This window comes from Balaenoptera borealis (genome assembly GCF_965194805.1).
Source record: "Balaenoptera borealis genome assembly, chromosome: 3".
Lineage (NCBI taxonomy): Eukaryota > Metazoa > Chordata > Mammalia > Artiodactyla > Balaenopteridae > Balaenoptera > Balaenoptera borealis.
The window spans coordinates 129,647,536-129,717,852 of NC_138866.1; positions in this window are offsets into that span (position 1 = coordinate 129,647,536).

Consider the following 70,317-nt stretch of genomic DNA (forward strand, 5'->3'; position numbering starts at 1 on the left):
TGTTCAGTCCAGGAGTTCCTCTGGTGCGTTTTGTCACCGGTCCCTACAAGCTGCTTTTGTTGGAGGTCGTCCCATTTGGCCAAGGGCCGTTCCCTTGTGGAAGATCTCAGGGACCACATTTCCCCTTGCGGGTGAATCCATTGTGTGGAAGCGTATGCGCCAGGAGTGGTTTGGTTCCCCAGAGGGCAGTGGCTTTTACGCTGAGTAATCCCAGTTCCCCTGAGGGTGTCTCAGCAGTTCAGGATGACATCCTTATGCTGTGTCGGCGGGGAGGTGGCTCAGGCAGGAAAGTTCAAGGCCCATACCGGGGCGTTGATGGACGGCCGTGCTCTTTGTGCTGATGCCCGTGCGCTCTGAAGGCATCTGTGCCACGATGCATTCACGTTTGGCTGTGGACACACAGACATGATGGACCGCAAATGAAATGTTGAGGGGAGATATAGCGCACATCGGTGGGCGGTATCACCCTTTGCCTCTGTGCGCCCGTTCACTTTTCTCAAACATCCCTGTGTTCTGTCACCCTGAGGCATGTGGTGGAGTGCCAGGGAACAAACACCTGCAGCAGCATTGGGCCCTCTGTATAGTCCATGATACCTGGCGAAGTGAGGAGAGTGCGGCAAGGTGAGGCAAGTCAAAGCAAAAGAGTCTCAGAGTGGTTTTGGCGTGAAGTCCTTGAGGCTCCTCGTAGGAACCTTGTGGTGGTGAGTGGAACTTCTTTGCAGAAACCTAGATGTTTGGCCACGGGGACTTGTGCACTGAGACTACACCCTCACCTTCTTGGCTCTTGCAGGGGAACCCCAGATCTGATGCCATGATCCTTAGCTCCATTTGCAGCCGCGTGGGTCGCCTCTGGCCACTCCTGACTGCTGACATGATTGAGATCGGTGGCTGCCCCGCGCTGGAGCCTGCGACTTTGAACGTGCAGCCTTTGAGCAGGTGGATTGATGATGACTCCCATAAATGCACTGCTTGGAACTCTGAACAAATGAATAGGTCTCAGGTTTCTCCGCGGTCATGTCACTGACGGGCCTGGGGGCGAAAATACAAGGCGCCAGGGCAAGTAACCCAGTTGCTGCAAGGGTTTGCCCTGCCAGTTTGGGCATTGGAATATCTCCAATGCCAATAGCTTTCTGTGTGATCCAAGGGCATCGCCTCTGGCTCGACAAGGTTCCTGGTAGAAACCTTGTGGGGGTAAACGGAACTTCTTTGAAGAAACCTAGAAGTTTGGCCACGGGGACTTGTGCCGCGAGACTACACCGTCACATTCTGGGCTCTTCCTGGGGCACCCGAGCTCCGATGCCCTGAGACGTGGGTGCACTTCCTGCCCCGTGGCTCGAGTCTGGCCGCTCCCTACTGCTGAGAGGATTGAGCTTGCTGACAGTCCGCGACTTTGCACGTCCAGCCTTTGAGCAGGAGCGTGGATCAGTGAGGACTCCCATAAATGCATTCCTTGGAAATCTAAACAGAATGAATGAGCAATACCTACCGTCTTCTCATCCTAACTGAGGTCCAGCACGTGGCTCCCAAAGGAAAATTAGGGAGAGGTCCATGTTGCATTTGCTACTGTGGGCGTGCGCAGCAACATTGTTCAAGTGGAGGGTGGCGGGCTTCTCGTGCAGAAAGAGCCATGTGGAAAGGAGCCTGGGATGTCCATCTACGTGGGAAGGCTAAGGACAACTTGACGTCTCTGGGCACCTGAGTCTAGCCAGAACTGCTATCCCCTGCCGCGGTCAGCGTGCGGGTGCGAAAGGAAGCGTGAGCCACTGGTACTCCTCTGGCTTGCCATTGAGATCTACAGGCCACCCTCAAGCTCAGGTCGTTGCCTTGTTCCCGCAAGGAAACAGAAGTCTCTGCACTCAGGGTCAGAGAAGGAGTCCTGGCCAGGCCAGGCGTCTATGTCATGTTCAGCTTGGGAGGTGGGATATAGTTTAGGTTTGCCCTGATGGTCGGGGGAAATCAAATGGGCCACTGTCCCCGGGATTTGGGCGACGCTGATGGCGCCTCCTTGGGTTGTGTCCTGCTTGTGTGTTGTGTGTGGAGAGTTTGGAAAGTGCCTTAGGCAAATCCAGGGGATATCAAGCTACTTAGGTGAGGGGTGGATTCGTTTGGATCCTGGTGGAGAGAGCAAGGCAAGGCGAGCGGGAAATACACGGGAGAGTGTTGGCTGAGCCCACAGGCTTACTGTTGGGTGGATAGATCGGTATGGGTGGAGATGTCGGTGGACATAGGGTTCCCGGAACTCTTTTGGGATATCTTCAGGAGCATTTGGAGCCCCGTGTAGGGAAGGAATACAGGTGCACATTCGTGGACCATCCCAACCTTTTCCTCTCCTTTCTCAATGTGCTTCACGGCGGGTCCTTGTTCCAGCGAATGGTGCCTTCACGGCACAGTATGGGGTCTTCTCACTGGGACCGATTTGGAGCCGTTGGGATGTTTTGTCCCTGTGTGGCCTCATTGCCCCTATGTTGAGGATGTTAAGGTGTTCCTTAGGACAGCCCAGCGTCATTGCTATACCAGGTCGGCATAGCATTCCCTGAGGTTTGGAGCTCTTCCCGGAGGTCTTTGGGCCCAACCATGCAGAAAGAAGGGAGTCGGCCGCCAAGGCAACGCTACAGGTTTAAGGGCTAGAGTGAATGTGTGCTGCAGGGGTCATTTTGTCCTGCCACCTTCTGGTGCTGCGAGCCTGTGATCTCCAGCATGCATGGCTTCAAGCCAGAGAAGCCATGCCGGTTCAAGGGTCCAGGATGTTGGGTGCGTTCTCTCATTGCACGGCTGTGGGTGACACGTTGGTTCTGGAGGACCTGGGTCTCATGGTTTCTCCAAGGTCTTGTCCTTGAAGGGAAGAATGCGAATGTGCAAGGTGCTACGATAAGTTACCCAGTTGCTGCAAGTGTTTGGCCCGCCATTTTGGGCATTGGAATGGCTCCCTTGCCATTAGCTTTGGTTGCGGTCCTAGGGAAGTTCCTCTGGCTTGGCAGGAGACCAGGAAGTATGCCTGCTGGTGAGTCTCCCTTGATCAGTCCAGGGGTTCTTCAGGTGCCCTTTGTCACGGGTCCCTACGAGCCGCTTTTGATGGAGGTCGTCTTATTCAGCCAAGGGCCCTTCCCTTATGGAAGATCTCTCCCCTTGAGGGCGTGTCCACTGTGTTTAATCATAAGGGCCAAACGCGTGTTTGTTCCCATAGAGGGCACTTGCTCTTAGGCTGAGGGGGCACAGTTGTCCTGAGGGTGTCTCAGGGGATCAGGAAGACATCCTTTTGCTGTGATGGAGGGCAGATTGCTCAGGAGAGGAATTTCAGGGCCCGAGACCAGGGGGTTGTTGGTCGGTGGCACTCTTTGTCCTGATGGCCGCACGCTCTGAAGGCGCCAGTGCCACGATGCTTTCACGTTTGCCTGCGGACACACAGGCAAGATGGACAGTAAATGAAATGTTGAGGAGAGATAGAACACACAATGCTGGGTGGTATCGCCCTTTCCCTCGGTGCGCCTGTGCACCCTCCTCAAGCATGCGTGTGTTCTCTCACCCCGAGCCAGGTGGAATGCCAGGGAAGGAATGCCAGCAGCAGCCTGGGGCCATCCGTATAATCCCTGATACCCGTTGAAGTGAGGACGGTGTGGCAAGGCGAGGCCAGCCGAAGGAGTCTCAGAGGGGTGTTGGCGTGCATTCCATGAGGATCCTGCTTTAACCCTTGTTGCGGTAAGCGACACTTCTTTGCTAAACCTAAAGGTTTGGCGATGGGAACGTGTGCACCGGGGCTACACCCTCACCTTCTGGTCTTTTCTCGGGGAACACGAGCTTTGATGCCCTGAGAACTGGCTGCATTTCCTGACCCGTGGCTCGGCTCTGCTGGCCACTTCCGTACGCTGATATGATTCAGCTCGCTGGCCGTCCCATGGTGGAATCTGCAACTTTGCATGTCCACCGTTTGAGCATGTGCTTGGATCGATGATGACTCCCACAAATGCATTCCTTGGAAATCTGAACAAAATGAGTGAGAAATCCCTACCGTCTCCTCGTTGGAACTGAGGTCCAGCACGTGGCTCCCCAAAGGAAAGTAGGGAGAGGTTCACGTTGCATTTGCGGCCGTGGGTGTCTACAGCCACGTTGTTCAAGTTGAGGGTTGTGGTCATCTCCTGGGGAGAAGAGCCATTGGGAAAGGAGCCTGGGATGCCAATCCAGGTGGGAAGGCTTGGGACAGCGTGCCGTCTCTGGGTTCCTTGGTCTAGCCAGGACTGCTGTCCCCTGCCACGGTTCAGCATGCAGGTAGGAGAGGAAGCGTGAGCCATTGCTCGTCCTGCCACCTGCACTTGAGTTCTACAGGCTGCCCCCACCTGCTGGTCATTGCCTTGTGGCCTCAAAGAAACAGAAGTCTGTAGGCTCAGGGTCAGAACAGGATTCCAGGCCTAGGGCAGGCTTCTTTGTCATGTTCTGCTTGGGAGACCAGATGCAGTTTAGGTTTCTCCTGCTGAGGGGAGAAATCAAATGGGCCACTGTTCCTGGGAGTTTGGCCAATCTGATGGCTCCTCCTCGGGTTGTGTCCTGCTTGTGTGTGCTGTGTGAAGGGGCTGGAAAATGCCTTAGTCAAACTTGGTCACGGCAAGCTTCTTTGGTGAGGGGTGGCTCTGGCATCTTGCCGTGACACGTTGGGATCCCGGTGGAGAGAGAGTAAGGCAAGGCGAGTGAAAGAGACACGTGAGATGGCTGGCTAAGCCCACAGGTTTACTGGTGGGTGGATAGATCGACGGTGGCCATGGGGTTCCCGGAACACATTTGGGATTCCCTCAGGAGCATCTGGAGGCACGTGTAGGGAGGGAATACGGGAGCACATTTGTGGACGGTCCCGCCTCTTTCCTCTCCTTGGTCGATTTGCTTCATGGCGGGTTCTTGTGCCAGCGAATGGTTGCCTTCATGGCACAGTATGGTGTCTCCTCATGGGGGCCGATTTGGAGGCCTTGGGGTGTTTTGTCCCTGTCTGACCACGTTCCCCCTGTGTTGAAGATGTGAAGGTGTTCCTGAGGACAGCCAGGCATCGTTTCTATACCCGGCCCACATAGCGTTCCCTGAGGATTGGAGCTCTACCCGGAGGTCATTGGGTGCAACCGTGCAGAAACAAGGGAGTTGGCTGCCAAGGAAAGGCTGCAGGTTTAAGGGCAGGAGAGGATGTGTGGTGTGGGTGTCATTTTTCCTGCCACCCGCTGGTGCGTCGAGACTGTGGTATCCGGTGAGCCTGGCCACAGGCTAGACAAGTCATACCGGTTCAAGTGTCTAGGCTGTTGTCTGGGTTCTGTCGTTGCATGGCTGTGGGTAACAAGTTGCTTGTAGAGGACCTGGGCCTCAGGGATTCCCCAATGTCACGTCACTGATGGGCCCAGAGGGTGAAAGTACCAGACACCACTGCAAGTTACACAATTGCTGCAAGGGTTTGCCCCGCCACGTTGGGTGTCGGAATGGTTCCGATGCCATTAGTTTTGTGTGTGGGCCAAGGGTAGGTTGCCAGTCTTGGCAGCAGGCCAGGAAGTCTGGCTGCAGGTGAATCTGCATTGTTCAGTCCAGGAGTTCCTCTGGTGCGTTTTGTCACCGGTCCCTACAAGCTGCTTTTGTTGGAGGTCGTCCCATTTGGCCAAGGGCCGTTCCCTTGTGGAAGATCTCAGGGACCACATTTCCCCTTGCGGGTGAATCCATTGTGTGGAAGCGTATGCGCCAGGAGTGGTTTGGTTCCCCAGAGGGCAGTGGCTTTTACGCTGAGTAATCCCAGTTCCCCTGAGGGTGTCTCAGCAGTTCAGGATGACATCCTTATGCTGTGTCGGCGGGGAGGTGGCTCAGGCAGGAAAGTTCAAGGCCCATACCGGGGCATTGATGGACGGCCGTGCTCTTTGTGCTGATGCCCGTGCGCTCTGAAGGCATCTGTGCCACGATGCATTCACGTTTGGCTGTGGACACACAGACATGATGGACCGCAAATGAAATGTTGAGGGGAGATATAGCGCACATCGGTGGGCGGTATCACCCTTTGCCTCTGTGCGCCCGTTCACTTTTCTCAAACATCCCTGTGTTCTGTCACCCTGAGGCATGTGGTGGAGTGCCAGGGAACAAACACCTGCAGCAGCATTGGGCCCTCTGTATAGTCCATGATACCTGGCGAAGTGAGGAGAGTGTGGCAAGGTGAGGCAAGTCAAAGCAAAAGAGTCTCAGAGTGGTTTGGGCGTGAAGTCCTTGAGGCTCCTCGTAGGAACCTTGTGGTGGTGAGTGGAACTTCTTTGCAGAAACCTAGATGTTTGGCCACGGGGACTTGTGCACTGAGACTACACCCTCACCTTCTTGGCTCTTGCAGGGGAACCCCAGATCTGATGCCATGATCCTTAGCTCCATTTGCAGCCCCGTGGGTTGCCTCTGGCCACTCCTGACTGCTGACATGATTGAGATCGGTGGCTGCCCCGCGCTGCAGCCTGCGACTTTGAACGTGCAGCCTTTGAGCAGGTGGATTGATGATGACTCCCATAAATGCACTGCTTGGAACTCTGAACAAATGAATGGGTCTCAGGTTTCTCCGCGGTCATGTCACTGACGGGCCTGGGGGCGAAAATACAAGGCGCCAGGGCAAGTAACCCAGTTGCTGCAAGGGTTTGCCCTGCCAGTTTGGGCATTGGAATATCTCCAATGCCAATAGCTTTCTGTGTGATCCAAGGGCATCGCCTCTGGCTCGACAAGGTTCCTGGTAGAAACCTTGTGGGGGTAAACGGAACTTCTTTGAAGAAACCTAGAAGTTTGGCCACGGGGACTTGTGCCGCGAGACTACACCGTCACATTCTGGGCTCTTCCTGGGGCACCCGAGCTCCGATGCCCTGAGACGTGGGTGCACTTCCTGCCCCGTGGCTCGAGTCTGGCCGCTCCCTACTGCTGAGAGGATTGAGCTTGCTGACAGTCCGCGACTTTGCACGTCCAGCCTTTGAGCAGGAGCGTGGATCAGTGAGGACTCCCATAAATGCATTCCTTGGAAATCTAAACAGAATGAATGAGCAATACCTACCGTCTTCTCATCCTAACTGAGGTCCAGCACGTGGCTCCCAAAGGAAAATTAGGGAGAGGTCCATGTTGCATTTGCTACTGTGGGCGTGCGCAGCAACATTGTTCAAGTGGAGGGTGGCGGGCTTCTCGTGCAGAAAGAGCCATGTGGAAAGGAGCCTGGGATGTCCATCTACGTGGGAAGGCTAAGGACAACTTGACGTCTCTGGGCACCTGAGTCTAGCCAGAACTGCTATCCCCTGCCGCGGTCAGCGTGCGGGTGCGAAAGGAAGCGTGAGCCACTGGTACTCCTCTGGCTTGCCATTGAGATCTACAGGCCACCCTCAAGCTCAGGTCGTTGCCTTGTTCCCGCAAGGAAACAGAAGTCTCTGCACTCAGGGTCAGAGAAGGAGTCCTGGCCAGGCCAGGCGTCTATGTCATGTTCAGCTTGGGAGGTGGGATATAGTTTAGGTTTGCCCTGATGGTCGGGGGAAATCAAATGGGCCACTGTCCCCGGGATTTGGGCGACGCTGATGGCGCCTCCTTGGGTTGTGTCCTGCTTGTGTGTTGTGTGTGGAGAGTTTGGAAAGTGCCTTAGGCAAATCCAGGGGATATCAAGCTACTTAGGTGAGGGGTGGATTCGTTTGGATCCTGGTGGAGAGAGCAAGGCAAGGCGAGCGGGAAATACACGGGAGAGTGTTGGCTGAGCCCACAGGCTTACTGTTGGGTGGATAGATCGGTATGGGTGGAGATGTCGGTGGACATAGGGTTCCCGGAACTCTTTTGGGATATCTTCAGGAGCATTTGGAGCCCCGTGTAGGGAAGGAATACAGGTGCACATTCGTGGACCATCCCAACCTTTTCCTCTCCTTTCTCAATGTGCTTCACGGCGGGTCCTTGTTCCAGCGAATGGTGCCTTCACGGCACAGTATGGGGTCTTCTCACTGGGACCGATTTGGAGCCGTTGGGATGTTTTGTCCCTGTGTGGCCTCATTGCCCCTATGTTGAGGATGTTAAGGTGTTCCTTAGGACAGCCCAGCGTCATTGCTATACCAGGTCGGCATAGCATTCCCTGAGGTTTGGAGCTCTTCCCGGAGGTCTTTGGGCCCAACCATGCAGAAAGAAGGGAGTCGGCCGCCAAGGCAACGCTACAGGTTTAAGGGCTAGAGTGAATGTGTGCTGCAGGGGTCATTTTGTCCTGCCACCTTCTGGTGCTGCGAGCCTGTGATCTCCAGCATGCATGGCTTCAAGCCAGAGAAGCCATGCCGGTTCAAGGGTCCAGGATGTTGGGTGCGTTCTCTCATTGCACGGCTGTGGGTGACACGTTGGTTCTGGAGGACCTGGGTCTCATGGTTTCTCCAAGGTCTTGTCCTTGAAGGGAAGAATGCGAATGTGCAAGGTGCTACGATAAGTTACCCAGTTGCTGCAAGTGTTTGGCCCGCCATTTGGGGCATTGGAATGGCTCCCTTGCCATTAGCTTTGGTTGCGGTCCTAGGGAAGTTCCTCTGGCTTGGCAGGAGACCAGGAAGTATGCCTGCTGGTGAGTCTCCCTTGATCAGTCCAGGGGTTCTTCAGGTGCCCTTTGTCACGGGTCCCTACGAGCCGCTTTTGATGGAGGTCGTCTTATTCAGCCAAGGGCCCTTCCCTTATGGAAGATCTCTCCCCTTGAGGGCGTGTCCACTGTGTTTAATCATAAGGGCCAAACGCGTGTTTGTTCCCATAGAGGGCACTTGCTCTTAGGCTGAGGGGGCACAGTTGTCCTGAGGGTGTCTCAGGGGATCAGGAAGACATCCTTTTGCTGTGATGGAGGGCAGATTGCTCAGGAGAGGAATTTCAGGGCCCGAGACCAGGGGGTTGTTGGTCGGTGGCACTCTTTGTCCTGATGGCCGCACGCTCTGAAGGCGCCAGTGCCACGATGCTTTCACGTTTGCCTGCGGACACACAGGCAAGATGGACAGTAAATGAAATGTTGAGGAGAGATAGAACACACAATGCTGGGTGGTATCGCCCTTTCCCTCGGTGCGCCTGTGCACCCTCCTCAAGCATGCGTGTGTTCTCTCACCCCGAGCCAGGTGGAATGCCAGGGAAGGAATGCCAGCAGCAGCCTGGGGCCATCCGTATAATCCCTGATACCCGTTGAAGTGAGGACGGTGTGGCAAGGCGAGGCCAGCCGAAGGAGTCTCAGAGGGGTGTTGGCGTGCATTCCATGAGGATCCTGCTTTAACCCTTGTTGCGGTAAGCGACACTTCTTTGCTAAACCTAAAGGTTTGGCGATGGGAACGTGTGCACCGGGGCTACACCCTCACCTTCTGGTCTTTTCTCGGGGAACACGAGCTTTGATGCCCTGAGAACTGGCTGCATTTCCTGACCCGTGGCTCGGCTCTGCTGGCCACTTCCGTACGCTGATATGATTCAGCTCGCTGGCCGTCCCATGGTGGAATCTGCAACTTTGCATGTCCACCGTTTGAGCATGTGCTTGGATCGATGATGACTCCCACAAATGCATTCCTTGGAAATCTGAACAAAATGAGTGAGAAATCCCTACCGTCTCCTCGTTGGAACTGAGGTCCAGCACGTGGCTCCCCAAAGGAAAGTAGGGAGAGGTTCACATTGCATTTGCGGCCGTGGGTGTCTACAGCCACGTTGTTCAAGTTGAGGGTTGTGGTCATCTCCTGGGGAGAAGAGCCATTGGGAAAGGAGCCTGGGATGCCAATCCAGGTGGGAAGGCTTGGGACAGCGTGCCGTCTCTGGGTTCCTTGGTCTAGCCAGGACTGCTGTCCCCTGCCACGGTTCAGCATGCAGGTAGGAGAGGAAGCGTGAGCCATTGCTCGTCCTGCCACCTGCACTTGAGTTCTACAGGCTGCCCCCACCTGCTGGTCATTGCCTTGTGGCCTCAAAGAAACAGAAGTCTGTAGGCTCAGGGTCAGAACAGGATTCCAGGCCTAGGGCAGGCTTCTTTGTCATGTTCTGCTTGGGAGACCAGATGCAGTTTAGGTTTCTCCTGCTGAGGGGAGAAATCAAATGGGCCACTGTTCCTGGGAGTTTGGCCAATCTGATGGCTCCTCCTCGGGTTGTGTCCTGCTTGTGTGTGCTGTGTGAAGGGGCTGGAAAATGCCTTAGTCAAACTTGGTCACGGCAAGCTTCTTTGGTGAGGGGTGGCTCTGGCATCTTGCCGTGACACGTTGGGATCCCGGTGGAGAGAGAGTAAGGCAAGGCGAGTGAAAGAGACACGTGAGATGGCTGGCTAAGCCCACAGGTTTACTGGTGGGTGGATAGATCGACGGTGGCCATGGGGTTCCCGGAACACATTTGGGATTCCCTCAGGAGCATCTGGAGGCACGTGTAGGGAGGGAATACGGGAGCACATTTGTGGACGGTCCCGCCTCTTTCCTCTCCTTGGTCGATTTGCTTCATGGCGGGTTCTTGTGCCAGCGAATGGTTGCCTTCATGGCACAGTATGGTGTCTCCTCATGGGGGCCGATTTGGAGGCCTTGGGGTGTTTTGTCCCTGTCTGACCACGTTCCCCCTGTGTTGAAGATGTGAAGGTGTTCCTGAGGACAGCCAGGCATCGTTTCTATACCCGGCCCACACAGCGTTCCCTGAGGATTGGAGCTCTACCCGGAGGTCATTGGGTGCAACCGTGCAGAAACAAGGGAGTTGGCTGCCAAGGAAAGGCTGCAGGTTTAAGGGCAGGAGAGGATGTGTGGTGTGGGTGTCATTTTTCCTGCCACCCGCTGGTGCGTCGAGACTGTGGTATCCGGTGAGCCTGGCCACAGGCTAGACAAGTCATACCGGTTCAAGTGTCTAGGCTGTTGTCTGGGTTCTGTCGTTGCATGGCTGTGGGTAACAAGTTGCTTGTAGAGGACCTGGGCCTCAGGGATTCCCCAATGTCACGTCACTGATGGGCCCAGAGGGTGAAAGTACCAGACACCACTGCAAGTTACACAATTGCTGCAAGGGTTTGCCCCGCCACGTTGGGTGTCGGAATGGTTCCGATGCCATTAGTTTTGTGTGTGGGCCAAGGGTAGGTTGCCAGTCTTGGCAGCAGGCCAGGAAGTCTGGCTGCAGGTGAATCTGCATTGTTCAGTCCAGGAGTTCCTCTGGTGCGTTTTGTCACCGGTCCCTACAAGCTGCTTTTGTTGGAGGTCGTCCCATTTGGCCAAGGGCCGTTCCCTTGTGGAAGATCTCAGGGACCACATTTCCCCTTGCGGGTGAATCCATTGTGTGGAAGCGTATGCGCCAGGAGTGGTTTGGTTCCCCAGAGGGCAGTGGCTTTTACGCTGAGTAATCCCAGTTCCCCTGAGGGTGTCTCAGCAGTTCAGGATGACATCCTTATGCTGTGTCGGCGGGGAGGTGGCTCAGGCAGGAAAGTTCAAGGCCCATACCGGGGCGTTGATGGACGGCCGTGCTCTTTGTGCTGATGCCCGTGCGCTCTGAAGGCATCTGTGCCACGATGCATTCACGTTTGGCTGTGGACACACAGACATGATGGACCGCAAATGAAATGTTGAGGGGAGATATAGCGCACATCGGTGGGCGGTATCACCCTTTGCCTCTGTGCGCCCGTTCACTTTTCTCAAACATCCCTGTGTTCTGTCACCCTGAGGCATGTGGTGGAGTGCCAGGGAACAAACACCTGCAGCAGCATTGGGCCCTCTGTATAGTCCATGATACCTGGCGAAGTGAGGAGAGTGTGGCAAGGTGAGGCAAGTCAAAGCAAAAGAGTCTCAGAGTGGTTTGGGCGTGAAGTCCTTGAGGCTCCTCGTAGGAACCTTGTGGTGGTGAGTGGAACTTCTTTGCAGAAACCTAGATGTTTGGCCACGGGGACTTGTGCACTGAGACTACACCCTCACCTTCTTGGCTCTTGCAGGGGAACCCCAGATCTGATGCCATGATCCTTAGCTCCATTTGCAGCCCCGTGGGTCGCCTCTGGCCACTCCTGACTGCTGACATGATTGAGATCGGTGGCTGCCCCGCAGTGGAGCCTGCGACTTTGAACGTGCAGCCTTTGAGCAGGTGGATTGATGATGACTCCCATAAATGCACTGCTTGGAACTCTGAACAAATGAATGGGTCTCAGGTTTCTCCGCGGTCATGTCACTGACGGGCCTGGGGGCGAAAATACAAGGCGCCAGGGCAAGTAACCCAGTTGCTGCAAGGGTTTGCCCTGCCAGTTTGGGCATTGGAATATCTCCAATGCCAATAGCTTTCTGTGTGATCCAAGGGCATCGCCTCTGGCTCGACAAGGTTCCTGGTAGAAACCTTGTGGGGGTAAACGGAACTTCTTTGAAGAAACCTAGAAGTTTGGCCACGGGGACTTGTGCCGCGAGACTACACCGTCACATTCTGGGCTCTTCCTGGGGCACCCGAGCTCCGATGCCCTGAGACGTGGGTGCACTTCCTGCCCCGTGGCTCGAGTCTGGCCGCTCCCTACTGCTGAGAGGATTGAGCTTGCTGACAGTCCGCGACTTTGCACGTCCAGCCTTTGAGCAGGAGCGTGGATCAGTGAGGACTCCCATAAATGCATTCCTTGGAAATCTAAACAGAATGAATGAGCAATACCTACCGTCTTCTCATCCTAACTGAGGTCCAGCACGTGGCTCCCAAAGGAAAATTAGGGAGAGGTCCATGTTGCATTTGCTACTGTGGGCGTGCGCAGCAACATTGTTCAAGTGGAGGGTGGCGGGCTTCTCGTGCAGAAAGAGCCATGTGGAAAGGAGCCTGGGATGTCCATCTACGTGGGAAGGCTAAGGACAACTTGACGTCTCTGGGCACCTGAGTCTAGCCAGAACTGCTATCCCCTGCCGCGGTCAGCGTGCGGGTGCGAAAGGAAGCGTGAGCCACTGGTACTCCTCTGGCTTGCCATTGAGATCTACAGGCCACCCTCAAGCTCAGGTCGTTGCCTTGTTCCCGCAAGGAAACAGAAGTCTCTGCACTCAGGGTCAGAGAAGGAGTCCTGGCCAGGCCAGGCGTCTATGTCATGTTCAGCTTGGGAGGTGGGATATAGTTTAGGTTTGCCCTGATGGTCGGGGGAAATCAAATGGGCCACTGTCCCCGGGATTTGGGCGACGCTGATGGCGCCTCCTTGGGTTGTGTCCTGCTTGTGTGTTGTGTGTGGAGAGTTTGGAAAGTGCCTTAGGCAAATCCAGGGGATATCAAGCTACTTAGGTGAGGGGTGGATTCGTTTGGATCCTGGTGGAGAGAGCAAGGCAAGGCGAGCGGGAAATACACGGGAGAGTGTTGGCTGAGCCCACAGGCTTACTGTTGGGTGGATAGATCGGTATGGGTGGAGATGTCGGTGGACATAGGGTTCCCGGAACTCTTTTGGGATATCTTCAGGAGCATTTGGAGCCCCGTGTAGGGAAGGAATACAGGTGCACATTCGTGGACCATCCCAACCTTTTCCTCTCCTTTCTCAATGTGCTTCACGGCGGGTCCTTGTTCCAGCGAATGGTGCCTTCACGGCACAGTATGGGGTCTTCTCACTGGGACCGATTTGGAGCCGTTGGGATGTTTTGTCCCTGTGTGGCCTCATTGCCCCTATGTTGAGGATGTTAAGGCGTTCCTTAGGACAGCCCAGCGTCATTGCTATACCAGGTCGGCATAGCATTCCCTGAGGTTTGGAGCTCTTCCCGGAGGTCTTTGGGCCCAACCATGCAGAAAGAAGGGAGTCGGCCGCCAAGGCAACGCTACAGGTTTAAGGGCTAGAGTGAATGTGTGCTGCAGGGGTCATTTTGTCCTGCCACCTTCTGGTGCTGCGAGCCTGTGATCTCCAGCATGCATGGCTTCAAGCCAGAGAAGCCATGCCGGTTCAAGGGTCCAGGATGTTGGGTGCGTTCTCTCATTGCACGGCTGTGGGTGACACGTTGGTTCTGGAGGACCTGGGTCTCATGGTTTCTCCAAGGTCTTGTCCTTGAAGGGAAGAATGCGAATGTGCAAGGTGCTACGATAAGTTACCCAGTTGCTGCAAGTGTTTGGCCCGCCATTTGGGGCATTGGAATGGCTCCCTTGCCATTAGCTTTGGTTGCGGTCCTAGGGAAGTTCCTCTGGCTTGGCAGGAGACCAGGAAGTATGCCTGCTGGTGAGTCTCCCTTGATCAGTCCAGGGGTTCTTCAGGTGCCCTTTGTCACGGGTCCCTACGAGCCGCTTTTGATGGAGGTCGTCTTATTCAGCCAAGGGCCCTTCCCTTATGGAAGATCTCTCCCCTTGAGGGCGTGTCCACTGTGTTTAATCATAAGGGCCAAACGCGTCTTTGTTCCCATAGAGGGCACTTGCTCTTAGGCTGAGGGGGCACAGTTGTCCTGAGGGTGTCTCAGGGGATCAGGAAGACATCCTTTTGCTGTGATGGAGGGCAGATTGCTCAGGAGAGGAATTTCAGGGCCCGAGACCAGGGGGTTGTTGGTCGGTGGCACTCTTTGTCCTGATGGCCGCACGCTCTGAAGGCGCCAGTGCCACGATGCTTTCACGTTTGCCTGCGGACACACAGGCAAGATGGACAGTAAATGAAATGTTGAGGAGAGATAGAACACACAATGCTGGGTGGTATCGCCCTTTCCCTCGGTGCGCCTGTGCACCCTCCTCAAGCATGCGTGTGTTCTCTCACCCCGAGCCAGGTGGAATGCCAGGGAAGGAATGCCAGCAGCAGCCTGGGGCCATCCGTATAATCCCTGATACCCGTTGAAGTGAGGACGGTGTGGCAAGGCGAGGCCAGCCGAAGGAGTCTCAGAGGGGTGTTGGCGTGCATTCCATGAGGATCCTGCTTTAACCCTTGTTGCGGTAAGCGACACTTCTTTGCTAAACCTAAAGGTTTGGCGATGGGAACGTGTGCACCGGGGCTACACCCTCACCTTCTGGTCTTTTCTCGGGGAACACGAGCTTTGATGCCCTGAGAACTGGCTGCATTTCCTGACCCGTGGCTCGGCTCTGCTGGCCACTTCCGTACGCTGATATGATTCAGCTCGCTGGCCGTCCCATGGTGGAATCTGCAACTTTGCATGTCCACCGTTTGAGCATGTGCTTGGATCGATGATGACTCCCACAAATGCATTCCTTGGAAATCTGAACAAAATGAGTGAGAAATCCCTACCGTCTCCTCGTTGGAACTGAGGTCCAGCACGTGGCTCCCCAAAGGAAAGTAGGGAGAGGTTCACGTTGCATTTGCGGCCGTGGGTGTCTACAGCCACGTTGTTCAAGTTGAGGGTTGTGGTCATCTCCTGGGGAGAAGAGCCATTGGGAAAGGAGCCTGGGATGCCAATCCAGGTGGGAAGGCTTGGGACAGCGTGCCGTCTCTGGGTTCCTTGGTCTAGCCAGGACTGCTGTCCCCTGCCACGGTTCAGCATGCAGGTAGGAGAGGAAGCGTGAGCCATTGCTCGTCCTGCCACCTGCACTTGAGTTCTACAGGCTGCCCCCACCTGCTGGTCATTGCCTTGTGGCCTCAAAGAAACAGAAGTCTGTAGGCTCAGGGTCAGAACAGGATTCCAGGCCTAGGGCAGGCTTCTTTGTCATGTTCTGCTTGGGAGACCAGATGCAGTTTAGGTTTCTCCTGCTGAGGGGAGAAATCAAATGGGCCACTGTTCCTGGGAGTTTGGCCAATCTGATGGCTCCTCCTCGGGTTGTGTCCTGCTTGTGTGTGCTGTGTGAAGGGGCTGGAAAATGCCTTAGTCAAACTTGGTCACGGCAAGCTTCTTTGGTGAGGGGTGGCTCTGGCATCTTGCCGTGACACGTTGGGATCCCGGTGGAGAGAGAGTAAGGCAAGGCGAGTGAAAGAGACACGTGAGATGGCTGGCTAAGCCCACAGGTTTACTGGTGGGTGGATAGATCGACGGTGGCCATGGGGTTCCCGGAACACATTTGGGATTCCCTCAGGAGCATCTGGAGGCACGTGTAGGGAGGGAATACGGGAGCACATTTGTGGACGGTCCCGCCTCTTTCCTCTCCTTGGTCGATTTGCTTCATGGCGGGTTCTTGTGCCAGCGAATGGTTGCCTTCATGGCACAGTATGGTGTCTCCTCATGGGGGCCGATTTGGAGGCCTTGGGGTGTTTTGTCCCTGTCTGACCACGTTCCCCCTGTGTTGAAGATGTGAAGGTGTTCCTGAGGACAGCCAGGCATCGTTTCTATACCCGGCCCACATAGCGTTCCCTGAGGATTGGAGCTCTACCCGGAGGTCATTGGGTGCAACCGTGCAGAAACAAGGGAGTTGGCTGCCAAGGAAAGGCTGCAGGTTTAAGGGCAGGAGAGGATGTGTGGTGTGGGTGTCATTTTTCCTGCCACCCGCTGGTGCGTCGAGACTGTGGTATCCGGTGAGCCTGGCCACAGGCTAGACAAGTCATACCGGTTCAAGTGTCTAGGCTGTTGTCTGGGTTCTGTCGTTGCATGGCTGTGGGTAACAAGTTGCTTGTAGAGGACCTGGGCCTCAGGGATTCCCCAATGTCACGTCACTGATGGGCCCAGAGGGTGAAAGTACCAGACACCACTGCAAGTTACACAATTGCTGCAAGGGTTTGCCCCGCCACGTTGGGTGTCGGAATGGTTCCGATGCCATTAGTTTTGTGTGTGGGCCAAGGGTAGGTTGCCAGTCTTGGCAGCAGGCCAGGAAGTCTGGCTGCAGGTGAATCTGCATTGTTCAGTCCAGGAGTTCCTCTGGTGCGTTTTGTCACCGGTCCCTACAAGCTGCTTTTGTTGGAGGTCGTCCCATTTGGCCAAGGGCCGTTCCCTTATGGAAGATCTCAGGGACCACATTTCCCCTTGCGGGTGAATCCATTGTGTGGAAGCGTATGCGCCAGGAGTGGTTTGGTTCCCCAGAGGGCAGTGGCTTTTACGCTGAGTAATCCCAGTTCCCCTGAGGGTGTCTCAGCAGTTCAGGATGACATCCTTATGCTGTGTCGGCGGGGAGGTGGCTCAGGCAGGAAAGTTCAAGGCCCATACCGGGGCATTGATGGACGGCCGTGCTCTTTGTGCTGATGCCCGTGCGCTCTGAAGGCATCTGTGCCACGATGCATTCACGTTTGGCTGTGGACACACAGACATGATGGACCGCAAATGAAATGTTGAGGGGAGATATAGCGCACATCGGTGGGCGGTATCACCCTTTGCCTCTGTGCGCCCGTTCACTTTTCTCAAACATCCCTGTGTTCTGTCACCCTGAGGCATGTGGTGGAGTGCCAGGGAACAAACACCTGCAGCAGCATTGGGCCCTCTGTATAGTCCATGATACCTGGCGAAGTGAGGAGAGTGTGGCAAGGTGAGGCAAGTCAAAGCAAAAGAGTCTCAGAGTGGTTTGGGCGTGAAGTCCTTGAGGCTCCTCGTAGGAACCTTGTGGTGGTGAGTGGAACTTCTTTGCAGAAACCTAGATGTTTGGCCACGGGGACTTGTGCACTGAGACTACACCCTCACCTTCTTGGCTCTTGCAGGGGAACCCCAGATCTGATGCCATGATCCTTAGCTCCATTTGCAGCCCCGTGGGTTGCCTCTGGCCACTCCTGACTGCTGACATGATTGAGATCGGTGGCTGCCCCGCGCTGCAGCCTGCGACTTTGAACGTGCAGCCTTTGAGCAGGTGGATTGATGATGACTCCCATAAATGCACTGCTTGGAACTCTGAACAAATGAATGGGTCTCAGGTTTCTCCGCGGTCATGTCACTGACGGGCCTGGGGGCGAAAATACAAGGCGCCAGGGCAAGTAACCCAGTTGCTGCAAGGGTTTGCCCTGCCAGTTTGGGCATTGGAATATCTCCAATGCCAATAGCTTTCTGTGTGATCCAAGGGCATCGCCTCTGGCTCGACAAGGTTCCTGGTAGAAACCTTGTGGGGGTAAACGGAACTTCTTTGAAGAAACCTAGAAGTTTGGCCACGGGGACTTGTGCCGCGAGACTACACCGTCACATTCTGGGCTCTTCCTGGGGCACCCGAGCTCCGATGCCCTGAGACGTGGGTGCACTTCCTGCCCCGTGGCTCGAGTCTGGCCGCTCCCTACTGCTGAGAGGATTGAGCTTGCTGACAGTCCGCGACTTTGCACGTCCAGCCTTTGAGCAGGAGCGTGGATCAGTGAGGACTCCCATAAATGCATTCCTTGGAAATCTAAACAGAATGAATGAGCAATACCTACCGTCTTCTCATCCTAACTGAGGTCCAGCACGTGGCTCCCAAAGGAAAATTAGGGAGAGGTCCATGTTGCATTTGCTACTGTGGGCGTGCGCAGCAACATTGTTCAAGTGGAGGGTGGCGGGCTTCTCGTGCAGAAAGAGCCATGTGGAAAGGAGCCTGGGATGTCCATCTACGTGGGAAGGCTAAGGACAACTTGACGTCTCTGGGCACCTGAGTCTAGCCAGAACTGCTATCCCCTGCCGCGGTCAGCGTGCGGGTGCGAAAGGAAGCGTGAGCCACTGGTACTCCTCTGGCTTGCCATTGAGATCTACAGGCCACCCTCAAGCTCAGGTCGTTGCCTTGTTCCCGCAAGGAAACAGAAGTCTCTGCACTCAGGGTCAGAGAAGGAGTCCTGGCCAGGCCAGGCGTCTATGTCATGTTCAGCTTGGGAGGTGGGATATAGTTTAGGTTTGCCCTGATGGTCGGGGGAAATCAAATGGGCCACTGTCCCCGGGATTTGGGCGACGCTGATGGCGCCTCCTTGGGTTGTGTCCTGCTTGTGTGTTGTGTGTGGAGAGTTTGGAAAGTGCCTTAGGCAAATCCAGGGGATATCAAGCTACTTAGGTGAGGGGTGGATTCGTTTGGATCCTGGTGGAGAGAGCAAGGCAAGGCGAGCGGGAAATACACGGGAGAGTGTTGGCTGAGCCCACAGGCTTACTGTTGGGTGGATAGATCGGTATGGGTGGAGATGTCGGTGGACATAGGGTTCCCGGAACTCTTTTGGGATATCTTCAGGAGCATTTGGAGCCCCGTGTAGGGAAGGAATACAGGTGCACATTCGTGGACCATCCCAACCTTTTCCTCTCCTTTCTCAATGTGCTTCACGGCGGGTCCTTGTTCCAGCGAATGGTGCCTTCACGGCACAGTATGGGGTCTTCTCACTGGGACCGATTTGGAGCCGTTGGGATGTTTTGTCCCTGTGTGGCCTCATTGCCCCTATGTTGAGGATGTTAAGGTGTTCCTTAGGACAGCCCAGCGTCATTGCTATACCAGGTCGGCATAGCATTCCCTGAGGTTTGGAGCTCTTCCCGGAGGTCTTTGGGCCCAACCATGCAGAAAGAAGGGAGTCGGCCGCCAAGGCAACGCTACAGGTTTAAGGGCTAGAGTGAATGTGTGCTGCAGGGGTCATTTTGTCCTGCCACCTTCTGGTGCTGCGAGCCTGTGATCTCCAGCATGCATGGCTTCAAGCCAGAGAAGCCATGCCGGTTCAAGGGTCCAGGATGTTGGGTGCGTTCTCTCATTGCACGGCTGTGGGTGACACGTTGGTTCTGGAGGACCTGGGTCTCATGGTTTCTCCAAGGTCTTGTCCTTGAAGGGAAGAATGCGAATGTGCAAGGTGCTACGATAAGTTACCCAGTTGCTGCAAGTGTTTGGCCCGCCATTTGGGGCATTGGAATGGCTCCCTTGCCATTAGCTTTGGTTGCGGTCCTAGGGAAGTTCCTCTGGCTTGGCAGGAGACCAGGAAGTATGCCTGCTGGTGAGTCTCCCTTGATCAGTCCAGGGGTTCTTCAGGTGCCCTTTGTCACGGGTCCCTACGAGCCGCTTTTGATGGAGGTCGTCTTATTCAGCCAAGGGCCCTTCCCTTATGGAAGATCTCTCCCCTTGAGGGCGTGTCCACTGTGTTTAATCATAAGGGCCAAACGCGTGTTTGTTCCCATAGAGGGCACTTGCTCTTAGGCTGAGGGGGCACAGTTGTCCTGAGGGTGTCTCAGGGGATCAGGAAGACATCCTTTTGCTGTGATGGAGGGCAGATTGCTCAGGAGAGGAATTTCAGGGCCCGAGACCAGGGGGTTGTTGGTCGGTGGCACTCTTTGTCCTGATGGCCGCACGCTCTGAAGGCGCCAGTGCCACGATGCTTTCACGTTTGCCTGCGGACACACAGGCAAGATGGACAGTAAATGAAATGTTGAGGAGAGATAGAACACACAATGCTGGGTGGTATCGCCCTTTCCCTCGGTGCGCCTGTGCACCCTCCTCAAGCATGCGTGTGTTCTCTCACCCCGAGCCAGGTGGAATGCCAGGGAAGGAATGCCAGCAGCAGCCTGGGGCCATCCGTATAATCCCTGATACCCGTTGAAGTGAGGACGGTGTGGCAAGGCGAGGCCAGCCGAAGGAGTCTCAGAGGGGTGTTGGCGTGCATTCCATGAGGATCCTGCTTTAACCCTTGTTGCGGTAAGCGACACTTCTTTGCTAAACCTAAAGGTTTGGCGATGGGAACGTGTGCACCGGGGCTACACCCTCACCTTCTGGTCTTTTCTCGGGGAACACGAGCTTTGATGCCCTGAGAACTGGCTGCATTTCCTGACCCGTGGCTCGGCTCTGCTGGCCACTTCCGTACGCTGATATGATTCAGCTCGCTGGCCGTCCCATGGTGGAATCTGCAACTTTGCATGTCCACCGTTTGAGCATGTGCTTGGATCGATGATGACTCCCACAAATGCATTCCTTGGAAATCTGAACAAAATGAGTGAGAAATCCCTACCGTCTCCTCGTTGGAACTGAGGTCCAGCACGTGGCTCCCCAAAGGAAAGTAGGGAGAGGTTCACATTGCATTTGCGGCCGTGGGTGTCTACAGCCACGTTGTTCAAGTTGAGGGTTGTGGTCATCTCCTGGGGAGAAGAGCCATTGGGAAAGGAGCCTGGGATGCCAATCCAGGTGGGAAGGCTTGGGACAGCGTGCCGTCTCTGGGTTCCTTGGTCTAGCCAGGACTGCTGTCCCCTGCCATGGTTCAGCATGCAGGTAGGAGAGGAAGCGTGAGCCATTGCTCGTCCTGCCACCTGCACTTGAGTTCTACAGGCTGCCCCCACCTGCTGGTCATTGCCTTGTGGCCTCAAAGAAACAGAAGTCTGTAGGCTCAGGGTCAGAACAGGATTCCAGGCCTAGGGCAGGCTTCTTTGTCATGTTCTGCTTGGGAGACCAGATGCAGTTTAGGTTTCTCCTGCTGAGGGGAGAAATCAAATGGGCCACTGTTCCTGGGAGTTTGGCCAATCTGATGGCTCCTCCTCGGGTTGTGTCCTGCTTGTGTGTGCTGTGTGAAGGGGCTGGAAAATGCCTTAGTCAAACTTGGTCACGGCAAGCTTCTTTGGTGAGGGGTGGCTCTGGCATCTTGCCGTGACACGTTGGGATCCCGGTGGAGAGAGAGTAAGGCAAGGCGAGTGAAAGAGACACGTGAGATGGCTGGCTAAGCCCACAGGTTTACTGGTGGGTGGATAGATCGACGGTGGCCATGGGGTTCCCGGAACACATTTGGGATTCCCTCAGGAGCATCTGGAGGCACGTGTAGGGAGGGAATACGGGAGCACATTTGTGGACGGTCCCGCCTCTTTCCTCTCCTTGGTCGATTTGCTTCATGGCGGGTTCTTGTGCCAGCGAATGGTTGCCTTCATGGCACAGTATGGTGTCTCCTCATGGGGGCCGATTTGGAGGCCTTGGGGTGTTTTGTCCCTGTCTGACCACGTTCCCCCTGTGTTGAAGATGTGAAGGTGTTCCTGAGGACAGCCAGGCATCGTTTCTATACCCGGCCCACACAGCGTTCCCTGAGGATTGGAGCTCTACCCGGAGGTCATTGGGTGCAACCGTGCAGAAACAAGGGAGTTGGCTGCCAAGGAAAGGCTGCAGGTTTAAGGGCAGGAGAGGATGTGTGGTGTGGGTGTCATTTTTCCTGCCACCCGCTGGTGCGTCGAGACTGTGGTATCCGGTGAGCCTGGCCACAGGCTAGACAAGTCATACCGGTTCAAGTGTCTAGGCTGTTGTCTGGGTTCTGTCGTTGCATGGCTGTGGGTAACAAGTTGCTTGTAGAGGACCTGGGCCTCAGGGATTCCCCAATGTCACGTCACTGATGGGCCCAGAGGGTGAAAGTACCAGACACCACTGCAAGTTACACAATTGCTGCAAGGGTTTGCCCCGCCACGTTGGGTGTCGGAATGGTTCCGATGCCATTAGTTTTGTGTGTGGGCCAAGGGTAGGTTGCCAGTCTTGGCAGCAGGCCAGGAAGTCTGGCTGCAGGTGAATCTGCATTGTTCAGTCCAGGAGTTCCTCTGGTGCGTTTTGTCACCGGTCCCTACAAGCTGCTTTTGTTGGAGGTCGTCCCATTTGGCCAAGGGCCGTTCCCTTGTGGAAGATCTCAGGGACCACATTTCCCCTTGCGGGTGAATCCATTGTGTGGAAGCGTATGCGCCAGGAGTGGTTTGGTTCCCCAGAGGGCAGTGGCTTTTACGCTGAGTAATCCCAGTTCCCCTGAGGGTGTCTCAGCAGTTCAGGATGACATCCTTATGCTGTGTCGGCGGGGAGGTGGCTCAGGCAGGAAAGTTCAAGGCCCATACCGGGGCGTTGATGGACGGCCGTGCTCTTTGTGCTGATGCCCGTGCGCTCTGAAGGCATCTGTGCCACGATGCATTCACGTTTGGCTGTGGACACACAGACATGATGGACCGCAAATGAAATGTTGAGGGGAGATATAGCGCACATCGGTGGGCGGTATCACCCTTTGCCTCTGTGCGCCCGTTCACTTTTCTCAAACATCCCTGTGTTCTGTCACCCTGAGGCATGTGGTGGAGTGCCAGGGAACAAACACCTGCAGCAGCATTGGGCCCTCTGTATAGTCCATGATACCTGGCGAAGTGAGGAGAGTGTGGCAAGGTGAGGCAAGTCAAAGCAAAAGAGTCTCAGAGTGGTTTGGGCGTGAAGTCCTTGAGGCTCCTCGTAGGAACCTTGTGGTGGTGAGTGGAACTTCTTTGCAGAAACCTAGATGTTTGGCCACGGGGACTTGTGCACTGAGACTACACCCTCACCTTCTTGGCTCTTGCAGGGGAACCCCAGATCTGATGCCATGATCCTTAGCTCCATTTGCAGCCCCGTGGGTCGCCTCTGGCCACTCCTGACTGCTGACATGATTGAGATCGGTGGCTGCCCCGCAGTGGAGCCTGCGACTTTGAACGTGCAGCCTTTGAGCAGGTGGATTGATGATGACTCCCATAAATGCACTGCTTGGAACTCTGAACAAATGAATGGGTCTCAGGTTTCTCCGCGGTCATGTCACTGACGGGCCTGGGGGCGAAAATACAAGGCGCCAGGGCAAGTAACCCAGTTGCTGCAAGGGTTTGCCCTGCCAGTTTGGGCATTGGAATATCTCCAATGCCAATAGCTTTCTGTGTGATCCAAGGGCATCGCCTCTGGCTCGACAAGGTTCCTGGTAGAAACCTTGTGGGGGTAAACGGAACTTCTTTGAAGAAACCTAGAAGTTTGGCCACGGGGACTTGTGCCGCGAGACTACACCGTCACATTCTGGGCTCTTCCTGGGGCACCCGAGCTCCGATGCCCTGAGACGTGGGTGCACTTCCTGCCCCGTGGCTCGAGTCTGGCCGCTCCCTACTGCTGAGAGGATTGAGCTTGCTGACAGTCCGCGACTTTGCACGTCCAGCCTTTGAGCAGGAGCGTGGATCAGTGAGGACTCCCATAAATGCATTCCTTGGAAATCTAAACAGAATGAATGAGCAATACCTACCGTCTTCTCATCCTAACTGAGGTCCAGCACGTGGCTCCCAAAGGAAAATTAGGGAGAGGTCCATGTTGCATTTGCTACTGTGGGCGTGCGCAGCAACATTGTTCAAGTGGAGGGTGGCGGGCTTCTCGTGCAGAAAGAGCCATGTGGAAAGGAGCCTGGGATGTCCATCTACGTGGGAAGGCTAAGGACAACTTGACGTCTCTGGGCACCTGAGTCTAGCCAGAACTGCTATCCCCTGCCGCGGTCAGCGTGCGGGTGCGAAAGGAAGCGTGAGCCACTGGTACTCCTCTGGCTTGCCATTGAGATCTACAGGCCACCCTCAAGCTCAGGTCGTTGCCTTGTTCCCGCAAGGAAACAGAAGTCTCTGCACTCAGGGTCAGAGAAGGAGTCCTGGCCAGGCCAGGCGTCTATGTCATGTTCAGCTTGGGAGGTGGGATATAGTTTAGGTTTGCCCTGATGGTCGGGGGAAATCAAATGGGCCACTGTCCCCGGGATTTGGGCGACGCTGATGGCGCCTCCTTGGGTTGTGTCCTGCTTGTGTGTTGTGTGTGGAGAGTTTGGAAAGTGCCTTAGGCAAATCCAGGGGATATCAAGCTACTTAGGTGAGGGGTGGATTCGTTTGGATCCTGGTGGAGAGAGCAAGGCAAGGCGAGCGGGAAATACACGGGAGAGTGTTGGCTGAGCCCACAGGCTTACTGTTGGGTGGATAGATCGGTATGGGTGGAGATGTCGGTGGACATAGGGTTCCCGGAACTCTTTTGGGATATCTTCAGGAGCATTTGGAGCCCCGTGTAGGGAAGGAATACAGGTGCACATTCGTGGACCATCCCAACCTTTTCCTCTCCTTTCTCAATGTGCTTCACGGCGGGTCCTTGTTCCAGCGAATGGTGCCTTCACGGCACAGTATGGGGTCTTCTCACTGGGACCGATTTGGAGCCGTTGGGATGTTTTGTCCCTGTGTGGCCTCATTGCCCCTATGTTGAGGATGTTAAGGCGTTCCTTAGGACAGCCCAGCGTCATTGCTATACCAGGTCGGCATAGCATTCCCTGAGGTTTGGAGCTCTTCCCGGAGGTCTTTGGGCCCAACCATGCAGAAAGAAGGGAGTCGGCCGCCAAGGCAACGCTACAGGTTTAAGGGCTAGAGTGAATGTGTGCTGCAGGGGTCATTTTGTCCTGCCACCTTCTGGTGCTGCGAGCCTGTGATCTCCAGCATGCATGGCTTCAAGCCAGAGAAGCCATGCCGGTTCAAGGGTCCAGGATGTTGGGTGCGTTCTCTCATTGCACGGCTGTGGGTGACACGTTGGTTCTGGAGGACCTGGGTCTCATGGTTTCTCCAAGGTCTTGTCCTTGAAGGGAAGAATGCGAATGTGCAAGGTGCTACGATAAGTTACCCAGTTGCTGCAAGTGTTTGGCCCGCCATTTGGGGCATTGGAATGGCTCCCTTGCCATTAGCTTTGGTTGCGGTCCTAGGGAAGTTCCTCTGGCTTGGCAGGAGACCAGGAAGTATGCCTGCTGGTGAGTCTCCCTTGATCAGTCCAGGGGTTCTTCAGGTGCCCTTTGTCACGGGTCCCTACGAGCCGCTTTTGATGGAGGTCGTCTTATTCAGCCAAGGGCCCTTCCCTTATGGAAGATCTCTCCCCTTGAGGGCGTGTCCACTGTGTTTAATCATAAGGGCCAAACGCGTGTTTGTTCCCATAGAGGGCACTTGCTCTTAGGCTGAGGGGGCACAGTTGTCCTGAGGGTGTCTCAGGGGATCAGGAAGACATCCTTTTGCTGTGATGGAGGGCAGATTGCTCAGGAGAGGAATTTCAGGGCCCGAGACCAGGGGGTTGTTGGTCGGTGGCACTCTTTGTCCTGATGGCCGCACGCTCTGAAGGCGCCAGTGCCACGATGCTTTCACGTTTGCCTGCGGACACACAGGCAAGATGGACAGTAAATGAAATGTTGCGGAGAGATAGAACACACAATGCTGGGTGGTATCGCCCTTTCCCTCGGTGCGCCTGTGCACCCTCCTCAAGCATGCGTGTGTTCTCTCACCCCGAGCCAGGTGGAATGCCAGGGAAGGAATGCCAGCAGCAGCCTGGGGCCATCCGTATAATCCCTGATACCCGTTGAAGTGAGGACGGTGTGGCAAGGCGAGGCCAGCCGAAGGAGTCTCAGAGGGGTGTTGGCGTGCATTCCATGAGGATCCTGCTTTAACCCTTGTTGCGGTAAGCGACACTTCTTTGCTAAACCTAAAGGTTTGGCGATGGGAACGTGTGCACCGGGGCTACACCCTCACCTTCTGGTCTTTTCTCGGGGAACACGAGCTTTGATGCCCTGAGAACTGGCTGCATTTCCTGACCCGTGGCTCGGCTCTGCTGGCCACTTCCGTACGCTGATATGATTCAGCTCGCTGGCCGTCCCATGGTGGAATCTGCAACTTTGCATGTCCACCGTTTGAGCATGTGCTTGGATCGATGATGACTCCCACAAATGCATTCCTTGGAAATCTGAACAAAATGAGTGAGAAATCCCTACCGTCTCCTCATTGGAACTGAGGTCCAGCACGTGGCTCCCCAAAGGAAAGTAGGGAGAGGTTCACGTTGCATTTGCGGCCGTGGGTGTCTACAGCCACGTTGTTCAAGTTGAGGGTTGTGGTCATCTCCTGGGGAGAAGAGCCATTGGGAAAGGAGCCTGGGATGCCAATCCAGGTGGGAAGGCTTGGGACAGCGTGCCGTCTCTGGGTTCCTTGGTCTAGCCAGGACTGCTGTCCCCTGCCACGGTTCAGCATGCAGGTAGGAGAGGAAGCGTGAGCCATTGCTCGTCCTGCCACCTGCACTTGAGTTCTACAGGCTGCCCCCACCTGCTGGTCATTGCCTTGTGGCCTCAAAGAAACAGAAGTCTGTAGGCTCAGGGTCAGAACAGGATTCCAGGCCTAGGGCAGGCTTCTTTGTCATGTTCTGCTTGGGAGACCAGATGCAGTTTAGGTTTCTCCTGCTGAGGGGAGAAATCAAATGGGCCACTGTTCCTGGGAGTTTGGCCAATCTGATGGCTCCTCCTCGGGTTGTGTCCTGCTTGTGTGTGCTGTGTGAAGGGGCTGGAAAATGCCTTAGTCAAACTTGGTCACGGCAAGCTTCTTTGGTGAGGGGTGGCTCTGGCATCTTGCCGTGACACGTTGGGATCCCGGTGGAGAGAGAGTAAGGCAAGGCGAGTGAAAGAGACACGTGAGATGGCTGGCTAAGCCCACAGGTTTACTGGTGGGTGGATAGATCGACGGTGGCCATGGGGTTCCCGGAACACATTTGGGATTCCCTCAGGAGCATCTGGAGGCACGTGTAGGGAGGGAATACGGGAGCACATTTGTGGACGGTCCCGCCTCTTTCCTCTCCTTGGTCGATTTGCTTCATGGCGGGTTCTTGTGCCAGCGAATGGTTGCCTTCATGGCACAGTATGGTGTCTCCTCATGGGGGCCGATTTGGAGGCCTTGGGGTGTTTTGTCCCTGTCTGACCACGTTCCCCCTGTGTTGAAGATGTGAAGGTGTTCCTGAGGACAGCCAGGCATCGTTTCTATACCCGGCCCACACAGCGTTCCCTGAGGATTGGAGCTCTACCCGGAGGTCATTGGGTGCAACCGTGCAGAAACAAGGGAGTTGGCTGCCAAGGAAAGGCTGCAGGTTTAAGGGCAGGAGAGGATGTGTGGTGTGGGTGTCATTTTTCCTGCCACCCGCTGGTGCATCGAGACTGTGGTATCCGGTGAGCCTGGCCACAGGCTAGACAAGTCATACCGGTTCAAGTGTCTAGGCTGTTGTCTGGGTTCTGTCGTTGCATGGCTGTGGGTAACAAGTTGCTTGTAGAGGACCTGGGCCTCAGGGATTCCCCAATGTCACGTCACTGATGGGCCCAGAGTGTGAAAGTACCAGACACCACTGCAAGTTACACAATTGCTGCAAGGGTTTGCCCCGCCACGTTGGGTGTCGGAATGGTTCCGATGCCATTAGCTTTGTGTGTGGGCCAAGGGTAGGTTGCCAGTCTTGGCAGCAGGCCAGGAAGTCTGGCTGCAGGTGAATCTCCATTGTTCAGTCCAGGAGTTCCTCTGGTGCGTTTTGTCACCGGTCCCTACAAGCTGCTTTTGTTGGAGGTCGTCCCATTTGGCCAAGGGCCGTTCCCTTGTGGAAGATCTCAGGGACCACATTTCCCCTTGCGGGTGAATCCATTGTGTGGAAGCGTATGCGCCAGGAGTGGTTTGGTTCCCCAGAGGGCAGTGGCTTTTACGCTGAGTAATCCCAGTTCCCCTGAGGGTGTCTCAGCAGTTCAGGATGACATCCTTATGCTGTGTCGGCGGGGAGGTGGCTCAGGCAGGAAAGTTCAAGGCCCATACCGGGGCGTTGATGGACGGCCGTGCTCTTTGTGCTGATGCCCGTGCGCTCTGAAGGCATCTGTGCCACGATGCATTCACGTTTGGCTGTGGACACACAGACATGATGGACCGCAAATGAAATGTTGAGGGGAGATATAGCGCACATCGGTGGGCGGTATCACCCTTTGCCTCTGTGCGCCCGTTCACTTTTCTCAAACATCCCTGTGTTCTGTCACCCTGAGGCATGTGGTGGAGTGCCAGGGAACAAACACCTGCAGCAGCATTGGGCCCTCTGTATAGTCCATGATACCTGGCGAAGTGAGGAGAGTGTGGCAAGGTGAGGCAAGTCAAAGCAAAAGAGTCTCAGAGTGGTTTGGGCGTGAAGTCCTTGAGGCTCCTCGTAGGAACCTTGTGGTGGTGAGTGGAACTTCTTTGCAGAAACCTAGATGTTTGGCCACGGGGACTTGTGCACTGAGACTACACCCTCACCTTCTTGGCTCTTGCAGGGGAACCCCAGATCTGATGCCATGATCCTTAGCTCCATTTGCAGCCCCGTGGGTTGCCTCTGGCCACTCCTGACTGCTGACATGATTGAGATCGGTGGCTGCCCCGCGCTGCAGCCTGCGACTTTGAACGTGCAGCCTTTGAGCAGGTGGATTGATGATGACTCCCATAAATGCACTGCTTGGAACTCTGAACAAATGAATGGGTCTCAGGTTTCTCCGCGGTCATGTCACTGACGGGCCTGGGGGCGAAAATACAAGGCGCCAGGGCAAGTAACCCAGTTGCTGCAAGGGTTTGCCCTGCCAGTTTGGGCATTGGAATATCTCCAATGCCAATAGCTTTCTGTGTGATCCAAGGGCATCGCCTCTGGCTCGACAAGGTTCCTGGTAGAAACCTTGTGGGGGTAAACGGAACTTCTTTGAAGAAACCTAGAAGTTTGGCCACGGGGACTTGTGCCACGAGACTACACCGTCACATTCTGGGCTCTTCCTGGGGCACCCGAGCTCCGATGCCCTGAGACGTGGGTGCACTTCCTGCCCCGTGGCTCGAGTCTGGCCGCTCCCTACTGCTGAGAGGATTGAGCTTGCTGACAGTCCGCGACTTTGCACGTCCAGCCTTTCAGCAGGAGCGTGGATCAGTGAGGACTCCCATAAGTGCATTCCTTGGAAATCTAAACAAAATGAATGAGCAATACCTACCGTCTTCTCATCCTAACTGAGGTCCAGCACGTGGCTCCCAAAGGAAAATTAGGGAGAGGTCCATGTTGCATTTGCTACTGTGGGCGTGCGCAGCAACATTGTTCAAGTGGAGGGTGGAGGGCTTCTCGTGCAGAAAGAACCATGTGGAAAGGAGCCTGGGATGTCCATCTACGTGGGAAGGCTAAGGACAACTTGACGTCTCTGGGCACCTGAGTCTAGCCAGAACTGCTATCCCCTGCCGCGGTCAGCGTGCGGGTGCGAAAGGAAGCGTGAGCCACTGGTACTCCTCTGGCTTGCCATTGAGATCTACAGGCCACCCTCAAGCTCAGGTCGTTGCCTTGTTCCCGCAAGGAAACAGAAGTCTCTGCACTCAGGGTCAGAGAAGGAGTCCTGGCCAGGCCAGGCGTCTATGTCATGTTCAGCTTGGGAGGTGGGATATAGTTTAGGTTTGCCCTGATGGTCGGGGGAAATCAAATGGGCCACTGTCCCCGGGATTTGGGCGACGCTGATGGCGCCTCCTTGGGTTGTGTCCTGCTTGTGTGTTGTGTGTGGAGAGTTTGGAAAGTGCCTTAGGCAAATCCAGGGGATATCAAGCTACTTAGGTGAGGGGTGGATTCGTTTGGATCCTGGTGGAGAGAGCAAGGCAAGGCGAGCGGGAAATACACGGGAGAGTGTTGGCTAAGCCCACAGGCTTACTGTTGGGTGGATAGATCGGTATGGGTGGAGATGTCGGTGGACATAGGGTTCCCGGAACTCTTTTGGGATATCTTCAGGGGCATTTGGAGCCCCGTGTAGGGAAGGAATACAGGTGCACATTCGTGGACCATCCCAACCTTTTCCTCTCCTTTCTCAATGTGCTTCACGGCGGGTCCTTGTTCCAGCGAATGGTGCCTTCACGGCACAGTATGGTGTCTTCTCACTGGGACCGATTTGGAGCCGTTGGGATGTTTTGTCCCTGTGTGGCCTCATTGCCCCTATGTTGAGGATGTTAAGGTGTTCCTTAGGACAGCCCAGCGTCATTGCTATACCAGGTCGGCATAGCATTCCCTGAGGTTTGGAGCTCTTCCCGGAGGTCTTTGGGCCCAACCATGCAGAAAGAAGGGAGTCGGCCGCCAAGGCAACGCTACAGGTTTAAGGGCTGGAGTGAATGTGTGCTGCAGGGGTCATTTTGTCCTGCCACCTTCTGGTGCTGCGAGCCTGTGATCTCCAGCATGCATGGCTTCAAGCCAGAGAAGCCATGCCGGTTCAAGGGTCCAGGATGTTGGGTGCGTTCTCTCATTGCACGGCTGTGGGTGACACGTTGGTTCTGGAGGACCTGGGTCTCATGGTTTCTCCAAGGTCTTGTCCTTGAAGGGAAGAATGCGAATGTGCAAGGTGCTACGATAAGTTACCCAGTTGCTGCAAGTGTTTGGCCCGCCATTTTGGGCATTGGAATGGCTCCCTTGCCATTAGCTTTGGTTGCGGTCCTAGGGAAGTTCCTCTGGCTTGGCAGGAGACCAGGAAGTATGCCTGCTGGTGAGTCTCCCTTGATCAGTCCAGGGGTTCTTCAGGTGCCCTTTGTCACGGGTCCCTACGAGCCGCTTTTGATGGAGGTCGTCTTATTCAGCCAAGGGCCCTTCCCTTATGGAAGATCTCTCCCCTTGAGGGCGTGTCCACTGTGTTTAATCATAAGGGCCAAACGCGTGTTTGTTCCCATAGAGGGCACTTGCTCTTAGGCTGAGGGGGCACAGTTGTCCTGAGGGTGTCTCAGGGGATCAGGAAGACATCCTTTTGCTGTGATGGAGGGCAGATTGCTCAGGAGAGGAATTTCAGGGCCCGAGACCAGGGGGTTGTTGGTCGGTGGCACTCTTTGTCCTGATGGCCGCACGCTCTGAAGGCGCCAGTGCCACGATGCTTTCACGTTTGCCTGCGGACACACAGGCAAGATGGACAGTAAATGAAATGTTGAGGAGAGATAGAACACACAATGCTGGGTGGTATCGCCCTTTCCCTCGGTGCGCCTGTGCACCCTCCTCAAGCATGCGTGTGTTCTCTCACCCCGAGCCAGGTGGAATGCCAGGGAAGGAATGCCAGCAGCAGCCTGGGGCCATCCGTATAATCCCTGATACCCGTTGAAGTGAGGACGGTGTGGCAAGGCGAGGCCAGCCGAAGGAGTCTCAGAGGGGTGTTGGCGTGCATTCCATGAGGATCCTGCTTTAACCCTTGTTGCGGTAAGCGACACTTCTTTGCTAAACCTAAAGGTTTGGTGATGGGAACGTGTGCACCGGGGCTACACCCTCACCTTCTGGTCTTTTCTCGGGGAACACGAGCTTTGATGCCCTGAGAACTGGCTGCATTTCCTGACCCGTGGCTTGGCTCTGCTGGCCACTTCCGTACGCTGATATGATTCAGCTCGCTGGCCGTCCCATGGTGGAATCTGCAACTTTGCATGTCCACCGTTTGAGCATGTGCTTGGATCGATGATGACTCCCACAAATGCATTCCTTGGAAATCTGAACAAAATGAGTGAGAAATCCCTACCGTCTCCTCGTTGGAACTGAGGTCCAGCACGTGGCTCCCCAAAGGAAAGTAGGGAGAGGTTCACGTTGCATTTGCGGCCGTGGGTGTCTACAGCCACGTTGTTCAAGTTGAGGGTTGTGGTCATCTCCTGGGGAGAAGAGCCATTGGGAAAGGAGCCTGGGATGCCAATCCAGGTGGGAAGGCTTGGGACAGCGTGCCGTCTCTGGGTTCCTTGGTCTAGCCAGGACTGCTGTCCCCTGCCACGGTTCAGCATGCAGGTAGGAGAGGAAGCGTGAGCCATTGCTCGTCCTGCCACCTGCACTTGAGTTCTACAGGCTGCCCCCACCTGCTGGTCATTGCCTTGTGGCCTCAAAGAAACAGAAGTCTGTAGGCTCAGGGTCAGAACAGGATTCCAGGCCTAGGGCAGGCTTCTTTGTCATGTTCTGCTTGGGAGACCAGATGCAGTTTAGGTTTCTCCTGCTGAGGGGAGAAATCAAATGGGCCACTGTTCCTGGGAGTTTGGCCAATCTGATGGCTCCTCCTCGGGTTGTGTCCTGCTTGTGTGTGCTGTGTGAAGGGGCTGGAAAATGCCTTAGTCAAACTTGGTCACGGCAAGCTTCTTTGGTGAGGGGTGGCTCTGGCATCTTGCCGTGACACGTTGGGATCCCGGTGGAGAGAGAGTAAGGCAAGGCGAGTGAAAGAGACACGTGAGATGGCTGGCTAAGCCCACAGGTTTACTGGTGGGTGGATAGATCGACGGTGGCCATGGGGTTCCCGGAACACATTTGGGATTCCCTCAGGAGCATCTGGAGGCACGTGTAGGGAGGGAATACGGGAGCACATTTGTGGACGGTCCCGCCTCTTTCCTCTCCTTGGTCGATTTGCTTCATGGCGGGTTCTTGTGCCAGCGAATGGTTGCCTTCATGGCACAGTATGGTGTCTCCTCATGGGGGCCGATTTGGAGGCCTTGGGGTGTTTTGTCCCTGTCTGACCACGTTCCCCCTGTGTTGAAGATGTGAAGGTGTTCCTGAGGACAGCCAGGCATCGTTTCTATACCCGGCCCACACAGCGTTCCCTGAGGATTGGAGCTCTACCCGGAGGTCATTGGGTGCAACCGTGCAGAAACAAGGGAGTTGGCTGCCAAGGAAAGGCTGCAGGTTTAAGGGCAGGAGAGGATGTGTGGTGTGGGTGTCATTTTTCCTGCCACCCGCTGGTGCGTCGAGACTGTGGTATCCGGCGAGCCTGGCCACAGGCTAGACAAGTCATACCGGTTCAAGTGTCTAGGCTGTTGTCTGGGTTCTGTCGTTGCATGGCTGTGGGTAACAAGTTGCTTGTAGAGGACCTGGGCCTCAGGGATTCCCCAATGTCACGTCACTGATGGGCCCAGAGGGTGAAAGTACCAGACACCACTGCAAGTTACACAATTGCTGCAAGGGTTTGCCCCGCCACGTTGGGTGTCGGAATGGTGCCGATGCCATTAGTTTTGTGTGTGGGCCAAGGGTAGGTTGCCAGTCTTGGCAGCAGGCCAGGAAGTCTGGCTGCAGGTGAATCTGCATTGTTCAGTCCAGGAGTTCCTCTGGTGCGTTTTGTCACCGGTCCCTACAAGCTGCTTTTGTTGGAGGTCGTCCCATTTGGCCAAGGGCCGTTCCCTTGTGGAAGATCTCAGGGACCACATTTCCCCTTGCGGGTGAATCCATTGTGTGGAAGCGTATGCGCCAGGAGTGGTTTGGTTCCCCAGAGGGCAGTGGCTTTTACGCTGAGTAATCCCAGTTCCCCTGAGGGTGTCTCAGCAGTTCAGGATGACATCCTTATGCTGTGTCGGCGGGGAGGTGGCTCAGGCAGGAAAGTTCAAGGCCCACACCGGGGCGTTGATGGACGGCCGTGCTCTTTGTGCTGATGCCCGTGCGCTCTGAAGGCATCTGTGCCACGATGCATTCACGTTTGGCTGTGGACACACAGACATGATGGACCGCAAATGAAATGTTGAGGGGAGATATAGCGCACATCGGTGGGCGGTATCACCCTTTGCCTCTGTGCGCCCGTTCACTTTTCTCAAACATCCCTGTGTTCTGTCACCCTGAGGCATGTGGTGGAGTGCCAGGGAACAAACACCTGCAGCAGCATTGGGCCCTCTGTATAGTCCATGATACCTGGCGAAGTGAGGAGAGTGCGGCAAGGTGAGGCAAGTCAAAGCAAAAGAGTCTCAGAGTGGTTTTGGCGTGAAGTCCTTGAGGCTCCTCGTAGGAACCTTGTGGTGGTGAGTGGAACTTCTTTGCAGAAACCTAGATGTTTGGCCACGGGGACTTGTGCACTGAGACTACACCCTCACCTTCTTGGCTCTTGCAGGGGAACCCCAGATCTGATGCCATGATCCTTAGCTCCATTTGCAGCCCCGTGGGTCGCCTCTGGCCACTCCTGACTGCTGACATGATTGAGATCAGTGGCTGCCCCGCGGTGGAGCCTGCGACTTTGAACGTGCAGCCTTTGAGCAGGTGGATTGATGATGACTCCCATAAATGCACTGCTTGGAACTCTGAACAAATGAATGGGTCTCAGGTTTCTCCGCGGTCATGTCACTGACGGGCCTGGGGGCGAAAATACAAGGCGCCAGGGCAAGTAACCCAGTTGCTGCAAGGGTTTGCCCTGCCAGTTTGGGCATTGGAATATCTCCAATGCCAATAGCTTTCTGTGTGATCCAAGGGCATCGCCTCTGGCTCGACAAGGTTCCTGGTAGAAACCTTGTGGGGGTAAACGGAACTTCTTTGAAGAAACCTAGAAGTTTGGCCACGGGGACTTGTGCCGCGAGACTACACCGTCACATTCTGGGCTCTTCCTGGGGCACCCGAGCTCCGATGCCCTGAGACGTGGGTGCACTTCCTGCCCCGTGGCTCGAGTCTGGCCGCTCCCTACTGCTGAGAGGATTGAGCTTGCTGACAGTCCGCGACTTTGCACGTCCAGCCTTTGAGCAGGAGCGTGGATCAGTGAGGACTCCCATAAATGCATTCCTTGGAAATCTAAACAGAATGAATGAGCAATACCTACCGTCTTCTCATCCTAACTGAGGTCCAGCACGTGGCTCCCAAAGGAAAATTAGGGAGAGGTCCATGTTGCATTTGCTACTGTGGGCGTGCGCAGCAACATTGTTCAAGTGGAGGGTGGCGGGCTTCTCGTGCAGAAAGAGCCATGTGGAAAGGAGCCTGGGATGTCCATCTACGTGGGAAGGCTAAGGACAACTTGACGTCTCTGGGCACCTGAGTCTAGCCAGAACTGCTATCCCCTGCCGCGGTCAGCGTGCGGGTGCGAAAGGAAGCGTGAGCCACTGGTACTCCTCTGGCTTGCCATTGAGATCTACAGGCCACCCTCAAGCTCAGGTCGTTGCCTTGTTCCCGCAAGGAAACAGAAGTCTCTGCACTCAGGGTCAGAGAAGGAGTCCTGGCCAGGCCAGGCGTCTATGTCATGTTCAGCTTGGGAGGTGGGATATAGTTTAGGTTTGCCCTGATGGTCGGGGGAAATCAAATGGGCCACTGTCCCCGGGATTTGGGCGACGCTGATGGCGCCTCCTTGGGTTGTGTCCTGCTTGTGTGTTGTGTGTGGAGAGTTTGGAAAGTGCCTTAGGCAAATCCAGGGGATATCAAGCTACTTAGGTGAGGGGTGGATTCGTTTGGATCCTGGTGGAGAGAGCAAGGCAAGGCGAGCGGGAAATACACGGGAGAGTGTTGGCTGAGCCCACAGGCTTACTGTTGGGTGGATAGATCGGTATGGGTGGAGATGTCGGTGGACATAGGGTTCCCGGAACTCTTTTGGGATATCTTCAGGAGCATTTGGAGCCCCGTGTAGGGAAGGAATACAGGTGCACATTCGTGGACCATCCCAACCTTTTCCTCTCCTTTCTCAATGTGCTTCACGGCGGGTCCTTGTTCCAGCGAATGGTGCCTTCACGGCACAGTATGGGGTCTTCTCACTGGGACCGATTTGGAGCCGTTGGGATGTTTTGTCCCTGTGTGGCCTCATTGCCCCTATGTTGAGGATGTTAAGGTGTTCCTTAGGACAGCCCAGCGTCATTGCTATACCAGGTCGGCATAGCATTCCCTGAGGTTTGGAGCTCTTCCCGGAGGTCTTTGGGCCCAACCATGCAGAAAGAAGGGAGTCGGCCGCCAAGGCAACGCTACAGGTTTAAGGGCTAGAGTGAATGTGTGCTGCAGGGGTCATTTTGTCCTGCCACCTTCTGGTGCTGCGAGCCTGTGATCTCCAGCATGCATGGCTTCAAGCCAGAGAAGCCATGCCGGTTCAAGGGTCCAGGATGTTGGGTGCGTTCTCTCATTGCACGGCTGTGGGTGACACGTTGGTTCTGGAGGACCTGGGTCTCATGGTTTCTCCAAGGTCTTGTCCTTGAAGGGAAGAATGCGAATGTGCAAGGTGCTACGATAAGTTACCCAGTTGCTGCAAGTGTTTGGCCCGCCATTTGGGGCATTGGAATGGCTCCCTTGCCATTAGCTTTGGTTGCGGTCCTAGGGAAGTTCCTCTGGCTTGGCAGGAGACCAGGAAGTATGCCTGCTGGTGAGTCTCCCTTGATCAGTCCAGGGGTTCTTCAGGTGCCCTTTGTCACGGGTCCCTACGAGCCGCTTTTGATGGAGGTCGTCTTATTCAGCCAAGGGCCCTTCCCTTATGGAAGATCTCTCCCCTTGAGGGCGTGTCCACTGTGTTTAATCATAAGGGCCAAACGCGTGTTTGTTCCCATAGAGGGCACTTGCTCTTAGGCTGAGGGGGCACAGTTGTCCTGAGGGTGTCTCAGGGGATCAGGAAGACATCCTTTTGCTGTGATGGAGGGCAGATTGCTCAGGAGAGGAATTTCAGGGCCCGAGACCAGGGGGTTGTTGGTCGGTGGCACTCTTTGTCCTGATGGCCGCACGCTCTGAAGGCGCCAGTGCCACGATGCTTTCACGTTTGCCTGCGGACACACAGGCAAGATGGACAGTAAATGAAATGTTGAGGAGAGATAGAACACACAATGCTGGGTGGTATCGCCCTTTCCCTCGGTGCGCCTGTGCACCCTCCTCAAGCATGCGTGTGTTCTCTCACCCCGAGCCAGGTGGAATGCCAGGGAAGGAATGCCAGCAGCAGCCTGGGGCCATCCGTATAATCCCTGATACCCGTTGAAGTGAGGACGGTGTGGCAAGGCGAGGCCAGCCGAAGGAGTCTCAGAGGGGTGTTGGCGTGCATTCCATGAGGATCCTGCTTTAACCCTTGTTGCGGTAAGCGACACTTCTTTGCTAAACCTAAAGGTTTGGCGATGGGAACGTGTGCACCGGGGCTACACCCTCACCTTCTGGTCTTTTCTCGGGGAACACGAGCTTTGATGCCCTGAGAACTGGCTGCATTTCCTGACCCGTGGCTCGGCTCTGCTGGCCACTTCCGTACGCTGATATGATTCAGCTCGCTGGCCGTCCCATGGTGGAATCTGCAACTTTGCATGTCCACCGTTTGAGCATGTGCTTGGATCGATGATGACTCCCACAAATGCATTCCTTGGAAATCTGAACAAAATGAGTGAGAAATCCCTACCGTCTCCTCGTTGGAACTGAGGTCCAGCACGTGGCTCCCCAAAGGAAAGTAGGGAGAGGTTCACATTGCATTTGCGGCCGTGGGTGTCTACAGCCACGTTGTTCAAGTTGAGGGTTGTGGTCATCTCCTGGGGAGAAGAGCCATTGGGAAAGGAGCCTGGGATGCCAATCCAGGTGGGAAGGCTTGGGACAGCGTGCCGTCTCTGGGTTCCTTGGTCTAGCCAGGACTGCTGTCCCCTGCCACGGTTCAGCATGCAGGTAGGAGAGGAAGCGTGAGCCATTGCTCGTCCTGCCACCTGCACTTGAGTTCTACAGGCTGCCCCCACCTGCTGGTCATTGCCTTGTGGCCTCAAAGAAACAGAAGTCTGTAGGCTCAGGGTCAGAACAGGATTCCAGGCCTAGGGCAGGCTTCTTTGTCATGTTCTGCTTGGGAGACCAGATGCAGTTTAGGTTTCTCCTGCTGAGGGGAGAAATCAAATGGGCCACTGTTCCTGGGAGTTTGGCCAATCTGATGGCTCCTCCTCGGGTTGTGTCCTGCTTGTGTGTGCTGTGTGAAGGGGCTGGAAAATGCCTTAGTCAAACTTGGTCACGGCAAGCTTCTTTGGTGAGGGGTGGCTCTGGCATCTTACCGTGACACGTTGGGATCCCGGTGGAGAGAGAGTAAGGCAAGGCGAGTGAAAGAGACACGTGAGATGGCTGGCTAAGCCCACAGGTTTACTGGTGGGTGGATAGATCGACGGTGGCCATGGGGTTCCCGGAACACATTTGGGATTCCCTCAGGAGCATCTGGAGGCACGTGTAGGGAGGGAATACGGGAGCACATTTGTGGACGGTCCCGCCTCTTTCCTCTCCTTGGTCGATTTGCTTCATGGCGGGTTCTTGTGCCAGCGAATGGTTGCCTTCATGGCACAGTATGGTGTCTCCTCATGGGGGCCGATTTGGAGGCCTTGGGGTGTTTTGTCCCTGTCTGACCACGTTCCCCCTGTGTTGAAGATGTGAAGGTGTTCCTGAGGACAGCCAGGCATCGTTTCTATACCCGGCCCACATAGCGTTCCCTGAGGATTGGAGCTCTACCCGGAGGTCATTGGGTGCAACCGTGCAGAAACAAGGGAGTTGGCTGCCAAGGAAAGGCTGCAGGTTTAAGGGCAGGAGAGGATGTGTGGTGTGGGTGTCATTTTTCCTGCCACCCGCTGGTGCGTCGAGACTGTGGTATCCGGCGAGCCTGGCCACAGGCTAGACAAGTCATACCGGTTCAAGTGTCTAGGCTGTTGTCTGGGTTCTGTCGTTGCATGGCTGTGGGTAACAAGTTGCTTGTAGAGGACCTGGGCCTCAGGGATTCCCCAATGTCACGTCACTGATGGGCCCAGAGGGTGAAAGTACCAGACACCACTGCAAGTTACACAATTGCTGCAAGGGTTTGCCCCGCCACGTTGGGTGTCGGAATGGTTCCGATGCCATTAGCTTTGTGTGTGGGCCAAGGGTAGGTTGCCAGTCTTGGCAGCAGGCCAGGAAGTCTGGCTGCAGGTGAATCTCCATTGTTCAGTCCAGGAGTTCCTCTGGTGCGTTTTGTCACCGGTCCCTACAAGCTGCTTTTGTTGGAGGTCGTCCCATTTGGCCAAGGGCCGTTCCCTTGTGGAAGATCTCAGGGACCACATTTCCCCTTGCGGGTGAATCCATTGTGTGGAAGCGTATGCGCCAGGAGTGGTTTGGTTCCCCAGAGGGCAGTGGCTTTTACGCTGAGTAATCCCAGTTCCCCTGAGGGTGTCTCAGCAGTTCAGGATGACATCCTTATGCTGTGTCGGCGGGGAGGTGGCTCAGGCAGGAAAGTTCAAGGCCCATACCGGGGCGTTGATGGACGGCCGTGCTCTTTGTGCTGATGCCCGTGCGCTCTGAAGGCATCTGTGCCACGATGCATTCACGTTTGGCTGTGGACACACAGACATGATGGACCGCAAATGAAATGTTGAGGGGAGATATAGCGCACATCGGTGGGCGGTATCACCCTTTGCCTCTGTGCGCCCGTTCACTTTTCTCAAACATCCCTGTGTTCTGTCACCCTGAGGCATGTGGTGGAGTGCCAGGGAACAAACACCTGCAGCAGCATTGGGCCCTCTGTATAGTCCATGATACCTGGCGAAGTGAGGAGAGTGCGGCAAGGTGAGGCAAGTCAAAGCAAAAGAGTCTCAGAGTGGTTTTGGCGTGAAGTCCTTGAGGCTCCTCGTAGGAACCTTGTGGTGGTGAGTGGAACTTCTTTGCAGAAACCTAGATGTTTGGCCACGGGGACTTGTGCACTGAGACTACACCCTCACCTTCTTGGCTCTTGCAGGGGAACCCCAGATCTGATGCCATGATCCTTAGCTCCATTTGCAGCCCCGTGGGTCGCCTCTGGCCACTCCTGACTGCTGACATGATTGAGATCAGTGGCTGCCCCGCGGTGGAGCCTGCGACTTTGAACGTGCAGCCTTTGAGCAGGTGGATTGATGATGACTCCCATAAATGCACTGCTTGGAACTCTGAACAAATGAATGGGTCTCAGGTTTCTCCGCGGTCATGTCACTGACGGGCCTGGGGGCGAAAATACAAGGCGCCAGGGCAAGTAACCCAGTTGCTGCAAGGGTTTGCCCTGCCAGTTTGGGCATTGGAATATCTCCAATGCCAATAGCTTTCTGTGTGATCCAAGGGCATCGCCTCTGGCTCGACAAGGTTCCTGGTAGAAACCTTGTGGGGGTAAACGGAACTTCTTTGAAGAAACCTAGAAGTTTGGCCACGGGGACTTGTGCCGCGAGACTACACCGTCACATTCTGGGCTCTTCCTGGGGCACCCGAGCTCCGATGCCCTGAGACGTGGGTGCACTTCCTGCCCCGTGGCTCGAGTCTGGCCGCTCCCTACTGCTGAGAGGATTGAGCTTGCTGACAGTCCGCGACTTTGCATGTCCAGCCTTTGAGCAGGAGCGTGGATCAGTGAGGACTCCCATAAATGCATTCCTTGGAAATCTAAACAGAATGAATGAGCAATACCTACCGTCTTCTCATCCTAACTGAGGTCCAGCACGTGGCTCCCAAAGGAAAATTAGGGAGAGGTCCATGTTGCATTTGCTACTGTGGGCGTGCGCAGCAACATTGTTCAAGTGGAGGGTGGCGGGCTTCTCGTGCAGAAAGAGCCATGTGGAAAGGAGCCTGGGATGTCCATCTACGTGGGAAGGCTAAGGACAACTTGACGTCTCTGGGCACCTGAGTCTAGCCAGAACTGCTATCCCCTGCCGCGGTCAGCGTGCGGGTGCGAAAGGAAGCGTGAGCCACTGGTACTCCTCTGGCTTGCCATTGAGATCTACAGGCCACCCTCAAGCTCAGGTCGTTGCCTTGTTCCCGCAAGGAAACAGAAGTCTCTGCACTCAGGGTCAGAGAAGGAGTCCTGGCCAGGCCAGGCGTCTATGTCATGTTCAGCTTGGGAGGTGGGATATAGTTTAGGTTTGCCCTGATGGTCGGGGGAAATCAAATGGGCCACTGTCCCCGGGATTTGGGCGACGCTGATGGCGCCTCCTTGGGTTGTGTCCTGCTTGTGTGTTGTGTGTGGAGAGTTTGGAAAGTGCCTTAGGCAAATCCAGGGGATATCAAGCTACTTAGGTGAGGGGTGGATTCGTTTGGATCCTGGTGGAGAGAGCAAGGCAAGGCGAGCGGGAAATACACGGGAGAGTGTTGGCTAAGCCCACAGGCTTACTGTTGGGTGGATAGATCGGTATGGGTGGAGATGTCGGTGGACATAGGGTTCCCGGAACTCTTTTGGGATATCTTCAGGAGCATTTGGAGCCCCGTGTAGGGAAGGAATACAGGTGCACATTCGTGGACCATCCCAACCTTTTCCTCTCCTTTCTCAATGTGCTTCACGGCGGGTCCTTGTTCCAGCGAATGGTGCCTTCACGGCACAGTATGGGGTCTTCTCACTGGGACCGATTTGGAGCCGTTGGGATGTTTTGTCCCTGTGTGGCCTCATTGCCCCTATGTTGAGGATGTTAAGGTGTTCCTTAGGACAGCCCAGCGTCATTGCTATACCAGGTCGGCATAGCATTCCCTGAGGTTTGGAGCTCTTCCCGGAGGTCTTTGGGCCCAACCATGCAGAAAGAAGGGAGTCGGCCGCCAAGGCAACGCTACAGGTTTAAAGGCTGGAGTGAATGTGTGCTGCAGGGGTCATTTTGTCCTGCCACCTTCTGGTGCTGCGAGCCTGTGATCTCCAGCATGCATGGCTTCAAGCCAGAGAAGCCATGCTGGTTCAAGGGTCCAGGATGTTGGGTGCGTTCTCTCATTGCACGGCTGTGGGTGACACGTTGGTTCTGGAGGACCTGGGTCTCATGGTTTCTCCAAGGTCTTGTCCTTGAAGGGAAGAATGCGAATGTGCAAGGTGCTACGATAAGTTACCCAGTTGCTGCAAGTGTTTGGCCCGCCATTTTGGGCATTGGAATGGCTCCCTTGCCATTAGCTTTGGTTGCGGTCCTAGGGAAGTTCCTCTGGCTTGGCAGGAGACCAGGAAGTATGCCTGCTGGTGAGTCTCCCTTGATCAGTCCAGGGGTTCTTCAGGTGCCCTTTGTCACGGGTCCCTACGAGCCGCTTTTGATGGAGGTCGTCTTATTCAGCCAAGGGCCCTTCCCTTATGGAAGATCTCTCCCCTTGAGGGCGTGTCCACTGTGTTTAATCATAAGGGCCAAACGCGTCTTTGTTCCCATAGAGGGCACTTGCTCTTAGGCTGAGGGGGCACAGTTGTCCTGAGGGTGTCTCAGGGGATCAGGAAGACATCCTTTTGCTGTGATGGAGGGCAGATTGCTCAGGAGAGGAATTTCAGGGCCCGAGACCAGGGGGTTGTTGGTCGGTGGCACTCTTTGTCCTGATGGCCGCACGCTCTGAAGGCGCCAGTGCCACGATGCTTTCACGTTTGCCTGCGGACACACAGGCAAGATGGACAGTAAATGAAATGTTGCGGAGAGATAGAACACACAATGCTGGGTGGTATCACCCTTTCCCTCGGTGCGCCTGTGCACCCTCCTCAAGCATGCGTGTGTTCTCTCACCCCGAGCCAGGTGGAATGCCAGGGAAGGAATGCCAGCAGCAGCCTGGGGCCATCCGTATAATCCCTGATACCCGTTGAAGTGAGGACGGTGTGGCAAGGCGAGGCCAGCCGAAGGAGTCTCAGAGGGGTGTTGGCGTGCATTCCATGAGGATCCTGCTTTAACCCTTGTTGCGGTAAGCGACACTTCTTTGCTAAACCTAAAGGTTTGGCGATGGGAACGTGTGCACCGGGGCTACACCCTCACCTTCTGGTCTTTTCTCGGGGAACACGAGCTTTGATGCCCTGAGAACTGGCTGCATTTCCTGACCCGTGGCTCGGCTCTGCTGGCCACTTCCGTACGCTGATATGATTCAGCTCGCTGGCCGTCCCATGGTGGAATCTGCAACTTTGCATGTCTACCGTTTGAGCATGTGCTTGGATCGATGATGACTCCCACAAATGCATTCCTTGGAAATCTGAACAAAATGAGTGAGAAATACCTACCGTCTCCTCATTGGAACTGAGGTCCAGCACGTGGCTCCCCAAAGGAAAGTAGGGAGAGGTTCACGTTGCATTTGCGGCCGTGGGTGTCTACAGCCACGTTGTTCAAGTTGAGGGTTGTGGTCATCTCCTGGGGAGAAGAGCCATTGGGAAAGGAGCCTGGGATGCCAATCCAGGTGGGAAGGCTTGGGACAGCGTGCCGTCTCTGGGTTCCTTGGTCTAGCCAGGACTGCTGTCCCCTGCCACGGTTCAGCATGCAGGTAGGAGAGGAAGCGTGAGCCATTGCTCGTCCTGTCACCTGCACTTGAGTTCTACAGGCTGCCCCCACCTGCTGGTCATTGCCTTGTGGCCTCAAAGAAACAGAAGTCTGTAGGCTCAGGGTCAGAACAGGATTCCAGGCCTAGGGCAGGCTTCTTTGTCATGTTCTGCTTGGGAGACCAGATGCAGTTTAGGTTTCTCCTGCTGAGGGGAGAAATCAAATGGGCCACTGTTCCTGGGAGTTTGGCCAATCTGATGGCTCCTCCTCGGGTTGTGTCCTGCTTGTGTGTGCTGTGTGAAGGGGCTGGAAAATGCCTTAGTCAAACTTGGTCACGGCAAGCTTCTTTGGTGAGGGGTGGCTCTGGCATCTTGCCGTGACACGTTGGGATCCCGGTGGAGAGAGAGTAAGGCAAGGCGAGTGAAAGAGACACGTGAGATGGCTGGCTAAGCCCACAGGTTTACTGGTGGGTGGATAGATCGACGGTGGCCATGGGGTTCCCGGAACACATTTGGGATTCCCTCAGGAGCATCTGGAGGCACGTGTAGGGAGGGAATACGGGAGCACATTTGTGGACGGTCCCGCCTCTTTCCTCTCCTTGGTCGATTTGCTTCATGGCGGGTTCTTGTGCCAGCGAATGGTTGCCTTCATGGCACAGTATGGTGTCTCCTCATGGGGGCCGATTTGGAGGCCTTGGGGTGTTTTGTCCCTGTCTGACCACGTTCCCCCTGTGTTGAAGATGTGAAGGTGTTCCTGAGGACAGCCAGGCATCGTTTCTATACCCGGCCCACATAGCGTTCCCTGAGGATTGGAGCTCTACCCGGAGGTCATTGGGTGCAACCGTGCAGAAACAAGGGAGTTGGCTGCCAAGGAAAGGCTGCAGGTTTAAGGGCAGGAGAGGATGTGTGGTGTGGGTGTCATTTTTCCTGCCACCCGCTGGTGCGTCGAGACTGTGGTATCCGGCGAGCCTGGCCACAGGCTAGACAAGTCATACCGGTTCAAGTGTCTAGGCTGTTGTCTGGGTTCTGTCGTTGCATGGCTGTGGGTAACAAGTTGCTTGTAGAGGACCTGGGCCTCAGGGATTCCCCAATGTCACGTCACTGATGGGCCCAGAGGGTGAAAGTACCAGACACCACTGCAAGTTACACAATTGCTGCAAGGGTTTGCCCCGCCACGTTGGGTGTCGGAATGGTTCCGATGCCATTAGTTTTGTGTGTGGGCCAAGGGTAGGTTGCCAGTCTTGGCAGCAGGCCAGGAAGTCTGGCTGCAGGTGAATCTGCATTGTTCAGTCCAGGAGTTCCTCTGGTGCGTTTTGTCACCGGTCCCTACAAGCTGCTTTTGTTGGAGGTCGTCCCATTTGGCCAAGGGCCGTTCCCTTGTGGAAGATCTCAGGGACCACATTTCCCCTTGCGGGTGAATCCATTGTGTGGAAGCGTATGCGCCAGGAGTGGTTTGGTTCCCCAGAGGGCAGTGGCTTTTACGCTGAGTAATCCCAGTTCCCCTGAGGGTGTCTCAGCAGTTCAGGATGACATCCTTATGCTGTGTCGGCGGGGAGGTGGCTCAGGCAGGAATGTTCAAGGCCCATACCGGGGCGTTGATGGACGGCCGTGCTCTTTGTGCTGATGCCCGTGCGCTCTGAAGGCATCTGTGCCACGATGCATTCACGTTTGGCTGTGGACACACAGACATGATGGACCGCAAATGAAATGTTGAGGGGAGATATAGCGCACATCGGTGGGCGGTATCACCCTTTGCCTCTGTGCGCCCGTTCACTTTTCTCAAACATCCCTGTGTTCTGTCACCCTGAGGCATGTGGTGGAGTGCCAGGGAACAAACACCTGCAGCAGCATTGGGCCCTCTGTATAGTCCATGATACCTGGCGAAGTGAGGAGAGTGCGGCAAGGTGAGGCAAGTCAAAGCAAAAGAGTCTCAGAGTGGTTTGGGCGTGAAGTCCTTGAGGCTCCTCGTAGGAACCTTGTGGTGGTGAGTGGAACTTCTTTGCAGAAACCTAGATGTTTGGCCACGGGGACTTGTGCACTGAGACTACACCCTCACCTTCTTGGCTCTTGCAGGGGAACCCCAGATCTGATGCCATGATCCTTAGCTCCATTTGCAGCCCCGTGGGTCGCCTCTGGCCACTCCTGACTGCTGACATGATTGAGATCAGTGGCTGCCCCGCGGTGGAGCCTGCGACTTTGAACGTGCAGCCTTTGAGCAGGTGGATTGATGATGACTCCCATAAATGCACTGCTTGGAACTCTGAACAAATGAATGGGTCTCAGGTTTCTCCGCGGTCATGTCACTGACGGGCCTGGGGGCGAAAATACAAGGCGCCAGGGCAAGTAACCCAGTTGCTGCAAGGGTTTGCCCTGCCAGTTTGGGCATTGGAATATCTCCAATGCCAATAGCTTTCTGTGTGATCCAAGGGCATCGCCTCTGGCTCGACAAGGTTCCTGGTAGAAACCTTGTGGGGGTAAACGGAACTTCTTTGAAGAAACCTAGAAGTTTGGCCACGGGGACTTGTGCCGCGAGACTACACCGTCACATTCTGGGCTCTTCCTGGGGCACCCGAGCTCCGATGCCCTGAGACGTGGGTGCACTTCCTGCCCCGTGGCTCGAGTCTGGCCGCTCCCTACTGCTGAGAGGATTGAGCTTGCTGACAGTCCGCGACTTTGCATGTCCAGCCTTTGAGCAGGAGCGTGGATCAGTGAGGACTCCCATAAATGCATTCCTTGGAAATCTAAACAGAATGAATGAGCAATACCTACCGTCTTCTCATCCTAACTGAGGTCCAGCACGTGGCTCCCAAAGGAAAATTAGGGAGAGGTCCATGTTGCATTTGCTACTGTGGGCGTGCGCAGCAACATTGTTCAAGTGGAGGGTGGCGGGCTTCTCGTGCAGAAAGAGCCATGTGGAAAGGAGCCTGGGATGTCCATCTATGTGGGAAGGCTAAGGACAACTTGACGTCTCTGGGCACCTGAGTCTAGCCAGAACTGCTATCCCCTGCCGCGGTCAGCGTGCGGGTGCGAAAGGAAGCGTGAGCCACTGGTACTCCTCTGGCTTGCCATTGAGATCTACAGGCCACCCTCAAGCTCAGGTCGTTGCCTTGTTCCCGCAAGGAAACAGAAGTCTCTGCACTCAGGGTCAGAGAAGGAGTCCTGGCCAGGCCAGGCGTCTATGTCATGTTCAGCTTGGGAGGTGGGATATAGTTTAGGTTTGCCCTGATGGTCGGGGGAAATCAAATGGGCCACTGTCCCCGGGATTTGGGCGACGCTGATGGCGCCTCCTTGGGTTGTGTCCTGCTTGTGTGTTGTGTGTGGAGAGTTTGGAAAGTGCCTTAGGCAAATCCAGGGGATATCAAGCTACTTAGGTGAGGGGTGGATTCGTTTGGATCCTGGTGGAGAGAGCAAGGCAAGGCGAGCGGGAAATACACGGGAGAGTGTTGGCTAAGCCCACAGGCTTACTGTTGGGTGGATAGATCGGTATGGGTGGAGATGTCGGTGGACATAGGGTTCCCGGAACTCTTTTGGGATATCTTCAGGAGCATTTGGAGCCCCGTGTAGGGAAGGAATACAGGTGCACATTCGTGGACCATCCCAACCTTTTCCTCTCCTTTCTCAATGTGCTTCACGGCGGGTCCTTGTTCCAGCGAATGGTGCCTTCACGGCACAGTATGGGGTCTTCTCACTGGGACCGATTTGGAGCCGTTGGGATGTTTTGTCCCTGTGTGGCCTCATTGCCCCTATGTTGAGGATGTTAAGGCGTTCCTTAGGACAGCCCAGCGTCATTGCTATACCAGGTCGGCATAGCATTCCCTGAGGTTTGGAGCTCTTCCCGGAGGTCTTTGGGCCCAATCATGCAGAAAGAAGGGAGTCGGCTGCCAAGGCAACGCTACAGGTTTAAAGGCTGGAGTGAATGTGTGCTGCAGGGGTCATTTTGTCCTGCCACCTTCTGGTGCTGCGAGCCTGTGATCTCCAGCATGCATGGCTTCAAGCCAGAGAAGCCATGCCGGTTCAAGGGTCCAGGATGTTGGGTGCGTTCTCTCATTGCACGGCTGTGGGTGACACGTTGGTTCTGGAGGACCTGGGTCTCATGGTTTCTCCAAGGTCTTGTCCTTGAAGGGAAGAATGCGAATGTGCAAGGTGCTACGATAAGTTACCCAGTTGCTGCAAGTGTTTGGCCCGCCATTTTGGGCATTGGAATGGCTCCCTTGCCATTAGCTTTGGTTGCGGTCCTAGGGAAGTTCCTCTGGCTTGGCAGGAGACCAGGAAGTATGCCTGCTGGTGAGTCTCCCTTGATCAGTCCAGGGGTTCTTCAGGTGCCCTTTGTCACGGGTCCCTACGAGCCGCTTTTGATGGAGGTCGTCTTATTCAGCCAAGGGCCCTTCCCTTATGGAAGATCTCTCCCCTTGAGGGCGTGTCCACTGTGTTTAATCATAAGGGCCAAACGCGTGTTTGTTCCCATAGAGGGCACTTGCTCTTAGGCTGAGGGGGCACAGTTGTCCTGAGGGTGTCTCAGGGGATCAGGAAGACATCCTTTTGCTGTGATGGAGGGCAGATTGCTCAGGAGAGGAATTTCAGGGCCCGAGACCAGGGGGTTGTTGGTCGGTGGCACTCTTTGTCCTGATGGCCGCACGCTCTGAAGGCGCCAGTGCCACGATGCTTTCACGTTTGCCTGCGGACACACAGGCAAGATGGACAGTAAATGAAATGTTGCGGAGAGATAGAACACACAATGCTGGGTGGTATCACCCTTTCCCTCGGTGCGCCTGTGCACCCTCCTCAAGCATGCGTGTGTTCTCTCACCCCGAGCCAGGTGGAATGCCAGGGAAGGAATGCCAGCAGCAGCCTGGGGCCATCCGTATAATCCCTGATACCCGTTGAAGTGAGGACGGTGTGGCAAGGCGAGGCCAGCCGAAGGAGTCTCAGAGGGGTGTTGGCGTGCATTCCATGAGGATCCTGCTTTAACCCTTGTTGCGGTAAGCGACACTTCTTTGCTAAACCTAAAGGTTTGGCGATGGGAACGTGTGCACCGGGGCTACACCCTCACCTTCTGGTCTTTTCTCGGGGAACACGAGCTTTGATGCCCTGAGAACTGGCTGCATTTCCTGACCCATGGCTCGGCTCTGCTGGCCACTTCCGTACGCTGATATGATTCAGCTCGCTGGCCGTCCCATGGTGGAATCTGCAACTTTGCATGTCCACCGTTTGAGCATGTGCTTGGATCGATGATGACTCCCACAAATGCATTCCTTGGAAATCTGAACAAAATGAGTGAGAAATCCCTACCGTCTCCTCGTTGGAACTGAGGTCCAGCACGTGGCTCCCCAAAGGAAAGTAGGGAGAGGTTCACGTTGCATTTGCGGCCGTGGGTGTCTACAGCCACGTTGTTCAAGTTGAGGGTTGTGGTCATCTCCTGGGGAGAAGAGCCATTGGGAAAGGAGCCTGGGATGCCAATCCAGGTGGGAAGGCTTGGGACAGCGTGCCGTCTCTGGGTTCCTTGGTCTAGCCAGGACTGCTGTCCCCTGCCACGGTTCAGCATGCAGGTAGGAGAGGAAGCGTGAGCCATTGCTCGTCCTGCCACCTGCACTTGAGTTCTACAGGCTGCCCCCACCTGCTGGTCATTGCCTTGTGGCCTCAAAGAAACAGAAGTCTGTAGGCTCAGGGTCAGAACAGGATTCCAGGCCTAGGGCAGGCTTCTTTGTCATGTTCTGCTTGGGAGACCAGATGCAGTTTAGGTTTCTCCTGCTGAGGGGAGAAATCAAATGGGCCACTGTTCCTGGGAGTTTGGCCAATCTGATGGCTCCTCCTCGGGTTGTGTCCTGCTTGTGTGTGCTGTGTGAAGGGGCTGGAAAATGCCTTAGTCAAACTTGGTCACGGCAAGCTTCTTTGGTGAGGGGTGGCTCTGGCATCTTGCCGTGACACGTTGGGATCCCGGTGGAGAGAGAGTAAGGCAAGGCGAGTGAAAGAGACACGTGAGATGGCTGGCTAAGCCCACAGGTTTACTGGTGGGTGGATAGATCGACGGTGGCCATGGGGTTCCCGGAACACATTTGGGATTCCCTCAGGAGCATCTGGAGGCACGTGTAGGGAGGGAATACGGGAGCACATTTGTGGACTGTCCCGCCTCTTTCCTCTCCCTGGTCGATTTGCTTCATGGCGGGTTCTTGTGCCAGCGAATGGTTGCCTTCATGGCACAGTATGGTGTCTCCTCATGGGGGCCGATTTGGAGGCCTTGGGGTGTTTTGTCCCTGTCTGACCACGTTCCCCCTGTGTTGAAGATGTGAAGGTGTTCCTGAGGACAGCCAGGCATCGTTTCTATACCCGGCCCACATAGCGTTCCCTGAGGATTGGAGCTCTACCCGGAGGTCATTGGGTGCAACCGTGCAGAAACAAGGGAGTTGGCTGCCAAGGAAAGGCTGCAGGTTTAAGGGCAGGAGAGGATGTGTGGTGTGGGTGTCATTTTTCCTGCCACCCGCTGGTGCGTCGAGACTGTAGTAACTGGTGAGCCTGGCCACAGGCTAGACAAGTCATACCAGTTCAGGTGTCTAGGCTGTTGTCTGGGTTCTGTCGTTGCATGGCTGTGGGTAACAAGTTGCTTGTAGAGGACCTGGGCCTCAGGGTTTCCCCAATGTCACGTCACTGATGGGCCCAGAGAGTGAAAGTACCAGACACCACTGCAAGTTACACAATTGCTGCAAGGGTTTGCCCGCCACGTTGGGCGTCGGAATGGTTCCGATGCCATTAGCTTTGTGTGTGGGCCAAGGGTAGGTTGCCAGTCTTGGCAGCAGGCCAGGAAGTCTGGCTGCAGGTGAATCTGCATTGTTCAGTCCAGGAGTTCCTCTGGTGCGTTTTGTCACCGGTCCCTACAAGCTGCTTTTGTTGGAGGTCGTCCCATTTGGCCAAGGGCCGTTCCCTTGTGGAAGATCTCAGGGACCACATTTCCCCTTGCGGGTGAATCCATTGTGTGGAAGCGTATGCGCCAGGAGTGGTTTGGTTCCCCAGAGGGCAGTGGATTTTACGCTGAGTAATCCCAGTTCCCCTGAGGGTGTCTCAGCAGTTCAGGATGACATCCTTATGCTGTGTCGGCGGGGAGGTGGCTCAGGCAGGAAAGTTCAAGGCCCATACCGGGGCGTTGATGGACGGCCGTGCTCTTTGTGCTGATGCCCGTGTGCTCTGAAGACATCTGTGCCACGATGCATTCACGTTTGGCTGTGGACACACAGACATGATGGACCGCAAATGAAATGTTGAGGGGAGATATAGCGCACATCGGTGGGCGGTATCACCCTTTGCCTCTGTGCGCCCGTTCACTTTTCTCAAACATCCCTGTGTTCTGTCACCCTGAGGCATGTGGTGGAGTGCCAGGGAACAAACACCTGCAGCAGCATTGGGCCCTCTGTATAGTCCATGATACCTGGCGAAGTGAGGAGAGTGCGGCAAGGTGAGGCAAGTCAAGGCAAAAGAGTCTCAGAGTGGTTTTGGCGTGAAGTCCTTGAGGCTCCTCGTAGGAACCTTGTGGTGGTGAGTGGAACTTCTTTGCAGAAACCTAGATGTTTGGCCACGGGGACTTGTGCACTGAGACTACACCCTCACCTTCTTGGCTCTTGCAGGGGAACCCCAGATCTGATGCCATGATCCTTAGCTCCATTTGCAGCCCCGTGGGTCGCCTCTGGCCACTCCTGACTGCTGACATGATTGAGATCGGTGGCTGCCCCGCAGTGGAGCCTGCGACTTTGAACGTGCAGCCTTTGAGCAGGTGGATTGATGATGACTCCCATAAATGCACTGCTTGGAACTCTGAACAAATGAATGGGTCTCAGGTTTCTCCACGGTCATGTCACTGACGGGCCTGGGGGCGAAAATACAAGGCGCCAGGGCAAGTAACCCAGTTGCTGCAAGGGTTTGCCCTGCCAGTTTGGGCATTGGAATATCTCCAATGCCAATAGCTTTCTGTGTGATCCAAGGGCATCGCCTCTGGCTCGACAAGGTTCCTGGTAGAAACCTTGTGGGGGTAAACGGAACTTCTTTGAAGAAACCTAGAAGTTTGGCCACGGGGACTTGTGCCACGAGACTACACCGTCACATTCTGGGCTCTTCTTGGGGCACCCGAGCTCCGATGCCCTGAGACGTGGGTGCACTTCCTGCCCCGTGGCTCGAGTCTGGCCGCTCCCTACTGCTGAGAGGATTGAGCTTGCTGACAGTCTGCGACTTTGCATGTCCAGCCTTTGAGCAGGAGCGTGGATCAGTGAGGACTCCCATAAATGCATTCCTTGGAAATCTAAACAGAATGAATGAGCAATACCTACCGTCTTCTCATCCTAACTGAGGTCCAGCACGTGGCTCCCAAAGGAAAATTAGGGAGAGGTCCATGTTGCATTTGCTACTGTGGGCGTGCGCAGCAACATTGTTCAAGTGGAGGGTGGCGGGCTTCTCGTGCAGAAAGAGCCATGTGGAAAGGAGCCTGGGATGTCCATCTACGTGGGAAGGCTAAGGACAACTTGACGTCTCTGGGCACCTGAGTCTAGCCAGAACTGCTATCCCCTGCCGCGGTCAGCGTGCGGGTGCGAAAGGAAGCGTGAGCCACTGGTACTCCTCTGGCTTGCCATTGAGATCTACAGGCCACCCTCAAGCTCAGGTCGTTGCCTTGTTCCCGCAAGGAAACAGAAGTCTCTGCACTCAGGGTCAGAGAAGGAGTCCTGGCCAGGCCAGGCGTCTATGTCATGTTCAGCTTGGGAGGTGGGATATAGTTTAGGTTTACCCTGATGGTCGGGGGAAATCAAATGGGCCACTGTCCCCGGGATTTGGGCGACGCTGATGGCGCCTCCTTGGGTTGTGTCCTGCTTGTGTGTTGTGTGTGGAGAGTTTGGAAAGTGCCTTAGGCAAATCCAGGGGATATCAAGCTACTTAGGTGAGGGGTGGATTCGTTTGGATCCTGGTGGAGAGAGCAAGGCAAGGCGAGCGGGAAATACACGGGAGAGTGTTGGCTAAGCCCACAGGCTTACTGTTGGGTGGATAGATCGGTATGGGTGGAGATGTCGGTGGACATAGGGTTCCCGGAACTCTTTTGGGATATCTTCAGGAGCATTTGGAGCCCCGTGTAGGGAAGGAATACAGGTGCACATTCGTGGACCATCCCAACCTTTTCCTCTCCTTTCTCAATGTGCTTCACGGCGGGTCCTTGTTCCAGCGAATGGTGCCTTCACGGCACAGTATGGGGTCTTCTCACTGGGACCGATTTGGAGCCGTTGGGATGTTTTGTCCCTGTGTGGCCTCATTGCCCCTATGTTGAGGATGTTAAGGTGTTCCTTAGGACAGCCCAGCGTCATTGCTATACCAGGTCGGCATAGCATTCCCTGAGGTTTGGAGCTCTTCGCAGAGGTCTTTGGGCCCAACCATGCAGAAAGAAGGGAGTCGGCCGCCAAGGCAACGCTACAGGTTTAAGGGCTAGACTGAATGTGTGCTGCAGGGGTCATTTTGTCCTGCCACCTTCTGGTGCTGCGAGCCTGTGATCTCCAGCATGCATGGCTTCAAGCCAGAGAAGCCATGCCGGTTCAAGGGTCCAGGATGTTGGGTGCGTTCTCTCATTGCACGGCTGTGGGTGACACGTTGGTTCTGGAGGACCTGGGTCTCATGGTTTCTCCAAGGTCTTGTCCTTGAAGGGAAGAATGCGAATGTGCAAGGTGCTACGATAAGTTACCCAGTTGCTGCAAGTGTTTGGCCCGCCATTTTGGGCATTGGAATGGCTCCCTTGCCATTAGCTTTGGTTGCGGTCCTAGGGAAGTTCCTCTGGCTTGGCAGGAGACCAGGAAGTATGCCTGCTGGTGAGTCTCCCTTGATCAGTCCAGGGGTTCTTCAGGTGCCCTTTGTCACGGGTCCCTACGAGCCGCTTTTGATGGAGGTCGTCTTATTCAGCCAAGGGCCCTTCCCTTATGGAAGATCTCTCCCCTTGAGGGCGTGTCCACTGTGTTTAATCATAAGGGCCAAACGCGTGTTTGTTCCCATAGAGGGCACTTGCTCTTAGGCTGAGGGGGCACAGTTGTCCTGAGGGTGTCTCAGGGGATCAGGAAGACATCCTTTTGCTGTGATGGAGGGCAGATTGCTCAGGAGAGGAATTTCAGGGCCCGAGACCAGGGGGTTGTTGGTCGGTGGCACTCTTTGTCCTGATGGCCGCACGCTCTGAAGGCGCCAGTGCCACGATGCTTTCACGTTTGCCTGCGGACACACAGGCAAGATGGACAGTAAATGAAATGTTGCGGAGAGATAGAACACACAATGCTGGGTGGTATCGCCCTTTCCCTCGGTGCGCCTGTGCACCCTCCTCAAGCATGCGTGTGTTCTCTCACCCCGAGCCAGGTGGAATGCCAGGGAAGGAATGCCAGCAGCAGCCTGGGGCCATCCGTATAATCCCTGATACCCGTTGAAGTGAGGACGGTGTGGCAAGGCGAGGCCAGCCGAAGGAGTCTCAGAGGGGTGTTGGCGTGCATTCCATGAGGATCCTGCTTTAACCCTTGTTGCGGTAAGCGACACTTCTTTGCTAAACCTAAAGGTTTGGCGATGGGAACGTGTGCACCGGGGCTACACCCTCACCTTCTGGTCTTTTCTCGGGGAACACGAGCTTTGATGCCCTGAGAACTGGCTGCATTTCCTGACCCGTGGCTCGGCTCTGCTGGCCACTTCCGTACGCTGATATGATTCAGCTCGCTGGCCGTCCCATGGTGGAATCTGCAACTTTGCATGTCCACCGTTTGAGCATGTGCTTGGATCGATGATGACTCCCACAAATGCATTCCTTGGAAATCTGAACAAAATGAGTGAGAAATCCCTACCGTCTCCTCGTTGGAACTGAGGTCCAGCACGTGGCTCCCCAAAGGAAAGTAGGGAGAGGTTCACGTTGCATTTGCGGCCGTGGGTGTCTACAGCCACGTTGTTCAAGTTGAGGGTTGTGGTCATCTCCTGGGGAGAAGAGCCATTGGGAAAGGAGCCTGGGATGCCAATCCAGGTGGGAAGGCTTGGGACAGCGTGCCGTCTCTGGGTTCCTTGGTCTAGCCAGGACTGCTGTCCCCTGCCACGGTTCAGCATGCAGGTAGGAGAGGAAGCGTGAGCCATTGCTCGTCCTGCCACCTGCACTTGAGTTCTACAGGCTGCCCCCACCTGCTGGTCATTGCCTTGTGGCCTCAAAGAAACAGAAGTCTGTAGGCTCAGGGTCAGAACAGGATTCCAGGCCTAGGGCAGGCTTCTTTGTCATGTTCTGCTTGGGAGACCAGATGCAGTTTAGGTTTCTCCTGCTGAGGGGAGAAATCAAATGGGCCACTGTTCCTGGGAGTTTGGCCAATCTGATGGCTCCTCCTCGGGTTGTGTCCTGCTTGTGTGTGCTGTGTGAAGGGGCTGGAAAATGCCTTAGTCAAACTTGGTCACGGCAAGCTTCTTTGGTGAGGGGTGGCTCTGGCATCTTGCCGTGACACGTTGGGATCCCGGTGGAGAGAGAGTAAGGCAAGGCGAGTGAAAGAGACACGTGAGATGGCTGGCTAAGCCCACAGGTTTACTGGTGGGTGGATAGATCGACGGTGGCCATGGGGTTCCCGGAACACATTTGGGATTCCCTCAGGAGCATCTGGAGGCACGTGTAGGGAGGGAATACGGGAGCACATTTGTGGACGGTCCCGCCTCTTTCCTCTCCTTGGTCGATTTGCTTCATGGCGGGTTCTTGTGCCAGCGAATGGTTGCCTTCATGGCACAGTATGGTGTCTCCTCATGGGGGCCGATTTGGAGGCCTTGGGGTGTTTTGTCCCTGTCTGACCACGTTCCCCCTGTGTTGAAGATGTGAAGGTGTTCCTGAGGACAGCCAGGCATCGTTTCTATACCCGGCCCACATAGCGTTCCCTGAGGATTGGAGCTCTACCTGGAGGTCATTGGGTGCAACCGTGCAGAAACAAGGGAGTTGGCTGCCAAGGAAAGGCTGCAGGTTTAAGGGCAGGAGAGGATGTGTGGTGTGGGTGTCATTTTTCCTGCCACCCGCTGGTGCGTCGAGACTGTGGTATCCGGCGAGCCTGGCCACAGGCTAGACAAGTCATACCGGTTCAAGTGTCTAGGCTGTTGTCTGGGTTCTGTCGTTGCATGGCTGTGGGTAACAAGTTGCTTGTAGAGGACCTGGGCCTCAGGGATTCCCCAATGTCACGTCACTGATGGGCCCAGAGGGTGAAAGTACCAGACACCACTGCAAGTTACACAATTGCTGCAAGGGTTTGCCCTGCCACGTTGGGCGTCGAAATGGTTCCGATGCCATTAGCTTTGTGTGTGGGCCAAGGGTAGGTTGCCAGTCTTGGCAGCAGGCCAGGAAGTCTGGCTGCAGGTGAATCTCCATTGTTCAGTCCAGGAGTTCCTCTGGTGCGTTTTGTCACCGGTCCCTACAAGCTGCTTTTGTTGGAGGTCGTCCCATTTGGCCAAGGGCCGTTCCCTTGTGGAAGATCTCAGGGACCACATTTCCCCTTGCGGGTGAATCCATTGTGTGGAAGCGTATGCGCCAGGAGTGGTTTGGTTCCCCAGAGGGCAGTGGCTTTTACGCTGAGTAATCCCAGTTCCCCTGAGGGTGTCTCAGCAGTTCAGGATGACATCCTTATGCTGTGTCGGCGGGGAGGTGGCTCAGGCAGGAAAGTTCAAGGCCCATACCAGGGGGTTGATGGACGGCCGTGCTCTTTGTGCTGATGCCCGTGCGCTCTGAAGGCATCTGTGCCACGATGCATTCACGTTTGGCTGTGGACACACAGACATGATGGACCGCAAATGAAATGTTGAGGGGAGATATAGCGCACATCGGTGGGTGGTATCACCCTTTGCCTCTGTGCGCCCGTTCACTTTTCTCAAACATCCCTGTGTTCTGTCACCCTGAGGCATGTGGTGGAGTGCCAGGGAACAAACACCTGCAGCAGCATTGGGCCCTCTGTATAGTCCATGATACCTGGCGAAGTGAGGAGAGTGCGGCAAGGTGAGGCAAGTCAAGGCAAAAGAGTCTCAGAGTGGTTTTGGCGTGAAGTCCTTGAGGCTCCTCGTAGGAACCTTGTGGTGGTGAGTGGAACTTCTTTGCAGAAACCTAGATGTTTGGCCACGGGGACTTGTGCACTGAGACTACACCCTCACCTTCTTGGCTCTTGCAGGGGAACCCCAGATCTGATGCCATGATCCTTAGCTCCATTTGCAGCCCCGTGGGTCGCCTCTGGCCACTCCTGACTGCTGACATGATTGAGATCGGTGGCTGCCCCGCAGTGGAGCCTGCGACTTTGAACGTGCAGCCTTTGAGCAGGTGGATTGATGATGACTCCCATAAATGCACTGCTTGGAACTCTGAACAAATGAATGGGTCTCAGGTTTCTCCGCGGTCATGTCACTGACGGGCCTGGGGGCGAAAATACAAGGCGCCAGGGCAAGTAACCCAGTTGCTGCAAGGGTTTGCCCTGCCAGTTTGGGCATTGGAATATCTCCAATGCCAATAGCTTTCTGTGTGATCCAAGGGCATCGCCTCTGGCTCGACAAGGTTCCTGGTAGAAACCTTGTGGGGGTAAACGGAACTTCTTTGAAGAAACCTAGAAGTTTGGCCACGGGGACTTGTGCCACGAGACTACACCGTCACATTCTGGGCTCTTCTTGGGGCACCCGAGCTCCGATGCCCTGAGACGTGGGTGCACTTCCTGCCCCGTGGCTCGAGTCTGGCCGCTCCCTACTGCTGAGAGGATTGAGCTTGCTGACAGTCTGCGACTTTGCATGTCCAGCCTTTGAGCAGGAGCGTGGATCAGTGAGGACTCCCATAAATGCATTCCTTGGAAATCTAAACAGAATGAATGAGCAATACCTACCGTCTTCTCATCCTAACTGAGGTCCAGCACGTGGCTCCCAAAGGAAAATTAGGGAGAGGTCCATGTTGCATTTGCTACTGTGGGCGTGCGCAGCAACATTGTTCAAGTGGAGGGTGGCGGGCTTCTCGTGCAGAAAGAGCCATGTGGAAAGGAGCCTGGGATGTCCATCTACGTGGGAAGGCTAAGGACAACTTGACGTCTCTGGGCACCTGAGTCTAGCCAGAACTGCTATCCCCTGCCGCGGTCAGCGTGCGGGTGCGAAAGGAAGCGTGAGCCACTGGTACTCCTCTGGCTTGCCATTGAGATCTACAGGCCACCCTCAAGCTCAGGTCGTTGCCTTGTTCCCGCAAGGAAACAGAAGTCTCTGCACTCAGGGTCAGAGAAGGAGTCCTGGCCAGGCCAGGCGTCTATGTCATGTTCAGCTTGGGAGGTGGGATATAGTTTAGGTTTACCCTGATGGTCGGGGGAAATCAAATGGGCCACTGTCCCCGGGATTTGGGCGACGCTGATGGCGCCTCCTTGGGTTGTGTCCTGCTTGTGTGTTGTGTGTGGAGAGTTTGCAAAGTGCCTTAGGCAAATCCAGGGGATATCAAGCTACTTAGGTGAGGGGTGGATTCGTTTGGATCCTGGTGGAGAGAGCAAGGCAAGGCGAGCGGGAAATACACGGGAGAGTGTTGGCTAAGCCCACAGGCTTACTGTTGGGTGGATAGATCGGTATGGGTGGAGATGTCGGTGGACATAGGGTTCCCGGAACTCTTTTGGGATATCTTCAGGAGCATTTGGAGCCCCGTGTAGGGAAGGAATACAGGTGCACATTCGTGGACCATCCCAACCTTTTCCTCTCCTTTCTCAATGTGCTTCACGGCGGGTCCTTGTTCCAGCGAATGGTGCCTTCACGGCACAGTATGGTGTCTTCTCACTGGGACCGATTTGGAGCCGTTGGGATGTTTTGTCCCTGTGTGGCCTCATTGCCCCTATGTTGAGGATGTTAAGGTGTTCCTTAGGACAGCCCAGCGTCATTGCTATACCAGGTCGGCATAGCATTCCCTGAGGTTTGGAGCTCTTCGCAGAGGTCTTTGGGCCCAACCATGCAGAAAGAAGGGAGTCGGCCGCCAAGGCAACGCTACAGGTTTAAGGGCTAGACTGAATGTGTGCTGCAGGGGTCATTTTGTCCTGCCACCTTCTGGTGCTGCGAGCCTGTGATCTCCAGCATGCATGGCTTCAAGCCAGAGAAGCCATGCCGGTTCAAGGGTCCAGGATGTTGGGTGCGTTCTCTCATTGCACGGCTGTGGGTGACACGTTGGTTCTGGAGGACCTGGGTCTCATGGTTTCTCCAAGGTCTTGTCCTTGAAGGGAAGAATGCGAATGTGCAAGGTGCTACGATAAGTTACCCAGTTGCTGCAAGTGTTTGGCCCGCCATTTTGGGCATTGGAATGGCTCCCTTGCCATTAGCTTTGGTTGCGGTCCTAGGGAAGTTCCTCTGGCTTGGCAGGAGACCAGGAAGTATGCCTGCTGGTGAGTCTCCCTTGATCAGTCCAGGGGTTCTTCAGGTGCCCTTTGTCACGGGTCCCTACGAGCCGCTTTTGATGGAGGTCGTCTTATTCAGCCAAGGGCCCTTCCCTTATGGAAGATCTCTCCCCTTGAGGGCGTGTCCACTGTGTTTAATCATAAGGGCCAAACGCGTGTTTGTTCCCATAGAGGGCACTTGCTCTTAGGCTGAGGGGGCACAGTTGTCCTGAGGGTGTCTCAGGGGATCAGGAAGACATCCTTTTGCTGTGATGGAGGGCAGATTGCTCAGGAGAGGAATTTCAGGGCCCGAGACCAGGGGGTTGTTGGTCGGTGGCACTCTTTGTCCTGATGGCCGCACGCTCTGAAGGCGCCAGTGCCACGATGCTTTCACGTTTGCCTGCGGACACACAGGCAAGATGGACAGTAAATGAAATGTTGAGGAGAGATAGAACACACAATGCTGGGTGGTATCGCCCTTTCCCTCGGTGCGCCTGTGCACCCTCCTCAAGCATGCGTGTGTTCTCTCACCCCGAGCCAGGTGGAATGCCAGGGAAGGAATGCCAGCAGCAGCCTGGGGCCATCCGTATAATCCCTGATACCCGTTGAAGTGAGGACGGTGTGGCAAGGCGAGGCCAGCCGAAGGAGTCTCAGAGGGGTGTTGGCGTGCATTCCATGAGGATCCTGCTTTAACCCTTGTTGCGGTAAGCGACACTTCTTTGCTAAACCTAAAGGTTTGGCGATGGGAACGTGTGCACCGGGGCTACACCCTCACCTTCTGGTCTTTTCTCGGGGAACACGAGCTTTGATGCCCTGAGAACTGGCTGCATTTCCTGACCCGTGGCTCGGCTCTGCTGGCCACTTCCGTACGCTGATATGATTCAGCTCGCTGGCCGTCCCATGGTGGAATCTGCAACTTTGCATGTCCACCGTTTGAGCATGTGCTTGGATCGATGATGACTCCCACAAATGCATTCCTTGGAAATCTGAACAAAATGAGTGAGAAATCCCTACCGTCTCCTCGTTGGAACTGAGGTCCAGCACGTGGCTCCCCAAAGGAAAGTAGGGAGAGGTTCACGTTGCATTTGCGGCCGTGGGTGTCTACAGCCACGTTGTTCAAGTTGAGGGTTGTGGTCATCTCCTGGGGAGAAGAGCCATTGGGAAAGGAGCCTGGGATGCCAATCCAGGTGGGAAGGCTTGGGACAGCGTGCCGTCTCTGGGTTCCTTGGTCTAGCCAGGACTGCTGTCCCCTGCCACGGTTCAGCATGCAGGTAGGAGAGGAAGCGTGAGCCATTGCTCGTCCTGCCACCTGCACTTGAGTTCTACAGGCTGCCCCCACCTGCTGGTCATTGCCTTGTGGCCTCAAAGAAACAGAAGTCTGTAGGCTCAGGGTCAGAACAGGATTCCAGGCCTAGGGCAGGCTTCTTTGTCATGTTCTGCTTGGGAGACCAGATGCAGTTTAGGTTTCTCCTGCTGAGGGGAGAAATCAAATGGGCCACTGTTCCTGGGAGTTTGGCCAATCTGATGGCTCCTCCTCGGGTTGTGTCCTGCTTGTGTGTGCTGTGTGAAGGGGCTGGAAAATGCCTTAGTCAAACTTGGTCACGGCAAGCTTCTTTGGTGAGGGGTGGCTCTGGCATCTTGCCGTGACACGTTGGGATCCCGGTGGAGAGAGAGTAAGGCAAGGCGAGTGAAAGAGACACGTGAGATGGCTGGCTAAGCCCACAGGTTTACTGGTGGGTGGATAGATCGACGGTGGCCATGGGGTTCCCGGAACACATTTGGGATTCCCTCAGGAGCATCTGGAGGCACGTGTAGGGAGGGAATACGGGAGCACATTTGTGGACTGTCCCGCCTCTTTCCTCTCCCTGGTCGATTTGCTTCATGGCGGGTTCTTGTGCCAGCGAATGGTTGCCTTCATGGCACAGTATGGTGTCTCCTCATGGGGGCCGATTTGGAGGCCTTGGGGTGTTTTGTCCCTGTCTGACCACGTTCCCCCTGTGTTGAAGATGTGAAGGTGTTCCTGAGGACAGCCAGGCATCGTTTCTATACCCGGCCCACATAGCGTTCCCTGAGGATTGGAGCTCTACCCGGAGGTCATTGGGTGCAACCGTGCAGAAACAAGGGAGTTGGCTGCCAAGGAAAGGCTGCAGGTTTAAGGGCAGGAGAGGATGTGTGGTGTGGGTGTCATTTTTCCTGCCACCCGCTGGTGCGTCGAGACTGTGGTAACTGGCGAGCCTGGCCACAGGCTAGACAAGTCATACCAGTTCAGGTGTCTAGGCTGTTGTCTGGGTTCTGTCGTTGCATGGCTGTGGGTAACAAGTTGCTTGTAGAGGACCTGGGCCTCAGGGTTTCCCCAATGTCACGTCACTGATGGGCCCAGAGAGTGAAAGTACCAGACACCACTGCAAGTTACACAATTGCTGCAAGGGTTTGCCCCGCCACGTTGGGTGTCGGAATGGTTCCGATGCCATTAGCTTTGTGTGTGGGCCAAGGGTAGGTTGCCAGTCTTGGCAGCAGGCCAGGAAGTCTGGCTGCAGGTGAATCTCCATTGTTCAGTCCAGGAGTTCCTCTGGTGCGTTTTGTCACCGGTCCCTACAAGCTGCTTTTGTTGGAGGTCGTCCCATTTGGCCAAGGGCCGTTCCCTTGTGGAAGATCTCAGGGACCACATTTCCCCTTGCGGGTGAATCCATTGGGTGGAAGCGTATGCGCCAGGAGTGGTTTGGTTCCCCAGAGGGCAGTGGATTTTACGCTGAGTAATCCCAGTTCCCCTGAGGGTGTCTCAGCAGTTCAGGATGACATCCTTATGCTGTGTCGGCGGGGAGGTGGCTCAGGCAGGAAAGTTCAAGGCCCATACCGGGGCGTTGATGGACGGCCGTGCTCTTTGTGCTGATGCCCGTGTGCTCTGAAGACATCTGTGCCACGATGCATTCACGTTTGGCTGTGGACACACAGACATGATGGACCGCAAATGAAATGTTGAGGGGAGATATAGCGCACATCGGTGGGCGGTATCACCCTTTGCCTCTGTGCGCCCGTTCACTTTTCTCAAACATCCCTGTGTTCTGTCACCCTGAGGCATGTGGTGGAGTGCCAGGGAACAAACACCTGCAGCAGCATTGGGCCCTCTGTATAGTCCATGATACCTGGCGAAGTGAGGAGAGTGCGGCAAGGTGAGGCAAGTCAAGGCAAAAGAGTCTCAGAGTGGTTTTGGCGTGAAGTCCTTGAGGCTCCTCGTAGGAACCTTGTGGTGGTGAGTGGAACTTCTTTGCAGAAACCTAGATGTTTGGCCACGGGGACTTGTGCACTGAGACTACACCCTCACCTTCTTGGCTCTTGCAGGGGAACCCCAGATCTGATGCCATGATCCTTAGCTCCATTTGCAGCCCCGTGGGTCGCCTCTGGCCACTCCTGACTGCTGACATGATTGAGATCGGTGGCTGCCCCGCAGTGGAGCCTGCGACTTTGAACGTGCAGCCTTTGAGCAGGTGGATTGATGATGACTCCCATAAATGCACTGCTTGGAACTCTGAACAAATGAATGGGTCTCAGGTTTCTCCGCGGTCATGTCACTGACGGGCCTGGGGGCGAAAATACAAGGCGCCAGGGCAAGTAACCCAGTTGCTGCAAGGGTTTGCCCTGCCAGTTTGGGCATTGGAATATCTCCAATGCCAATAGCTTTCTGTGTGATCCAAGGGCATCGCCTCTGGCTCGACAAGGTTCCTGGTAGAAACCTTGTGGGGGTAAACGGAACTTCTTTGAAGAAACCTAGAAGTTTGGCCACGGGGACTTGTGCCGCGAGACTACACCGTCACATTCTGGGCTCTTCCTGGGGCACCCGAGCTCTGATGCCCTGAGACGTGGGTGCACTTCCTGCCCCGTGGCTCGAGTCTGGCCGCTCCCTACTGCTGAGAGGATTGAGCTTGCTGACAGTCCGCGACTTTGCACGTCCAGCCTTTGAGCAGGAGCGTGGATCAGTGAGGACTCCCATAAATGCATTCCTTGGAAATCTAAACAGAATGAATGAGCAATACCTACCGTCTTCTCATCCTAACTGAGGTCCAGCACGTGGCTCCCAAAGGAAAATTAGGGAGAGGTCCATGTTGCATTTGCTACTGTGGGCGTGCGCAGCAACATTGTTCAAGTGGAGGGTGGCGGGCTTCTCGTGCAGAAAGAGCCATGTGGAAAGGAGCCTGGGATGTCCATCTACGTGGGAAGGCTAAGGACAACTTGACGTCTCTGGGCACCTGAGTCTAGCCAGAACTGCTATCCCCTGCCGCGGTCAGCGTGCGGGTGCGAAAGGAAGCGTGAGCCACTGGTACTCCTCTGGCTTGCCATTGAGATCTACAGGCCACCCTCAAGCTCAGGTCGTTGCCTTGTTCCCGCAAGGAAACAGAAGTCTCTGCACTCAGGGTCAGAGAAGGAGTCCTGGCCAGGCCAGGCGTCTATGTCATGTTCAGCTTGGGAGGTGGGATATAGTTTAGGTTTGCTCTGATGGTCGGGGGAAATCAAATGGGCCACTGTCCCCGGGATTTGGGCGACGCTGATGGCGCCTCCTTGGGTTGTGTCCTGCTTGTGTGTTGTGTGTGGAGAGTTTGGAAAGTGCCTTAGGCAAATCCAGGGGATATCAAGCTACTTAGGTGAGGGGTGGATTCGTTTGGATCCTGGTGGAGAGAGCAAGGCAAGGCGAGCGGGAAATACACGGGAGAGTGTTGGCTAAGCCCACAGGCTTACTGTTGGGTGGATAGATCGGTATGGGTGGAGATGTCGGTGGACATAGGGTTCCCGGAACTCTTTTGGGATATCTTCAGGAGCATTTGGAGCCCCATGTAGGGAAGGAATACAGGTGCACATTCGTGGACCATCCCAACCTTTTCCTCTCCTTTCTCAATGTGCTTCACGGCGGGTCCTTTTTCCAGCGAATGGTGCCTTCACGGCACAGTATGGTGTCTTCTCACTGGGACCGATTTGGAGCCGTTGGGATGTTTTGTCCCTGTGTGGCCTCATTGCCCCTATGTTGAGGATGTTAAGGTGTTCCTTAGGACAGCCCAGCGTCATTGCTATACCAGGTCGGCATAGCATTCCCTGAGGTTTGGAGCTCTTCCCAGAGGTCTTTGGGCCCAACCATGCAGAAAGAAGGGAGTCGGCCGCCAAGGCAACGCTACAGGTTTAAGGGCTAGACTGAATGTGTGCTGCAGGGGTCATTTTGTCCTGCCACCTTCTGGTGCTGCGAGCCTGTGATCTCCAGCATGCATGGCTTCAAGCCAGAGAAGCCATGCCGGTTCAAGGGTCCAGGATGTTGGGTGCGTTCTCTCATTGCACGGCTGTGGGTGACACGTTGGTTCTGGAGGACCTGGGTCTCATGGTTTCTCCAAGGTCTTGTCCTTGAAGGGAAGAATGCGAATGTGCAAGGTGCTACGATAAGTTACCCAGTTGCTGCAAGTGTTTGGCCCGCCATTTTGGGCATTGGAATGGCTCCCTTGCCATTAGCTTTGGTTGCGGTCCTAGGGAAGTTCCTCTGGCTTGGCAGGAGACCAGGAAGTATGCCTGCTGGTGAGTCTCCCTTGATCAGTCCAGGGGTTCTTCAGGTGCCCTTTGTCACGGGTCCCTACGAGCCGCTTTTGATGGAGGTCGTCTTATTCAGCCAAGGGCCCTTCCCTTATGGAAGATCTCTCCCCTTGAGGGCGTGTCCACTGTGTTTAATCATAAGGGCCAAACGCGTGTTTGTTCCCATAGAGGGCACTTGCTCTTAGGCTGAGGGGGCACAGTTGTCCTGAGGGTGTCTCAGGGGATCAGGAAGACATCCTTTTGCTGTGATGGAGGGCAGATTGCTCAGGAGAGGAATTTCAGGGCCCGAGACCAGGGGGTTGTTGGTCGGTGGCACTCTTTGTCCTGATGGCCGCACGCTCTGAAGGCGCCAGTGCCACGATGCTTTCACGTTTGCCTGCGGACACACAGGCAAGATGGACAGTAAATGAAATGTTGAGGAGAGATAGAACACACAATGCTGGGTGGTATCGCCCTTTCCCTCGGTGCGCCTGTGCACCCTCCTCAAGCATGCGTGTGTTCTCTCACCCCGAGCCAGGTGGAATGCCAGGGAAGGAATGCCAGCAGCAGCCTGGGGCCATCCGTATAATCCCTGATACCCGTTGAAGTGAGGACGGTGTGGCAAGGCGAGGCCAGCCGAAGGAGTCTCAGAGGGGTGTTGGCGTGCATTCCATGAGGATCCTGCTTTAACCCTTGTTGCGGTAAGCGACACTTCTTTGCTAAACCTAAAGGTTTGGCGATGGGAACGTGTGCACCGGGGCTACACCCTCACCTTCTGGTCTTTTCTCGGGGAACACGAGCTTTGATGCCCTGAGAACTGGCTGCATTTCCTGACCCGTGGCTCGGCTCTGCTGGCCACTTCCGTACGCTGATATGATTCAGCTCGCTGGCCGTCCCATGGTGGAATCTGCAACTTTGCATGTCCACCGTTTGAGCATGTGCTTGGATCGATGATGACTCCCACAAATGCATTCCTTGGAAATCTGAACAAAATGAGTGAGAAATCCCTACCGTCTCCTCGTTGGAACTGAGGTCCAGCACGTGGCTCCCCAAAGGAAAGTAGGGAGAGGTTCACGTTGCATTTGCGGCCGTGGGTGTCTACAGCCACGTTGTTCAAGTTGAGGGTTGTGGTCATCTCCTGGGGAGAAGAGCCATTGGGAAAGGAGCCTGGGATGCCAATCCAGGTGGGAAGGCTTGGGACAGCGTGCCGTCTCTGGGTTCCTTGGTCTAGCCAGGACTGCTGTCCCCTGCCACGGTTCAGCATGCAGGTAGGAGAGGAAGCGTGAGCCATTGCTCGTCCTGCCACCTGCACTTGAGTTCTACAGGCTGCCCCCACCTGCTGGTCATTGCCTTGTGGCCTCAAAGAAACAGAAGTCTGTAGGCTCAGGGTCAGAACAGGATTCCAGGCCTAGGGCAGGCTTCTTTGTCATGTTCTGCTTGGGAGACCAGATGCAGTTTAGGTTTCTCCTGCTGAGGGGAGAAATCAAATGGGCCACTGTTCCTGGGAGTTTGGCCAATCTGATGGCTCCTCCTCGGGTTGTGTCCTGCTTGTGTGTGCTGTGTGAAGGGGCTGGAAAATGCCTTAGTCAAACTTGGTCACGGCAAGCTTCTTTGGTGAGGGGTGGCTCTGGCATCTTGCCGTGACACGTTGGGATCCCGGTGGAGAGAGAGTAAGGCAAGGCGAGTGAAAGAGACACGTGAGATGGCTGGCTAAGCCCACAGGTTTACTGGTGGGTGGATAGATCGACGGTGGCCATGGGGTTCCCGGAACACATTTGGGATTCCCTCAGGAGCATCTGGAGGCACGTGTAGGGAGGGAATACGGGAGCACATTTGTGGACTGTCCCGCCTCTTTCCTCTCCCTGGTCGATTTGCTTCATGGCGGGTTCTTGTGCCAGCGAATGGTTGCCTTCATGGCACAGTATGGTGTCTCCTCATGGGGGCCGATTTGGAGGCCTTGGGGTGTTTTGTCCCTGTCTGACCACGTTCCCCCTGTGTTGAAGATGTGAAGGTGTTCCTGAGGACAGCCAGGCATCGTTTCTATACCCGGCCCACATAGCGTTCCCTGAGGATTGGAGCTCTACCCGGAGGTCATTGGGTGCAACCGTGCAGAAACAAGGGAGTTGGCTGCCAAGGAAAGGCTGCAGGTTTAAGGGCAGGAGAGGATGTGTGGTGTGGGTGTCATTTTTCCTGCCACCCGCTGGTGCGTCGAGACTGTAGTAACTGGTGAGCCTGGCCACAGGCTAGACAAGTCATACCAGTTCAGGTGTCTAGGCTGTTGTCTGGGTTCTGTCGTTGCATGGCTGTGGGTAACAAGTTGCTTGTAGAGGACCTGGGCCTCAGGGTTTCCCCAATGTCACGTCACTGATGGGCCCAGAGAGTGAAAGTACCAGACACCACTGCAAGTTACACAATTGCTGCAAGGGTTTGCCCGCCACGTTGGGCGTCGGAATGGTTCCGATGCCATTAGCTTTGTGTGTGGGCCAAGGGTAGGTTGCCAGTCTTGGCAGCAGGCCAGGAAGTCTGGCTGCAGGTGAATCTCCATTGTTCAGTCCAGGAGTTCCTCTGGTGCGTTTTGTCACCGGTCCCTACAAGCTGCTTTTGTTGGAGGTCGTCCCATTTGGCCAAGGGCCGTTCCCTTGTGGAAGATCTCAGGGACCACATTTCCCCTTGCGGGTGAATCCATTGTGTGGAAGCGTATGCGCCAGGAGTGGTTTGGTTCCCCAGAGGGCAGTGGATTTTACGCTGAGTAATCCCAGTTCCCCTGAGGGTGTCTCAGCAGTTCAGGATGACATCCTTATGCTGTGTCGGCGGGGAGGTGGCTCAGGCAGGAAAGTTCAAGGCCCATACCGGGGCGTTGATGGACGGCCGTGCTCTTTGTGCTGATGCCCGTGTGCTCTGAAGACATCTGTGCCACGATGCATTCACGTTTGGCTGTGGACACACAGACATGATGGACCGCAAATGAAATGTTGAGGGGAGATATAGCGCACATCGGTGGGCGGTATCACCCTTTGCCTCTGTGCGCCCGTTCACTTTTCTCAAACATCCCTGTGTTCTGTCACCCTGAGGCATGTGGTGGAGTGCCAGGGAACAAACACCTGCAGCAGCATTGGGCCCTCTGTATAGTCCATGATACCTGGCGAAGTGAGGAGAGTGCGGCAAGGTGAGGCAAGTCAAGGCAAAAGAGTCTCAGAGTGGTTTTGGCGTGAAGTCCTTGAGGCTCCTCGTAGGAACCTTGTGGTGGTGAGTGGAACTTCTTTGCAGAAACCTAGATGTTTGGCCACGGGGACTTGTGCACTGAGACTACACCCTCACCTTCTTGGCTCTTGCAGGGGAACCCCAGATCTGATGCCATGATCCTTAGCTCCATTTGCAGCCCCGTGGGTCGCCTCTGGCCACTCCTGACTGCTGACATGATTGAGATCGGTGGCTGCCCCGCAGTGGAGCCTGCGACTTTGAACGTGCAGCCTTTGAGCAGGTGGATTGATGATGACTCCCATAAATGCACTGCTTGGAACTCTGAACAAATGAATGGGTCTCAGGTTTCTCCACGGTCATGTCACTGACGGGCCTGGGGGCGAAAATACAAGGCGCCAGGGCAAGTAACCCAGTTGCTGCAAGGGTTTGCCCTGCCAGTTTGGGCATTGGAATATCTCCAATGCCAATAGCTTTCTGTGTGATCCAAGGGCATCGCCTCTGGCTCGACAAGGTTCCTGGTAGAAACCTTGTGGGGGTAAACGGAACTTCTTTGAAGAAACCTAGAAGTTTGGCCACGGGGACTTGTGCCGCGAGACTACACCGTCACATTCTGGGCTCTTCTTGGGGCACCCGAGCTCCGATGCCCTGAGACGTGGGTGCACTTCCTGCCCCGTGGCTCGAGTCTGGCCGCTCCCTACTGCTGAGAGGATTGAGCTTGCTGACAGTCTGCGACTTTGCATGTCCAGCCTTTGAGCAGGAGCATGGATCAGTGAGGACTCCCATAAATGCATTCCTTGGAAATCTAAACAGAATGAATGAGCAATACCTACCGTCTTCTCATCCTAACTGAGGTCCAGCACGTGGCTCCCAAAGGAAAATTAGGGAGAGGTCCATGTTGCATTTGCTACTGTGGGCGTGCGCAGCAACATTGTTCAAGTGGAGGGTGGCGGGCTTCTCGTGCAGAAAGAGCCATGTGGAAAGGAGCCTGGGATGTCCATCTACGTGGGAAGGCTAAGGACAACTTGACGTCTCTGGGCACCTGAGTCTAGCCAGAACTGCTATCCCCTGCCGCGGTCAGCGTGCGGGTGCGAAAGGAAGCGTGAGCCACTGGTACTCCTCTGGCTTGCCATTGAGATCTACAGGCCACCCTCAAGCTCAGGTCGTTGCCTTGTTCCCGCAAGGAAACAGAAGTCTCTGCACTCAGGGTCAGAGAAGGAGTCCTGGCCAGGCCAGGCGTCTATGTCATGTTCAGCTTGGGAGGTGGGATATAGTTTAGGTTTACCCTGATGGTCGGGGGAAATCAAATGGGCCACTGTCCCCGGGATTTGGGCGACGCTGATGGCGCCTCCTTGGGTTGTGTCCTGCTTGTGTGTTGTGTGTGGAGAGTTTGCAAAGTGCCTTAGGCAAATCCAGGGGATATCAAGCTACTTAGGTGAGGGGTGGATTCGTTTGGATCCTGGTGGAGAGAGCAAGGCAAGGCGAGCGGGAAATACACGGGAGAGTGTTGGCTAAGCCCACAGGCTTACTGTTGGGTGGATAGATCGGTATGGGTGGAGATGTCGGTGGACATAGGGTTCCCGGAACTCTTTTGGGATATCTTCAGGAGCATTTGGAGCCCCGTGTAGGGAAGGAATACAGGTGCACATTCGTGGACCATCCCAACCTTTTCCTCTCCTTTCTCAATGTGCTTCACGGCGGGTCCTTGTTCCAGCGAATGGTGCCTTCACGGCACAGTATGGTGTCTTCTCACTGGGACCGATTTGGAGCCGTTGGGATGTTTTGTCCCTGTGTGGCCTCATTGCCCCTATGTTGAGGATGTTAAGGTGTTCCTTAGGACAGCCCAGCGTCATTGCTATACCAGGTCGGCATAGCATTCCCTGAGGTTTGGAGCTCTTCGCAGAGGTCTTTGGGCCCAACCATGCAGAAAGAAGGGAGTCGGCCGCCAAGGCAACGCTACAGGTTTAAGGGCTAGACTGAATGTGTGCTGCAGGGGTCATTTTGTCCTGCCACCTTCTGGTGCTGCGAGCCTGTGATCTCCAGCATGCATGGCTTCAAGCCAGAGAAGCCATGCCGGTTCAAGGGTCCAGGATGTTGGGTGCGTTCTCTCATTGCACGGCTGTGGGTGACACGTTGGTTCTGGAGGACCTGGGTCTCATGGTTTCTCCAAGGTCTTGTCCTTGAAGGGAAGAATGCGAATGTGCAAGGTGCTACGATAAGTTACCCAGTTGCTGCAAGTGTTTGGCCCGCCATTTTGGGCATTGGAATGGCTCCCTTGCCATTAGCTTTGGTTGCGGTCCTAGGGAAGTTCCTCTGGCTTGGCAGGAGACCAGGAAGTATGCCTGCTGGTGAGTCTCCCTTGATCAGTCCAGGGGTTCTTCAGGTGCCCTTTGTCACGGGTCCCTACGAGCCGCTTTTGATGGAGGTCGTCTTATTCAGCCAAGGGCCCTTCCCTTATGGAAGATCTCTCCCCTTGAGGGCGTGTCCACTGTGTTTAATCATAAGGGCCAAACGCGTGTTTGTTCCCATAGAGGGCACTTGCTCTTAGGCTGAGGGGGCACAGTTGTCCTGAGGGTGTCTCAGGGGATCAGGAAGACATCCTTTTGCTGTGATGGAGGGCAGATTGCTCAGGAGAGGAATTTCAGGGCCCGAGACCAGGGGGTTGTTGGTCGGTGGCACTCTTTGTCCTGATGGCCGCACGCTCTGAAGGCGCCAGTGCCACGATGCTTTCACGTTTGCCTGCGGACACACAGGCAAGATGGACAGTAAATGAAATGTTGAGGAGAGATAGAACACACAATGCTGGGTGGTATCGCCCTTTCCCTCGGTGCGCCTGTGCACCCTCCTCAAGCATGCGTGTGTTCTCTCACCCCGAGCCAGGTGGAATGCCAGGGAAGGAATGCCAGCAGCAGCCTGGGGCCATCCGTATAATCCCTGATACCCGTTGAAGTGAGGACGGTGTGGCAAGGCGAGGCCAGCCGAAGGAGTCTCAGAGGGGTGTTGGCGTGCATTCCATGAGGATCCTGCTTTAACCCTTGTTGCGGTAAGCGACACTTCTTTGCTAAACCTAAAGGTTTGGCGATGGGAACGTGTGCACCGGGGCTACACCCTCACCTTCTGGTCTTTTCTCGGGGAACACGAGCTTTGATGCCCTGAGAACTGGCTGCATTTCCT